We start from the raw sequence: 65,000 nt of genomic DNA, 5'->3' as shown, positions 1-65,000 counted from the left end.
ACAGAGGCTCCTCCTCTTCCTGCTGTGTTACTGCCATTGTTGTCTCTTATCAAGAGAGGCTCCTCCCCTTCCTGCTGTGTTACTGTCATTGTTGTCTATTATGGAGAGAGGCTCCTTCCATTCCTGCTGTGTTACTGTCACTGTTGTCTCTTATGGAGAGAGGCTCCTCCCCTTCCTGCTGTGTTACTGTCATTGTTGTCTTTTTTTTTTTTTTTTTTTTTTTTTAAACAAACACATAAACAAACATGACAACACACGATTAGATATACAAGCATTGTTAACAGTGCACATCAATTAAATCACCGTTTAGATAAATGTCTTATACAAGATATACCCCTAATACCTGCTATCTATTCCCCTACACACATATGCTCTTGCTCGCACCCCCCACCCTGGACCCCCCAATGGATAATCCATCCATTATCATTCGCTCCTAACCAGACACTACCATTATATGCTAGCCTTTATTCTCTCCACCACTTCTAACCACATTGTCAATTTGGATTCATTGAGACCCAAAATTCTTGCTGTAGATATTTCTAGATAAATCACATCGAGATATGTAAGAATCCAGACCTTTCGGCAAATTTTTTCCAGTTGAAACCATCGTGATGCTATCAGTTTTTTAGCCACTGTAATACCAGATAAAACCAATCTCTTTAGCTGTATAGGTACTGCATACTCAAAAAACATCATTCAGCAATAATACAGAGGGGTGTACAGGTATATTCAGAATTAAGATAATTGCTGGGTCACTTCTTTCCAGAATATCTTAACTGGTGGGCAGTCCCAATACATGTGCATAAATGTCCCCTCGTCCCCATTTGTACATAAGGAGCATTTGGAGTCTTGTTTAAGACCCATTCTGTTCAGTCTTATAGGAGTCAAGTATGTCCTATGAATATAGTTAAGATTGATTTGTTGATGGTCCGGGTTCCTTGATGCAAGTCGAACATTTGCCCAGGCTTCTTGCCATTCAAAATCTTTTTCCAGGTCTGGTATATCCTTCCTCCAGACGGAGTCTAGGTGGAGGGTTTCATACGAGGCCGTTAGTAATTGATGATAAAAATCTGATACAAAACCTCTCGATGTCTCTCTTTCATAGAAAAATGTGTGGTATCTGTGGTGTGCAATTGGTATCCTTAATGGAACACCATGAGTGTTATGGTTTGTAACCGACCCCAATCGCACAACACAAGACAGGTATGAGAGTAAGCCAAGAACTGGGCATTTATTGAAAACAACAGAAAACGGCACTGTCCCTTTAAGGGAGAACACAAATTACAGGAAAACAAGAACATGGGAAAATAGGCACAGTGCCTTTAAGAGGCGAGCTGGCTAAGGGGAAGGCTAAGGGAAAGGCTAACGGACAGGGCCAGGGCAAGGGAACAAGACAGGAACAGGGAGGACTGGAAAGGGATGACTAGGAGGACTAGGAGGACTGGACAGGGAGGACTAGGAGGACTGGACAAGGACTGGACAGGGAGGACTAGGAGGACTAGAAGGACTGGACAGGGAGGACTAGGAGGACTAGAAGGACTGGACAGGGAGGACTAGGAGGACAAGGGAGGGGAAACAGGGACAGAGGCTCGCGGAGGCGGGCTGGGGACAGGGAGGACTAGGAGGACTAGAAGGACTGGACAGAGAGGACTAGGAGGACTAGAGAGGGGAAACAGGGACAGAGAAAACAGGGTTCAGGCCTTGGAACAGGGCGAGGGTCAGAGCTGCTTACAGGGATGGAGTAGGAGCGCGCAGGCTAGACGTCTGGAGGAGAGCGCGCCGGCTCGGAGAGCGCATCTGGCGCGGGGTCTGAGTGGTGCGCGTCTGCTTGGAGTACGCGCCGGTACGGAGAGCGCATCTGGCGCGGAGGTCTGAGTGGTGCGCGTCTGCTTGGAGTACGCGCCGGTACGGAGGGCGCATCTGGCGCGGAGGTCTGAGTGGTGCGCGTCTGCTTGGAGTACGCGCCGGTACGGAGAGCGCATCTGGCGCGGAGGTCTGAGTGGTGCGCGTCTGCTTGGAGTACGCACCGGTACGGAGAGCGCATCTGGCGCGGAGGTCTGAGTGGTGCGCGTCTGCTTGGAGTACGCGCCGGTACGGAGAGCGCATCTGGCGCGGAGATCTGAGTGGTGCGCGTCTGCTTGGAGTACGCGCCGGTACGGAGAGCGCATCTGGCGCGGAGGTCTGAGTGGTGCGCGTCTGCTTGGAGTACGCGCCGGTACGGAGAGCGCATCTGGCGCTGAGGTCTGAGTGGTGCGCGTCTGCTGCGTGGAGGTCTGAGTGGTGCGCGTCTGCTTGGAGTACGCGCCGGTACGGAGAGCGCATCTGGCGCGGAGGTCTGAGTGGTGCGCGTCTGCTTGGAGTACGCGCCGGTACGGAGAGCGCATCTGGCGCGGAGGTCTGAGTGGTGCGCGTCTGCTGCGCGGAGGTCTGGAGTGGAACACTGGAATACCTCCCGTAGAGAATTAGAGAGCGCAGTACAGTGTCTCCCTCCAGGCAAACGGCGACAGGTGGCGAAGGCTTGAGCGCATCTGGCGCGGAGGTCTGGAGTGGAACACTGGAATACCTCCCATAGAGGATTAGAGAGCGCAGTACAGTGTCTCCCTCCAGGCAAACGGCGACAGGTGGCCAAGGCTTGCACCTCGTCTCACGCCGGAGATAAAACAGCATACAGACAGAAACAGAAACTCCCGTAGGAGCCTACAGACAGAGAACCTCCCGTAGGGGTTTGGTGATAGAGATATGATACGGAACGACCCGACCAGGACTGAGGGGAAGAGCGAGGTATTTAAAACCCACTGGGGCGCTAATTAGAACACACATCAGGTGCGTGATGGTAATTGATACTTGAACTAGAAGAGTGTGTTCGGCACAAACCAATCAAACAGATACTGACAGATAGTCCAAGGGTGTGGGCTGCTGAAGAGCAGACGAGGCTAAACGAGCGCGAGGGTGGGGGCTGGAGAAGTGAGGAGACAGGGAATTAAAGGTCCGGGGAGAGGCGAACCTCACAGTACTCCCCCCTCCACGGGAGCCACCGGTCGACCCAAAAACACAGACAGAGGGGCAGGGAAAAAACAAGGCAACAAAACAAAAAGTACTGGGCCATGCTAGCAGGGGAAGCTACAACAAAAGTGGGGCTAGCAAAGGAACAGGGTAGCTGAGGGGTAACTAGAGGAGCTGAGGGGTAACTAGAGGAGCTGAGGGGTAACTAGAGGAGCTGAGGGGTAACTATGAGGAGCACCGGGAAGGGGCTAGCAGAGGGAAAGGGTAGCTGCCAGGGCACAGATAGCTACAGGGCCTATGCTAGCTGTACTGCTACATTAACAAAGAGGCTGCGCTAGCTGCCGGAGCTAGGCTAGCAGACAGGGCTGGAACAGGGGCACTGGAGAGGGGAACAGGGAAGGGGCTAGCAGAGGGAAAGGGTAGCTGCCAGGGCACTGATAGCTACAGGGCCTATGCTAGCTGTACTGCTACATTAACATAGAGGCTGCGCTAGCTGCCGGAGCTAGGCTGGCAGACAGGGCTGGACCAGCATGAGAGAACAAGCTAGCTGGAAGGACAGTCCTAGCTGTGGGGAACTGACCTTGCTAGCTGAAGGGGCAGTCCTAGCAGTGGGGAAAACTGACCTTGCTAGCTGAAGGGGCAGTCCTAGCAGTGAGAGAAAACTGACCTTGCTAGCTGAAAGGGCAGTCCTAGCAGTGGGGCAAACTGACCTTGCTAGCTGAAGGGGCAGTCCTAGCAGTGGGATAAAACTGACCTTGCTAGCTGAAAGGGCAGTCCTAGCAGTGGGAAAACTGACCTTGCTAGCTGAAAGGGCAGTCCTAGCAGTGGGAAAACTGACCTTGCTAGCTGAAAGGGCAGTCCTAGCAGTGGGAGAAAACTGACCTTGCTAGCTGAAAGGGCAGTCCTAGCAGTGGGAAAAAACTGACCTTGCTAGCTGAAAGGGCAGTCCTAGCAGTGGGAAAACTGACCTTGCTAGCTGAAAGGGCAGTCCTAGCAGTGGGAAGGCTACACAAAAAGTGGAGGCCATGCAGAGGGACCGGGTTAGCTGCCTGGGCATGGCTAGCTACAGGGCCTATGCCAGCAGCAAGGGCTGCATTAACATAGAGGCTGTGCTAGCAGCCGGGGCTAAGCTAGCAGACTGGGGCCATGCTGGTAGTAGAGGCCTAACAAGCTGCAGGGGAGCTAACGAGGCTAACAGGGAAGCAAACAGGGGAGTCAACAGGGGAACTAACAGGGGAACTAGAGGGAACAAAAAAAAAAGGCAAACTCAACATACACCGTCTGTGCTGGCTGGGGTCGTCGACGGGTCGGGTCGTACTGTTATGGTTTGTAACCGACCCCAATCGCACAACACAAGACAGGTATGAGAGTAAGCCAAGAACTGGGCATTTATTGAAAACAACAGAAAACGGCACTGTCCCTTTAAGGGAGAACACAAATTACAGGAAAACAAGAACATGGGAAAATAGGCACAGTGCCTTTAAGAGGCGAGCTGGCTAAGGGGAAGGCTAAGGGAAAGGCTAACGGACAGGGCCAGGGCAAGGGAACAAGACAGGAACAGGGAGGACTAGGAGGACTGGAAAGGGATGACTAGGAGGACTAGGAGGACTGGACAGGGAGGACTAGGAGGACTGGACAAGGAGGACTAGGAGGACTAGAAGGACTGGACAGGGAGGACTAGGAGGACAAGGGAGGGGAAACAGGGACAGAGGCTCGCGGAGGCGGGCTGGGGACAGGGAGGACTAGGAGGACTAGAAGGACTGGACAGAGAGGACTAGGAGGACTAGAGAGGGGAAACAGGGACAGAGAAAACAGGGTTCGGGCCTTGGAACAGGGCGAGGGTCAGAGCTGCTTACAGGGATGGAGTAGGAGCGCGCAGGCTAGACGTCTGGAGGAGAGCGCGCCGGCTCGGAGAGCGCATCTGGCGCGGGGTCTGAGTGGTGCGCGTCTGCTTGGAGTACGCGCCGGTACGGAGAGCGCATCTGGCGCGGAGGTCTGAGTGGTGCGCGTCTGCTTGGAGTACGCGCCGGTACGGAGGGCGCATCTGGCGCGGAGGTCTGAGTGGTGCGCGTCTGCTTGGAGTACGCGCCGGTACGGAGAGCGCATCTGGCGCGGAGGTCTGAGTGGTGCGCGTCTGCTTGGAGTACGCGCCGGTACGGAGAGCGCATCTGGTGCGGAGGTCTGAGTGGTGCGCGTCTGCTTGGAGTATGCGCCGGTACGGAGAGCGCATCTGGCGCGGAGGTCTGAGTGGTGCGCGTCTGCTTGGAGTACGCGCCGGTACGGAGAGCGCATCTGGCGCGGAGGTCTGAGTGGTGCGCGTCTGCTTGGAGTACGCGCCGGTACGGAGAGCGCATCTGGCGCGGAGGTCTGAGTGGTGCGCATCTGCTGCGCGGAGGTCTGAGTGGTGCGCGTCTGCTTGGAGTACGCGCCGGTACGGAGAGCGCATCTGGCGCGGAGGTCTGAGTGGTGCGCGTCTGCTTGGAGTACGCGCCGGTACGGAGAGCGCATCTGGCGCGGAGGTCTGAGTGGTGCGCGTCTGCTGCGTGGAGGTCTGGAGTGGAACACTGGAATACCTACCGTAGAGGATTAGAGAGCGCAGTACAGTGTCTCCCTCCAGGCAAACGGCGACAGGTGGCGAAGGCTTGAGCGCATCTGGCGCGGAGGTCTGGAGTGGAACACTGGAATACCTCCCGTAGAGGATTAGAGAGCGCAGTACAGTGTCTCCCTCCAGGCAAACGGCGACAGGTGGCCAAGGCTTGCACCTCGTCTCACGCCGGAGATAAAACAGCATACAGACAGAAACAGAAACTCCCGTAGGAGCCTACAGACAGAGAACCTCCCGTAGGGGTTTGGTGATAGAGATATGATACGGAACGACCCGACCAGGACTGAGGGGAAGAGCGAGGTATTTAAAACCCACTGGGGCGCTAATTAGAACACACATCAGGTGCGTGATGGTAATTGATACTTGAACTAGAAGAGTGTGTTCGGCACGAACCAATCAAACAGATACTGACAGATAGTCCAAGGGTGTGGGCTGCTGAAGAGCAGACGAGGCTAAACGAGCGCGAGGGTGGGGGCTGGAGAAGTGAGGAGACAGGGAATTAAAGGTCCGGGGAGAGGCGAACCTCACAGTACTCCCCCCTCCACGGGAGCCACCGGTCGACCCAAAAACACAGACAGAGGGGCAGGGAAAAAACAAGGCAACAAAACAAAAAGTACTGGGCCATGCTAGCAGGGGAAGCTACAACAAAAGTGGGGCTAGCAAAGGAACAGGGTAGCTGAGGGGTAACTAGAGGAGCTGAGGGGTAACTAGAGGAGCTGAGGGGTAACTAGAGGAGCTGAGGGGTAACTATGAGGAGCACCGGGAAGGGGCTAGCAGAGGGAAAGGGTAGCTGCCAGGGCACAGATAGCTACAGGGCCTATGCTAGCTGTACTGCTACATTAACAAAGAGGCTGCGCTAGCTGCCGGAGCTAGGCTAGCAGACAGGGCTGGAACAGGGGCACTGGAGAGGGGAACAGGGAAGGGGCTAGCAGAGGGAAAGGGTAGCTGCCAGGGCACTGATAGCTACAGGGCCTATGCTAGCTGTACTGCTACATTAACATAGAGGCTGCGCTAGCTGCCGGAGCTAGGCTGGCAGACAGGGCTGGACCAGCATGAGAGAACAAGCTAGCTGGAAGGACAGTCCTAGCTGTGGGGAACTGACCTTGCTAGCTGAAGGGGCAGTCCTAGCAGTGGGGAAAACTGACCTTGCTAGCTGAAGGGGCAGTCCTAGCAGTGAGAGAAAACTGACCTTGCTAGCTGAAGGGGCAGTCCTAGCAGTGGGAGCAAACTGACCTTGCTAGCTGAAGGGGCAGTCCTAGCAGTGGGAGAAAACTGACCTTGCTAGCTGAAGGGGCAGTCCTAGCAGTGGGAGAAAACTGACCTTGCTAGCTGAAAGGGCAGTCCTAGCAGTGGGAAAAAACTGACCTTGCTAGCTGAAAGGGCAGTCCTAGCAGTGGGAAAAAACTGACCTTGCTAGCTGAAAGGGCAGTCCTAGCAGTGGGAAAACTGACCTTGCTAGCTGAAAGGGCAGTCCTAGCAGTGGGAAAAAACTGACCTTGCTAGCTGAAAGGGCAGTCCTAGCAGTGGGGCAAACTGACCTTGCTAGCTGAAGGGGCAGTCCTAGCAGTGGGATAAAACTGACCTTGCTAGCTGAAAGGGCAGTCCTAGCAGTGGGAAAACTGACCTTGCTAGCTGAAAGGGCAGTCCTAGCAGTGGGAAAACTGACCTTGCTAGCTGAAAGGGCAGTCCTAGCAGTGGGAGAAAACTGACCTTGCTAGCTGAAAGGGCAGTCCTAGCAGTGGGAAAAAACTGACCTTGCTAGCTGAAAGGGCAGTCCTAGCAGTGGGAAAACTGACCTTGCTAGCTGAAAGGGCAGTCCTAGCAGTGGGAAGGCTACACAAAAAGTGGAGGCCATGCAGAGGGACCGGGTTAGCTGCCTGGGCATGGCTAGCTACAGGGCCTATGCCAGCAGCAAGGGCTGCATTAACATAGAGGCTGTGCTAGCAGCCGGGGCTAAGCTAGCAGACTGGGGCCATGCTGGTAGTAGAGGCCTAACAAGCTGCAGGGGAGCTAACGAGGCTAACAGGGAAGCAAACAGGGGAGTCAACAGGGGAACTAACAGGGGAACTAGAGGGAAAAAAAAAAGGCAAACTCAACATACACCGTCTGTGCTGGCTGGGGTCGTCGACGGGTCGGGTCGTACTGTTATGGTTTGTAACCGACCCCAATCGCACAACACAGGTATGAGAGTAAGCCAAGAACTGGGCATTTATTGAAAACAACAGAAAACGGCACTGTCCCTTTAAGGGAGAACACAAATTACAGGAAAACAAGAACATGGGAAAATAGGCACAGTGCCTTTAAGAGGCGAGCTGGCTAAGGGGAAGGCTAAGGGAAAGGCTAACGGACAGGGCCAGGGCAAGGGAACAAGACAGGAACAGGGAGGACTAGGAGGACTGGAAAGGGATGACTAGGAGGACTAGGAGGACTGGACAGGGAGGACTAGGAGGACTGGACAAGGACTGGACAGGGAGGACTAGGAGGACTAGAAGGACTGGACAGGGAGGACTAGGAGGACTAGAAGGACTGGACAGGGAGGACTAGGAGGACAAGGGAGGGGAAACAGGGACAGAGGCTCGCGGAGGCGGGCTGGGGACAGGGAGGACTAGGAGGACTAGAAGGACTGGACAGAGAGGACTAGGAGGACTAGAGAGGGGAAACAGGGACAGAGAAAACAGGGTTCGGGCCTTGGAACAGGGCGAGGGTCAGAGCTGCTTACAGGGATGGAGTAGGAGCGCGCAGGCTAGACGTCTGGAGGAGAGCGCGCCGGCTCGGAGAGCGCATCTGGCGCGGGGTCTGAGTGGTGCGCGTCTGCTTGGAGTATGCGCCGGTACGGAGAGCGCATCTGGCGCGGAGGTCTGAGTGGTGCGCGTCTGCTTGGAGTACGCGCCGGTACGGAGGGCGCATCTGGCGCGGAGGTCTGAGTGGTGCGCGTCTGCTTGGAGTACGCGCCGGTACGGAGAGCGCATCTGGCGCGGAGGTCTGAGTGGTGCGCGTCTGCTTGGAGTACGCGCCGGTACGGAGAGCGCATCTGGTGCGGAGGTCTGAGTGGTGCGCGTCTGCTTGGAGTATGCGCCGGTACGGAGAGCGCATCTGGCGCGGAGGTCTGAGTGGTGCGCGTCTGCTTGGAGTACGCGCCGGTACGGAGAGCGCATCTGGCGCGGAGGTCTGAGTGGTGCGCGTCTGCTTGGAGTATGCGCCGGTACGGAGAGCGCATCTGGCGCGGAGGTCTGAGTGGTGCGCATCTGCTGCGCGGAGGTCTGAGTGGTGCGCATCTGCTGCGCGGAGGTCTGAGTGGTGCGCGTCTGCTTGGAGTATGCGCCGGTACGGAGAGCGCATCTGGCGCGGAGGTCTGAGTGGTGCGCGTCTGCTTGGAGTACGCGCCGGTACGGAGAGCGCATCTGGCGCGGAGGTCTGAGTGGTGCGCGTCTGCTGCGCGGAGGTCTGGAGTGGAACACTGGAATACCTCCCGTAGAGGATTAGAGAGCGCAGTACAGTGTCTCCCTCCAGGCAAACGGCGACAGGTGGCCAAGGCTTGCACCTCGTCTCACGCCGGAGATAAAACAGCATACAGACAGAAACAGAAACTCCCGTAGGAGCCTACAGACAGAGAACCTCCCGTAGGGGTTTGGTGATAGAGATATGATACGGAACGACCCGACCAGGACTGAGGGGAAGAGCGAGGTATTTAAAACCCACTGGGGCGCTAATTAGAACACACATCAGGTGCGTGATGGTAATTGATACTTGAACTAGAAGAGTGTGTTCGGCACGAACCAATCAAACAGATACTGACAGATAGTCCAAGGGTGTGGGCTGCTGAAGAGCAGACGAGGCTAAACGAGCGCGAGGGTGGGGGCTGGAGAAGTGAGGAGACAGGGAATTAAAGGTCCGGGGAGAGGCGAACCTCACAATGAGACTTCAAACATAACAATAATTGTGCGTAAAAATAATATGTGGAACCGGTGAGATTACATTTTTTTTCTATTTCATCATAACTACAAATACCCTGTTTGTTGAAAACATCTCCTAATGTATGTATGCCTTGCTTTTCCCATCTAGGGAATCTTATAGGTCGTTTATCAATCAGGAGTGCATTGTTATTGAATAAGGGAGTATGATTATGCCATTTATGTGGGTTAGAATATTTCTTTTGTGTTTTTCTTTTTTTTTCTTCTTCTTTTTTTGGTCTCTTATATGTTGTTGTTGTCAAAACATGATCATCATCATCATCATCATCATCAGGGAGACATGCCACGTGCCAGCCTGCTTTAAAACATCCACCATAATGTCCATCTGTCCCCAAAAAGCCAAGGCCCAGTGGACTAAATGACTACAGACCCGTCGCCCTCACCTGAATGAAATTTTTATTTAACAGATTGCAGAATGGGTACAATACAGTACGGCTCAATACACACAATTGTTAAGGGGATGCAGACCAGAGAAAGACGTTTGTCTTGTTTACATCAGGGTCCCCCATTTTCAATTCATATTGACATTTATGACATACTCAACATACATGACATTTATGGCATAGGGACATACAGGTATTTAGTACTGATACATTTGTGACATATACGGTATTCAAATATACAGTACTGTTACCCCTAGATCCTGACAGAGTATATACATATGATGGGGAGGAGACTGTACATTAGGAGGGGGTGGGTGGGTGGTAGAGAAATATACATACGGTGGTGAGGAGACTGTACATTAGGAGGGGGTGGGTGGGTGGGAGAGAAATATACATATACGGTGGGGAGAGAATATATACATACGTGGGGAGGAGACTGTCTATTAGGAGGGGGTGGGGGTGGGGGGGGTTTGGACATTTACGGTGGCCAGTTTTGAATTGCAGCCTCCCGTAGGTGCTCTTTAAGAGTGGTTTTGAATGTGGGTAGGGATTCACATTCCTTTACAGCTTTGGGTAGGGCGTTCCACATTGATGTGGCATAATTGCGAAACGTGTTTAGTCCCTTGTTTGAGATGAATCTGGGTTTAACATGATTTGTTGAGCTTCCTCTGGTGTTGTGGTCGTGGTATTCACTGACCTTTGGGAAGTATTTTGACATGTACATGGGTACCTTAGTCGTATAGTGTATCTTGTAGGTAGGGACACACACACACATACAGGTCAGGGACACACACACACACACACACAGGTCAGGGACACACACATACAGGTCAGGGACACACACACACACACACATCCTTTAATGTTTTCTTTTTGTCTTTTTGATAAAAAAAATCCTTTTTCTATTTTCATTTCCACACTTACATTTTATTACAGTGTGATCATTCATATCACTAAAATAATAAAACAAATCTTTGTGAACAGAAATAACCTCCATACATGTGTGTACATAGGCTACAGGCTTTGGTATTCACCCAGACGTGCTGCAGTAATAGCTTCACCGACACCCAAACAGAAGTAGCGCCTGTTCTGAATAAACTAACGCTAAATTGTTGTAAGAACAGCCAGAATGAGGTCTCGGCTAATGAAAGGAGTCTGGGTGAATCATAACAGGTTCCTCCAGCCTCCAAGGACTTTTAAACATCCTTGTTTGGCGGAATGATGTTGGAACAACATTGCATTGTACTGACAGTCAGACCAAGGTTAGGATTCCTAAAATGCCAGACTCTCAAGTCACTGTGTTAGAAGAACATTTGTTCTACATTACAAACCGGAGTTTAGATATGAGCTCATGGCCTTTTTTCTTTTTCTTTTTCTTTTTTTGCTAAGAATTAGCGAAGTAGGGCAGACAGTAGGAGGACATGTAGCACATACTTTTAATTATAATACAATGGCGTCCCTTGTTGGTCGTTTTGTAGATCGTTTTGTAGTTCTGTACACCCCCGCCGCCATCGTCAAAGTATAAAACTACAATTCTTCCCAACAACCAATAGAAACGATTTAATTGTTTTAGTATGCGTTTTTTTTACGCGTGTATTACTTTCATAGTTTCTAACACAACGTTTGAATGGGGAAATAAATAACACGTTATTAAATAAATACATAAATAAATAAATAAATAAATAAATATGACGCGGCGGAAGTGTCTCTGACTTCCTTTCCGCCATTAGGTGAGTGCGTGGTAGCGGCGTCTCGTCCGCAGCTCTCTCTGAAATATCACAAAATAAAGCATATTTCCATTACCGTGATCCCAGTTTAATCTCCTGACGCGTTTTATTTGTGTTTTATTAACAGGTCGCAATCATGGGGCGCCGACCAGCCCGCTGGTGAGTAGTTTACTGTGTGTTTAGTTTGCTGTGTGGTGTTAGCGCTGCACGGCCTGAGGTGGAGGAGGAAGATGGCGGCCGAGCGGCACCATGTGCATGTTTACAGTATTGAGTATTATAAAGCCATATGCAGTGTAGTCATCTCATCAGTGGCTTGTCACAGAAACATGTTTATTACAGTAATTAAGTAATGTGTGCAGTGTAGTCATCTGATCAGTCAGTGCCATGTCACAGAAACATGTTTATTACAGTAATTAAGTAATGTGTGCAGTGTACGTAGTCATCTGATCAGTGGCTTGTCACAGAAACATGTTTATTACAGTAATTAAGTAATGTTTGCAGTGTAGTCATCTGATCAGTCAGTGCCATGTCACAGAAACATGTTTAATGTGTGCAGTGTAGTCATCTGATCAGTCAGTGCCATGTCACAGAAACATGTTTACTGCAGAAAGTATCGGTATTTCGGGAAATGAGTATCGAAGCCCCTTTAAATATTCTGTATCGATACTTCGATATTTTTGACAACACTAGTCTACTGTCATATTTTGCGCAGGCCGATATTCTTTATTCTGGCGTCACGTTAGCCACCAGTGAATAGTTTGTTTAGCCAAACTGTCATTACGACATGAAATACTGCTGGCGCACAGATCAGCTGTATCTGCGATGGCTTAGCAGATGGGACACTTGACTGCCACACGACAGAAGGTTAACCCTTTACTATCGTCGGTTGTGTGATAGACAGTAAAGGGTTAACCTTCTGTTGTTAGTATAAAACTGAGTTCTTGGATTGATATGATGAGCCAGGAGACTAAGGTGAAGTCAATCGATGGTATTTATTGACACAGGAACACACAGAGGAACAGTCCTGGAGACCACAGCCCTCCATGGGGGCTGTGTGTCTCCAGAATGATGACAATCATGCTTTTATACTATGTGGGTTCCAAATTTAGCAAGCCACTGGGGGTTATATGTGAGCTGCTGCTGAATCTGATATGTCCATCTTTGCTTCCCCCTCAGTGGCCGGAGGGTCGATATAGCCAATCATTAGGTCACACAGGTCATCAGGTCGGAGTATTTCTGGGTTGGTCACTCGACCCATTGGCACAGTGGGGGAGATTATGCTCTCACCAGAGGAGCTAGATCTTAGATCTAAGGATCTGTAATCCTTCAGTGAAATATTAATGAATATACATCACACTGTCGTGTGGCAGTGAAAGGGTTAACCGGCTGTCGTGTGGCAGTGAAAGGGTTAACCGTTTTGGTAGTGCGGCAGTGAAGGGGTTAACGTAACTTGATGATGATTGAGCACACCGTGTATGTTTTGTGAAATAATGTAATGGCAGAGTAGCCTATATATTTCCATCTTGCGGATGGCTTCCATCTTTATAGCAAACATGTTTTGTCAGGAGGATGACAACACATGTGTCAAGAGACTCATTTATCTGTTGCTAGTTTCAAAGTTCAAATTGTTTTATGTCACATAAGGTACATGTACATTATAGTGAAATGCTTGGTTTTGTATGAGCCTCCTGAGAATGTGCTTCATACAGTTAAAGAATAAAGACGACAATATACAACTTAAGTACTAAATGCTAAGTGGCGACTGTAATCGTGTCCAGTCAGACTGGACTATATAGCATTGAGGTTTAACCAACTGATATATATTTTGGAGTTCCGTTTTTTCTAACTTGTGATTTCCTTGTCCCACAGCTACAGATACTGCAAGAACAAGCCCTACCCCAAGTCCCGTTTCTGTAGGGGTGTCCCCGGTAAGCTGCCTGGCCTTGCTCTTATCTCTTCTTTGTAATTATGTTCATGATTGTTAATCAACAGCTGTTGCATAACAAGTGAAACAAAAGCAAACATCACAATCAGGACTTAAAGAGCATAGTTCATAGAATAAACGGTCCATTTGGGGCGGCTACGTGGCGTAGTGGGCAAGGCGCTCGCCACAAAATGCTGGAGACGTTGGGCTCGTCAGTTCGAGCCCAGCGCTCCACATTTGCTTTCAGTTTAGCTGGTCGTCCGTACTAATACACATTGGCCGTATTAGGGGGTGGGAAACTGATGGGTGGGGATCGGGCGTTGTGGACAGCGACTCCTACAGGTCGTTTGGTGCGCCTGCGCAGTAGAATCAGGAAGTGTCGGGGGCAGCGTGAGCCTCCCACGCATTACTCCTCGCCACTGAGGGATCGAGCTGCGCAGGTGAAAAGATGCGACTGCTGTTACCTCAAGTACCGGAGGGGACTTGTGCTATGTATGACTTAGTCCACATTGCAGCCGGCTTGTGGGAGGCAAGAAACAGCGTCCGTGACAGGGGAGGGTTGAATTGGATGATACGAAATTGGGATGGGAGAAAATATAGAAAATGGGAGAAAAAGTGGATAAAAAAAAAAGAATAAACGGGCCATTTGTTCCTGTACAACTGCTATTTTCATAATGGTCATCGCATTGGGAACAAACTAGCTTTTTTCACCTTTCTGTAGACATTCTGGGAGTGTTTCTGAAACGACCCCTGTGCCAACATCGTTGCAGTCTATAACTTGTATCGTGTGGGATAGTATGCACTTCAGACATTATTGTATAGTTCGTATAGTGACTCAAGATTGCGCCCAATAGTTTCACCCGTTTTCTTCTCTACTGTCGTTGATATATTGGAACAAATACAATGCGACCCACCGACCAAACTGTATTCTGCAGCTTATTAAGCCGACCGGTCCCACTGTGGTGTGGTTCTGGTGCGCAAAGGCTGCAGACAGAAACTCTCTGGTTTGTGTATGTCCTCAGCTGGGAGGTGCTGAGGGCTCAAAGGGACCACTGAGACAAAACTCCTGTAGATAAGATATATTCCTTTAGGGCTGGGCGATATGACCAAAAACGTTATCGCGATAAAATTATTTTCATATAATTCGATATTGATAATTATCGTCGATATAATGTATGTCAAGTTTAATTAACTTATTATGCTGCTGCGAATGTCTCGAGTCGAGTTGATGTCGTCATCAGTCCGCGCACGTTAGAAGTTAGCCGACAAGCGGAATATCTCATGGCAATGTAATAAATATGACACTAAAATACTCTCTTCCGCCACAATATATTGAAACGACGTCCACTGTATACCACACACTACTATGAACGTGGCCTCAGAATTCATGCCGCACACATACTCGGCACGTAAATATATAAAACATCGCCGTGCAAGCTAGTTAGCCTAGCAAGCCTTGTTGTTGAGTGAGTCCTACCTCTACCCAGAGGTGCAGCGCTGGGTCTCCTTCCTGGTCTCCTTCGCTCTCGGCCATCTCCTTCACCGATTGGTTGTTAGTGCGTGCTCATATCCAAGCTTGGAAAATCGATATATCGAAACTTTGCGACCACGTTTCATGTTTATTTCGAGGAAATAATTTATCGCGATAGTTATCGTTATCGTTTTATCGCCCAGCCCTATATTCCTTTATTGATCCCCTTGGGGGAAATTCACGAGTCCCCAATTCCACCTGCCATTTTTGTCAAAAGATGTAATTTGGGGCGACTTGAGTTCCTGTTAGTTCAGAGACGGCGAGGCAAACTAGAGACGCTGCATTTACTGTTGAACATTCGTCACACAGCCGCTAATAAAAGACATAAAAGATCCAAGCATGAGTTTCGATATGAAATTATTTGACGTCTGTTGTTCTATTTCCCCCCCGACCGTCTCGTTGTGTGAAGCCTGCAGACATGGAACCCCATCTACACATTGTTCTCTCAACTGACCAGTTCTGATCTGTCCACCTCTTCATCTTCCTACCTCTCATCTCCCCCCCCCCCTCCTCCTCCTCTTCTTTCTTTGACCAGATCCCAAGATCAGGATCTTTGACCTGGGCAGGAAGAGGGCGAAGGTGGATGAGTTCCCGCTATGTGGTCACATGGTCTCTGACGAGTACGAGCAACTGTCCTCTGAAGGTGAGGACGGCCGTTCCGCTGTGTTCACCTGGTCCTCGCTGATCTGAGAGTTCAGACTCTTTAGGCTACTTCAGGAGAGACCCAAATGAAATCTGAGAAAAAAATTTAATGGATCAGATATTTTCACAACTGTGTGAACGGCACAAATCGCATGGAATCTGATGTCTGATTTGGGGCCACTTTCATATGTGGTCCTGAATCAGATAAATGTCTGATGTTTCATAATGTGGTCTTGAATCGGATACAAGTCTGATTTACTACTAGCTAGCTGGCTAACTAGCTAACGTTAAACTACCGTAGCTCCCGTCCAACGGGTTGGAATGGCCATTGTGTTTATATTTGACATTAGCTATTTATGGGTGGAATATTCGGACTATAGCTCACTAGATCAGTCGCATTATTAAACTTTCTTTTTGTATAGCTTGCTAAATATGTAGCTAACGTTAGCTAGGCTAACGAAGCTGTAGTTAACGTTACTTTCCATGCAAACCACTCGTCAAAGGGCTAACGTTAATTACCCCCGTGCATTGAGCATTATTTTCAGATAACCGCACACCACGTCATGTATTATCCATTATTACAGCTAACTAGCTAGCCATGGTAACTCCCACCTATTCCAGTTGACATTTCTGACAGGGATTTTCCGAAGTTCATGATTCGAAATGTAACGTATACCGTCGGGCGGTGCCTACAGTCTGAACGTAATTTGAGTGGTTTTGACACCGCAACGTTTTTTAAACCACGTGGAACCGGTAACCGGCCCATGCCTATAGTCCTGAATCAGATACAGGTCATGTGAACAAACGGCCAAACAAAAATTATCTGATGTGAGCAATAAATGAGAATTGACCTCTAAGGCGGTCAGTGTGACCGTATCCTTTGTGACTTTTTGTGTTTGTGTATTGCGTTGGATTCAAATAGTGTTTTTTGCGACCTCAACACATCTGCAGCTTATTAAGCCGACCGGTCCCACTGTGGTGTGGTTCTGGTGCGCAAAGGCTGCAGACAGAAACTCTCTGGTTGTGTATGTCCTCAGCTGGGCGGTGCTGAGGTCTCCAAGGGACCACTGAGACAAACTCCTTACGTTTTCTATTTATTCCATTAGGCATAACAAAAAATATTGTTTGTTTCCTGTTGGTTGTCAGTTAATGCCATGGGTAGGTAGGGATTTTATTTTTTTTATTATTATTATTTCCCACGGCGACTATGGATAGGGAATTTCTTTATTTAATTAAAATGTTCACAACAACATGGATGCATGTACTCTGCCAGCATGTTTAATATCCATAATACTAAAGGTTTGACTAAGATTTCTAAACTTTTTTTTTTATTTTTTTTATAACTTATAAAATATATTGGGTCGCACCTAAATCGGCAGGGTCGGTCAGCAACCGGAAACAAACCATTATTTTTTTTTAGGCCTTAACTCCGCATATTGATGCTACACTGAAAACCCTTCGGAACCCCTTTTCCTTTATTGGCCGGACATGTTAATGATGTAGGTTGTGTTTTAAATTAAATGACAAAAGGAACGTGAACTGACCGTGATCTCCCCCCTCAGCTCTGGAAGCGGCCCGTATTTGTGCCAATAAGTACATGGTGAAGACGTGCGGTAAGGATGGCTTCCACATCCGCGTGCGTCTGCACCCCTTCCACGTGATCCGCATCAACAAGATGTTGTCCTGCGCTGGAGCTGACAGGTGAGAGAGGCTGCTCCTCTGTGTAGCGATCTCAAAGCTGATGGAGACTGTAGGGATCTCAACCTGTGTGTGTAGAGAGCTTGGTAGGATCTCAGGATGGTTTGACCTTCAGACTCAAGATTGCACCCAATAGTTGCGCTTATTTTCTTTTATATTCTTGTCTCGACTGTCGTTGATATATTGGAACAAATACAATGCGACCCACCGACCCCCCCCCCCCCCCCCCCCCAACTGTATTCTGCAGCTTATTAAGCCGACCGGTCCCACTGTGGTGTGGTTCTGGTGCGCAAAGGCTGCAGACAGAAACTCTCTGGTTTGTGTATGTCCTCAGCTGGGAGGTGCTGAGGTCTCAAAGGGACCACTGAGACAAACGTGTAGTTGCTCCCGATGAGCAGGTTGGCACCTTGCATGGCCACCTCTGCTGTCGGTGTGAGTGAACGGGTAAAATGTGAGGAACCAATTGTAAAGTGTTGTGTTTCCTCGTGTTAATCTCCTGTGTTCAGGCTCCAGACCGGTTTAGGGTTAGGGTTAACCCTTGTCTCCTGTGTTCAGGCTCCAGACCGGGATGCGCGGCGCCTTCGGGAAGCCCCTGGGCACCGTGGCCCGCGTGCGCATCGGCCAGGTCATCATGTCGGTGCGCACCAAGGCCAGCAACAAGGAGCACGTGGTGGAGGCTCTCCGCAGAGCCAAGTTCAAGTTCCCCGGACGCCAGAAGGTAACCCCCCCCCCCAGACGCTCTGCATGTCCACATTAACCCAGTCTAGCAGCACTTAATCTAGTCTAACATGTAGAGGAGCAGCGTATGCAGCCCAGTCTAGCAGCACTTAATCTAGTCTTAACATGTAGAGGAGGAGCGTATGCAGCCCAGTCTAGCAGCACTTAAAGGGGAACTATCTTATAAATGGCCTTTTTCAGTGTTTAGCATTGTTTCCTAGCTATGTGGACTTATATTAATATGATCTATGTCTCTAATTCTCATATTGGCGCATTCTTCCAATTCTCCTCTCACAATATTCACCCTCACTGAACTGAGTCGTCTGAAAATGTGATGATTTGTGATGTCAGAGAGACTTGGCTGCATGATAATGTCCCAGATGCCGCGAAGGCCACACAGTGGTTTAGGAGCCCAGCCTCAAAACGACTTAAGATCTTGAGGTAGAAAAATGCTGTTTTTGAGGACTTGATTAGAAATACAAAACAATGAATAAAGAAAAAAAAAGAGGTGTTCCATAAACTCACAGGAATTGTGTAAAAGTGCCCAAATAGTGAAAGAAATAGTAAAATAGTTCCCCTTTAATCTAGTCTCATTGGTGCACAAGTGCAGCCGCCACTTCAGTTTTATGTTTTATTTTCTGGTATTATGGTGGTTAAATTTATATAGAATTTAGCTCCCAAGTGGTATTACAAAGGTCTTAAATGTAACTTGTTAACCTGCAGATACTCGGGTACTGCAGACGCTCTAAACCTTCCTCTCTCTCAGCCCCCGGACTGCCCGGAAAAAAACAATAAAATATCTACCAAAAACATTTAAAAAAAAATGTTGCAGGTACTATTATAATAATGTTGACGTGGCTGTATGCATCAAAGGGTTAAATCAAGCATTTTAAGTGCTTTAGAGGAAATGGGGGAAATCGCGATATATATCGTGTTCTAGCCAAAAAAAGATTGCGATATCATTTAGAGGCCATATCGCCCAGCCCTATATGGTATATACAGCATTATTGTACATGCTACTGTCATACAGTTATATGGGATATATATATTATATAAGTAGGCATATAGAGGAATTGTATGCAGGTATATATAGACGTATGGATATTATATATGCACTAAATATAAATGTGTTTTAACTTACTACACATCTGCAGCTTATTAAGCCGACCGGTCCCACTGTGGTGTGGTTCTGGTGCGCAAAGGCTGCAGACAGAAACTCTCTGGTTGTGTATGTCCTCAGCTGGGAGGTGCTGAGGTCTCCAAGGGACCACTGAGACAAACTCCTTACGTTTACGCTTTCTATTTATTCCTTTGTATTCATTAACTCCTTAACCTGTTCCACCCGACAGGGTCGGTACCAGTTCCCTGTGTCTAACCCTGAGTTTCCCGTAGCTTTAACCCTGAGCTTCCCGTAGCTTTAACGTGACGTCTCTCCTCAGATCCACATGTCCAAGAAGTACGGCTTCACCAAGTTCAACATCGACGAGTTCGACGGGATGATGGCCGAGAAGCGTCTGGTCTCCGACGGCTGCGGCGTGAAGTACATCCCCAGCAGGGGGCCTCTGGCTCGCTGGAAGAAGCTCCACGCTGTTGCCACCTGAGCACGTCGTCTCACAAATAAAAGTGGATTTGATTATAAAAGTGACCCTTTTTTGTCTTTTTTTTTTTTTTGGGATTTCCATGAATGAGATATTCCTTTGGTGGACACAAGATGGAGGTGTCTCGCCTCAGAATGGACACTGATTGGGTGGTGAGGAGGAGTTGACAAGGGAGTGGCTGTACCCTTTTGTTCTGAACTAAAGCTCATTTGACCTCGATTGTAATTTCGAGAACAAATAAAGGTTGATGATGATGACTCGATACTCTGCTCGTCTCATTTATCAACTTCCACAACGGGAAGAATAAATTGTGTGCATGTATATATATATACGGTTTAATCATCATCCTTCTATCGTCATGGTGAATTTAACATATCCTGCGCCAAAAACGTCGTACAACGTGTTTCAAGGTCATGCTAATTCTGCCATTCCACGGCGTACAATGTTATTGAGATCACATTTCATTTTTTCGCCATGGTATTCAGAATGCCCTCACCCAGCCTCGGCTGATACAGTGGGATCCTGCACAACTCTGCAACGCTTCAATATTGCCGCCTGGTAGCAGGTTACAACTGGAAATGGATCTCTGGTGATCTCCGTGTACCGGCGAAATGCGTCCGGCACTCATATTGTTGCGGGACTAGACACGCATCGTACATATGGATCGCTGCCATAACTCAATAATCGATATGATTTGGGCGTTTATTATTATACAAACCGGAACATGGATCTAGTCGATCCACGTCAAATAAGTGGGATCTTTTTCCTCCAGTCTCATCGGTGAACAGTAAGGACGCTGACGTCATTTTCAGCGTGATTGTTTATTATTATTAATGCAAACTGCTCTGATCAATATATCACCCATACTACATAAAGCATTTAGCAATACAATTTAAAAAGTTATAGCATCTCCATAGGCTTAGAGTGGTGGCAGAGAGTGGTATGAGAGGGGCAAACTCTGTTGCAGTTAATGTATTTTTTTTTGTTTATTGACATTGCCACTCTGGAAGAGTGACAAACTCCCATTATGATGTCTCTTATCTAATCAAGTGTTAATCCCACCAGAACCCTCCCTCTCTCTCGTACTATATGATTAATCCCATCAGAACCCTCTCTCGTACTATATGATTAATCCCATCAGAACCCTCCCTCTCTCTTGTGCTATATGATTAATCTCATCAGAACCCTCCCTCTCTCTTGTGCTATATGATTAATCCCATCAGAACCCTCTCTCTCGTACTATATGATTAATCTCATCAGAACCCTCCCTCTCTCTTGTGCTATATGATTAATCTCATCAGAACCCTCCCTCTCTCTTGTGCTATATGATTAATCTCATCAGAACCCCCCCCCCCTCTCTCGTACTATATGATTAATCCCATCAGAACCCTCCCTCTCTCTTGTGCTATATGATTAATCCCATCAGAACCCTCGCTCTCTCGTGCTATGACACCTGGATGTCCCCACAGGGATTAATAATAAAGATCCATTTATTATCTAAATAAAGATCCATTCATTATTTTAAACTGCAACAATGTCGGTGTTATCTGCTATGGTGCGGTTCTGCAGGTTGTCCTGTAGAGGGCAGCGTTGTAAAGGCTGTGAAACCCAGAGACGGCTGTTATCAGCCTTTCTTCCATGAACTATAAACGACTATGATGTCATCAGTGATGCCAGTAACTAGTTACTCTAATCTGATAACTTTTTTCAGTAAATAGTAATCTTACTTTTTACAAGCCAGTAATCTGATTACAGTTACTTTTACAAGTGGCTGTGCGTTACTATTTAGTTACTATCTCATAATGCTGATGATAAGAGAGCCAGGGGTACAGTCAGCTAGACCGGAGATGGGATGCACACAGCCACACACACATGATAATAACAAATTATAATACCATGTTTTATATTACACAATGGTTTTACAATTTTATTTTTAATTAAAATTATATTATATACATTTTCTATTTTATTTCGTTTGGGAACCACTGTCCTAGAGTGCTTGAGCAGTGGACAGCTGTGACCTTATATGGCCTGATGGCTGATGACGTCTCATGATGACCTGTCTGAGCAGCCAATCATGATTTATGACATTATAAAAAAGAAAAAACTTGTCATTCTTATGTTGTGGCAGCAGCAGGGGGGACGACGACGACTTCGTAACCTAGTAATCAGTAAAGTAACTAGATTACTTTTTAAAGGAGTAATCAGATTATTTTTACAAGTAATCTGGCATCACGTCATGATATATAGGACATACCATGGAAACACTGAACAGCTGCTTGGAGAGGTGGTGTGGTCCTTGGTTTCAGATAGCAACTTTCAATCATGGAGCGTTGTCATAAAGTCGTCTTTCTCCACCTAAACGGTCCGCTCAAATATGTATCTGACGACATTATAATAATAGACTGATTGATTGATTGAAAACTTTATTAACATATTGCAGAATGGGTACAATATACAGTACATCTCAATCAGGGGCGGAGCTTCCTACAGGCGATATAGGCGGTTGCCTAGAGCGATATTTGCTCTGCGCAGTTTTGGCGCCCCCCTCTATATCTGCAACCATTATTTTTTATAAAAAAAGAATTCTAACATAAGGGGAAATGAGCCAAAAATCTAAAACGGTCGGTCGGTCTGAGCCTCAGCTTTAGGTGTTCACAGTCAGAACATGCTAGAGCGCTGTGCATTGATGGGTATCGGTCGAGTGTTTATAGAATTGAGCGTTGAGGAAAGAAAGACTAACGTTAGAGAACTATGAAGAGGCAAAAGCCATCCAGTATAAAAAGAGAAGAAAAGAAGAAGACGAGAAACGTGCCAAGGTGAAAGGTATGCAATTTTGTACAACTTCCAAGACCTGCCACACCAAGAGCTGATGAAGCAAGCAGAGGCACTTGTACACACCTTAAACCATGGAGGGCAATCTGATTTAGATGGGAAGGAGCTGCCTCAGGAGTTGGAAAATTTGATGTGATTGATGACTTTGCAGCGAGGAAGGCCAGAAGGATTGCACTGTAAATGGAAACCAGTAGGAGCTACAGGCTAACCTTGAAGTGTGATGATAGGGAGTGGAATGTAAATAGTTCTTTAGACAAAGTGAATTTGTAATTTTTATTTATTTGTTTGTTTATTTAGCATATTATATTTTGATTATATGTGTAACATATTTTACAATACATAATTTTCTTTTAAAGCAAATTTGCACGTTATTTAATTGTTTGTTATTGTTATTATTGATTGTTAGCTAAGTTGTTTGTTTTAATTATTTAGTGTGCACTTTACATTTCTTCTTAATTTTCTTTGAAAGCAAATTTGCACATTATTTTATTGTTTGTTATTGGTATTATTATTATTGTGTGTTAGCTAAGAATCTCGCCTAGGGCGCCAAATGTGCTAGGTCCGCCCCTGAGCTCAATACACACCTTGCAGTTGCTGGATCTTAATTAATATTTGATCTGCACCTCCTAGTTTGTCAGTTTGATCAGAATTGCAGTGTGTGTGTGTAATGCTCACGATGCCTCATTGAGTTAGGACTAAATGCAAAACATAATTGTTCGTTAACACTTTGATTGCCTAAGGCTAAATTCATGATATACCATAGGTTGCCAGCTCTATTTGTCTATGGAGAAATTCCCCTTCTTTGCAGGGCTATAACTTTTTAAATTCTATTGCTAAATTGCCATTATTAGGGCCCATTCAATGTCCTATATGTATTGTTCAGGGTGTATGAACGTTAAACTTTTTCATTCACATATTCATACTAAAATATGATCTAAAGTATAAGTATGTTTTCATCTCTTTCTGCAGCTTTCTCCAGAACGTGATTTATAGCCCCAAATGCATTATATTGATGATCAAATACAGTTTGATAGCAATCGGCGCGATATAAAAAAATCCAACTGGACGGACAAAACTGGACTTCTGGAAGTTACTACACGTCATCTGATGTTGACCGGATGGGCGAGGGGGCGTTTATAATTCCGTGGGCAGCGTTATACCATTCATCTAATGTGGGTCAAATGTTCATCAGATCAGTTAGTATAGAAGACATTGAAAAATAACGCTGAATCTTACCGCATCTTCCTCGCACCGTTGGGCGATGAGCATGGAGTATACATATTCCTATTATGGGATGTTGGAATACCCGGTCCATTTCCAAGTTGTATAATGGTATATACGTCCAAATCATGTTGTTTATCGAGTTATTGGCAACGGATCGCTATGTATTGTGACGAGCTAGAGTGCCGGGACCTTTACCGAGTGCCCGGAAGTAATATGGGAGAACAGCACATCGTCCAAGTAACTTCCTGTTAGGCGATTGCGCAGATCGGCCACCAGATGGCGCTCTTGAACCGCCAGAGGGTTTAGTGGGGCTTATTGGTGGGTCTCAGGCCAGCGGATGGGAAATATGAATCCGATCACAGATTTTTGAAATATTGATATCAAAGACGAGTTACGGCGTCTTCGGCAACTTGAGCATGGCGGGGAAGGACACCTAAACACGTCTTCCGACAGTTAAAGTGTTTTAATGATACAAATATTGTCGTATTTATTATAATTATTTAATTCCACGGATGTCTGTAGTATCGGCAATCCCCAATGACTTGTCCCAGAGAAAGCTGTTGAAAATAGGGCGCACACCGGTCTGTCTGACTCACGACTGCCTTTTCGAGTTCATAAATCCTACATATATCCTACAACGAATTTACAATACGAAGCCGTTCGAGAATGCCGAATAAGTACGTAAATCGAGTTACGAAGGAATTCCTTGGTAACTTTTTATGTCCGTTTGAGAATGAGGACCAATGTTTGGAATTCCCTTTACCCCTTTGTGTTGGAAGATACAGTGGCTATCTGCTATATGGTTGCTATATTGATCTATGAGAAATATGTAAACATATTCTATAAACTGGTGTATTATTATAGTGGAGCAGATATCAGAAGCATGAAATGTGTCTTCATTGTTCTCTAGGGCCTATTGATCAAATCTGCCTGATTGGCCACTTGAAAATCCAAGATGGAGGACATTTTTCAAGATGGCCTCCAAATTTGCCTCTGTGTAGTTGGCGTGTAAGTTGGCATCTTAGTATCAATTTGTATTTTCTAAAAGACAACATTAGTAATGTAAAAGGGAAAAACATGATTGTTAAATAACTTTATTGGAAAAGTAACAAAAAAGAATGCCATAAAACTTGTCTGTTCTTCAGTCGTTCGATCATGCATACAAATTGAAAAAGTGATGGTGGTACAGCCTGTTCCAGGTCTGCATTGTTAAGAATGCTGCTGGAATGTGACTTATGCTTAAGCATGTCTCGTCTAATCATCCCAGCAGCTTTCGCCAGATGGAATTGCTTCACCCTAACCTGGAGGCTTGTGCAAAGCATTGAGCCCACGTCTTTCTCAAAAGCCGACATGATATTCAAGATTTAAGATTCAAGAGGTTAATTTGTCACATACATACCAGGGCATACAGTGAAATGCGGGTGGCCATGCCCGCATCGATTGTGAAATAATACTAATAATAAAATAGACATGGTAAAAAAACAGGTAATAAGAAGACATAAGATGTGCATGATAAAAATAGACATGTTAAATTCCTGAGAAGGCACTGGGTCCTATGTACACAATACAATATACTTTTTTTCCCTTTTTTTATGTTTTTGGTAGATTTATATTTTTTTTATCCACTTTTTCTCCCATTTTCTATATTTTCTCCCATCCCAATTTCGTATCATCCAATTCAACCCTCCCCTGTCACGAACACTGTTTCTTGCCTCCCACAAGCCGGCTGCAATGTGGACTAAGTCATACATAGCACAAGTCCCCTCCGGTACTTGAGGTAACAGCAGTCGCATCTTTTCACCTGCGCAGCTCGATCTCTCAGTGGCGAGGAGTAACGCGTGGGAGGCTCACGCTGCCCCCGACACTTCCTGATTCTACTGCGCAGGCGCACCAACCGACCTGTAGGAGTCGCTGTCCACAACGCCCGATCCCCACCCATCAGTTTCCCACCCTCTAATACTGCCAATTGTATTAGTACGGACGACCAGCCAAACTGAAAACAATGTGGAGAGCTGGATTCGAACACGCGAACCCAGCGTCTCCACATTGGTGGCGAGTGCCTTGCCCACTACACCACCTAGCCGCCCTGTTTTTGGTAGATTTTTATTGTTTTTACTACCGGGCAGTCCGGTAGAGAGAGATAGAGAGGAAGAACGGGAGACAGAGCGTGGGGAAGACATTCGGCAAGGGACGCCGGGTCCGGGAATCGAACCCGGGTCGGCCGCTTCGCGACGCAGCGCGTTACATGGTTCTCCACTTGGGCGCCCCAATATACAGTTTTAACTCTGTCATTAAACTATACTATACAAGAACCACATCGGTTCTTTCCTTAACGTGACCTTTATATTCCTCATTCCATTAAAGTGACCTTTCCATTTTGTTTAAAGTGACATTTTGTTTAAAGCGATTGTTTAAAGCGATTGCTTTGATTGATTGATTGAAAACTGTATTAACAGATTGCAGAATGGGTACAATACAGTACGGCTCAATACACACAATTGTTAAGGGGATGCAGACCAGAGAAACACTTTCGTCTTGTTTACATCAAGGTCCCCCATTTTCAATTCATCATATATGACATACACGACATACAGACAGTACTGCTACATCTATACATTTATGACATACCAGATTTACAAATACAGTACTGTTTGTGATACAAAAATAGTCTAAAAAAGAGAGTATTGTTGTGATTGTAATGGTACATAATTCACCCACGGAACTATTGTTAGGAACATTAGTTCCGCCCGAACATTCTGGAACATTTGTGAAGATGTCATAGCCGAACATTCTAGAACATCGAACATTCTGGAACATTTGTGGTGATGTCATAGCCGACATTCTAGAACATTGGTGATGTCTCCGTATGATGTCATGACCAACGACTGCAAGCAACGTAGCAGTAGCATGTTGTATTTCTGTGCTTAATAAATGCTATTCGCTCTGCCTCGAGCCACCGTCTCCGACTCATCTCTCGGCACTACACTGGTGACCCCGACGTGGGTCTCGCTGAAGTTTCAGAGACAAAACCGAACATGGCAAACAATGCTGTTATTCTTCGATTGCCGGAGTTTTGGGAGCAGTCTGCGGCAGCATGGTTCGCTCAAACAGATTGGGTAGGCGGGGTGGGGGAAACTGTACAACTGTACAAGCAAAACTTGAATATCGACAAAACCATACTTGGTTCCAAGAAGAGGGTCTAGTGTATTATTGGGTTAGGACATTTACTGTACATTGGAGGGGGTTGTGTTAGGACATTTACAGGGGCCAGTTTCGAATTGTAGTCTCCCGTAGGTGCTCTTTGAGAGTGGTTTTGAAAGTGGGTAGTGATTCACATTCCTTTACAGCTTTGGGTAGGGCGTTCCACATTGATGTGGCATAATTGTCCCTTGTTTGATGTCGAATCTGGGTTTAACATGATTTGTGGAGCTCCCTCTGGTGTTGTGGTCGTGGTATTCACTGACCTTTGGGAATGTACATGTACATGGGTACCTTGGTCGTGTAGTGTATCTTGTAGACCAGGCCCATTGCAAGTTGCTGTACTCTGTCGTCTACTCTAAGCCATCCTATACAATGCATCACTGTGCCTCACTGCATCACTGAGCACAGAGTGGCAGTTACCATCTTCCTGGACTTAGTTTGAAACAGCACTGTGCAATATTACACCTACTGTAGACCTCAGTATATTTTTACTGTATTTATTTACTATATATTTTATTCCATTTTTCTATTTTACATACTCTTATCTTAGGCAACTTGATTTGATTTGTTTTATTATTCTTATTCGTGACCTGTTCTGTCTAAATGTTTAAATGTTTAAATGTTGAGCTATTTGCAGTGTCAAATTTCCCACGGGATAATAAAAGTATTTCTATTCTATTCTATTCTATTCTATTCTATTCTATTCTATTCTATTCTATTCTATTCTATTCTATCCTAGGTAGTCAAAGTGGGCAGGGGTGAGGTGGGTTCTAGGAGTAAGGTCAAGTAGTAGTCTGACCAGTTTGTTTTGTGATGTTTGTAATCTTGTTTTTAGCGCCTTTGAGGTGCTTTGGTACCATGCGGTGCAAGCATAGTCATAGTACCCTTGAATGAGTGCTCCTGCCAGAGTCTTCAGGGTATTCTTGTTTACCAGAGAGGAGATCCGGTACAAGAATCGAGTTCGTTGGTTGACTTTTTTTATTACATTGGATGCCATTTTGTCACAGGAAAGATTTGCCTCTAGGATGGAACCTAGGTATGTAATTTCATCTTTCCTTGTGACAATATTGTCACCCACTGTAACTGAGAAGCCGTCGGTCTTGCAGAGTTTGTTATTTGATCCGAAGAGAATGGACTCTGTTTTACCCAGATGTAATGATAGTTTGTTATCAGCGAGCCAGGTGCAGAGTTTGCCGAGTTCTGAGCTGAGGGTTTTTTCAACCTGTAACTTGTTCTTGTCAGAGACCAGCAGGGCTGAGTCGTCCGCGAACAAGAACAAGTTGCAGTCACAAGCTGACGACATGTCATTTGCATAAATTAGGAACAGTAGCGGTCCTAGTATGCTTCTGAGGGGGGGGGGGGGGGGGGTAGGGTACCGTTTACCTCCACCATCTGTTCTCTCCCCTCCAGGTAGGATTGCATCCAGCTCACTGATAGACTATCAAAACCAATTGCTTTTAGCTTGTCAATCAGGATGGAGTGATTGACAGTGTCAAAGGCCTTTTGTAGGTCCAGCATAACCATGCTGCAGTATTTGCCCGCGTCCACCTCTTGTTTGATGTGGTCGTTCAAATAGAGAAGGCATGTGTCAGTGGGGTGGGATGTTCTGAAGCCAGATTGGAATTAGTAGATTCGATTTTTTTCCGCTAGGTACTTTTCGACCTGTTAGTAGAGTATTTTTTCCATGACTTTCGAGATGGAGGTAAGAATAGAAACAGGGCGGTAGTTGCCTGGGTCTAATTTGCTTCCCTTTTTGTGCAGGGGGGTCACTCGCAATTTTGAAGTCCTTGGGGACGTGTCCCTGTTTTATGGAGATGTTTATTATGTGTGTGATGACTGGGGTGATGGCGGCTGCTGAGTCTCTGAGGAATTTGGAGGCAATGTTGTCATGGCCAGTGGCCTTGTTAGGTTGGAGGGCGCTCAGTTTTTTGAGTACCTCATCTGTTACCATTTCCAGTTCGAAGTCGTCTTTGCGGACCCCTAGGTTTTTGTAGTAAGCTACTATGTGTTCTACCCCATAATGCCCTGAGTGGGAGGGTAGTTTGTTTACCAGTGTTGTGGCTATGTTTGTAAAGAATATGTTTAGGTATTTGGCCACATCCAGTTTGTCTGTGATGAGAGTGTTTTCTGTCTTTATGTTAAATGTTTGTAAATCTGGTTTTTCTTTTTTTGCTGCAGCTTAGTTGGTTGTTGAGTAATTTCCAAAGTTCGCAGGGTTTGTTTTTGTTTTACTCAGTTTTGTCATTGATGCATTTTTTTAATTTTTTCATGTCATTTCTTAGTCTGTTTCTTTGAATTTTTAGTTCCACCACGTGGGCTTGGAGTTCACTGTTTGAGCTTTTGGAAAGCTTTGTCTGACTTTTATGAAGTTCAGAGCATTTTTTGTCTCTGGTTTTCATAGCGGTCAGTATTTCAGTGTGCATCCATGGCTCAGCGCGATTTTTAACCCTGGTGGTTCTTAGGGGTGCCATGTTGTTAAGTATTGTTGTGAATTTGGTTTTGAATCCAAGCCATGTTTCTTCAACCTGTGTACCACTGAGCTCATCTGACCAGTCCATGCTCTCCAGTTCTTGGTTAAAGGCCTCTCTAGAGTAGGTTTTGAGGTCCCTTGATGTGACTGTTTTGTGACAGCCGGCCTTTTGTTTTAGCTTTTTGCGGGTACAGAAAATCATATAATGATCACTTAACCCGCATGCTATCACCCCTTTGTTGGAGATCATGGACTTGTCAGAGGTCAGAATGAGGTCGATGGTGGTTTGTGTAGAATCACATACCCTTGTGGGTTGGGTGATTAGCTGGCTGAAACTGTGCAGATCACAAAACCTACTGAAGGCCTTGAAGACGGACCGTGCTGCTTCACGTAGCATATCCGTCAGCATGTGTGTTGTGTGTGTGAATGTGTGTGCTCATGTGTACTTGTGTGTGGAGAGTTCAGTGTTCAGCTATCTGGTCCTTGGTGAAGAGCAGCAGCTCGGGGAGGAAGCAGGACATGATATGTGGTTCTTCAGCGGAGGAGCATGAACCTGCGGTGATTCAACACCCAGTTGCTCCAGACTCTGCTTGTAAAGCATGGGTCAGATCAGCAAGCCTGAAGCCTGATCTGTACCATCTCCACTGATCACTGGCAGCTTGTATTTCCCTGATGTGACTAGTGACCAGCTCAGAGAAGCCAATTGGATCTGCTTCCTCCCAGTGCTCCTGTGCGTTCTCATTGAGGTAGTCTCATTATACATAGGCTGGACAAGATATATGCCTCCTAAAATGTCTAAACGGAAGTACAGGAAGTACAGGCTACAGGCGTTCCGGTTTCGACAAAACAATTATAGAAACGTGTGAAGTGCACAATATTTCCTCGTTTAAGCCACTGCAACGGCTTTGCCTGAAGAATTGTACTACATGACCGGGACGCTCTCTAGCCTGTTTGCCGACAGGATTCGGGAAAAGTTTGGTCAGTTCGGAGGCAGCTTCCAGGGGGAAGTACATACACCGGAAATTCTACCCCATAGACACTTTCGGCCGTAGTTCTTGACCAGGCTTTATCTCACAGAGGAGATACAACTGGGAACGAGGTTACGTTACACAGAGCCACCAAGCAGGCGGGATGACACTTCAGTTCTTGTGCCGTGACGTTTCCCCCGTCAGTTTGGCGAGGAGTTTTCCACCATCGAGTGTCCTTGCCAGTGTTGTAGGGCTGTCCCCGACTAAGGATTTGGATGGTCAACTAGGATTGGCCAAAATTTGCCGTTATTCGACTATTGGTCAACCTAAAAAAAAAAAAAAAAATATATATATATATATATATATATATATATATATATATATATATATTTTTTTTTTTCTTTTTTTTTATCATTCCATTTGGGCTGTGGGGGGTGCTTGAAGGAGTCGACTGAAGGCTTCTTGTCCTCTGCAAAAGCATGCAATTGGTCCACTGATGGATACATCTTGATATTTGTCTAGTCTAGTGTGTTCATTAGATGGGTGAAATCCTCTTTCAGTGCCTCTGTGCCTGTTTTCTTAGGCAGTTAGCCTCTGGTATGTGCGCCATTAGCGTTAGCCACGCTTCTAGGCCTCTTTTCTTTTGAAAAAAATTATAAAAAAAAATATATATATATATATATATATATATATATATATATATATATATATATATTTTTTTTTTCTTTTTTTTTTTTTTTCTTTTAATTATATTCGACTAAGAGGTTGGCCAGTCGACTACGACCCCTTTCGACCGATTAGTCGACTAATCGATTAATAGGGGTCAGCCCTACTTGTAGTCGAGTCACTAAATATCGAGTCCGAGTCGAGTCTCGAGTCGCCCAGTGTTCAAGTCCGAGTCTGAGTCACCAAAGAAGAGCCCGAGTCGAGTCCCCGTTACCCAAAGCTTTGGACGTTACTGGTGCGACATTAGTGGACAGACATTAACAGACAGATAATACAATAAAGTGCTGGTGGAGTAAAGTCAAATGAAATATGAGCTAAGTTAAGCACAATAGAATAATATATTTATGAAATAAAATATAGGCCATAGGGCTGTACGACTATAAGAGGTTGAATAAAAGTATGTGGGATATAAACTAAATTAAGTGTAGCTCAATAGATAGATATAGTACAATTATATAAGTAAAAATAAAGTAGGAATAGGCCCAACTGGGCAGATGTGGTAAATTATACAATTATATACACTAGTTAGAATGAAGTAACAATACGGTGGGCAAGTATATAGTCCAGTAGGGTGTGTTAATGTAACACAGTGGGGGGGTGTCAGTGAGGGTCCCGAGCCTTGTTGATGAGGCTCACTGCAGAGGGGAAGAAACTGTTCTTGTGGCGTGAGGTTTTGGCCCTGATGGACCGCAGCCTCCTTCCAGAGGAGAGTGACTCAAACAGGTTGTGACCGGGGGGTGGTAGGGGTCGGCCACAATCTTACCTGCATGCTTCAGGGTTCTGGAGAGGCGTACAGGTCCTGGAGAGATGGCAGATTGCAGCCGATCACCTTCTCAGCAGAGTGGATGACACGCTGCAGCCTGCCTTTGTCCTTGGCCGTGACTGCAGCAGCGTACCATACTGTGATGGAGGAGGTGAGCAGGGACGTGCACAGGACTTTAGAGGGGCCGGTGCTCAAAGACTGAAAAGGGCACTACACTTGTGTGTATATATTAACCGAGCGCGCGAGCCCGATTTTTAAGGGCCCTTTTCGGGCGGAGGGCCCCCTTTTTATGCTTTTTGGGGGGTTTTGGTGATCAAATATTGAATATTGAACTATAATAATCAGTGCAGGAGCTCACTTATCCTTGAAAGACACTTTTATCACTGACTTAAAAGGCCCATACATCTCCATAAATGTTCAGGGGGGAGGGAATAAGTGCTTACCCTACAGACCCCAAGAAGTGCTGTATATTCTGTATTGTTTAATATAAATGCATTTTTTATTCCAATCCCGATTTGTATTTGAGATTCCCAAATCCCATCGGACTTGACTTCTTCGTGTCCCTCAATGAGTGTAATACCAGCATTCAACTGTATGCGCCACAGCGGTTTCATCATCACCACCCACGCTATGCATAAAATAGGTCCGCGGAGAGGCATGGTGAGGAGGCCGTGCAAACTGCAATGGAATATGGGGCATTTCTCTCTCTTTACCTAATATTTTGATTCTATCCTGACATTTTTCAGTTGGAAGGGCAGTCTATATGCGTAACGGTAAAAAAAAGAGAAAAAAATCAATTTTTTATATTTTTTTCAAAAAGGGCACTTTTTTGATGAGGCTCAAAAAGGCAGGTGCTCAGGCACCCCTTGGCCTCTATGTGTGCACATGCCTGGAGGTGAGGATGGACTGTGTAAAAGTGCACCATCATCGTCTTTGGCAGGTTGAATTTCTTCAGCTGCCGCAGGAAGTACATCCTCAGAGTGTGGTGGAATGTAGCTGGAGCTGTGATAACTTACTCAGTCAGTGGATCTCCGGTTAATACAATTTATTAACTCTGAAATGAAAGTATCAACACAAAATAGTCAAGAGAGTGGCTGGAAGGCTCTCACACTGTGTAACTAGCTACGAAACCAGGAAGTAAGAGAGCTTCCTCCTCCCCCAGGGGTGGGGTCAAGAAGGGACATCTGTGGGGGGAGTGGAGGGGGGGGGGGGGAATGGGTGAGAGATTAGCAGGGAGGGGACAAAGTCTTATCTACCGCAAGAGAAATCAGGCATTTTCCTTCCAGCATTAACACTCTGTGCATGTCCTCTCTACAGGGACAGTAACATGCAGCCATTACAGTGAGAACAGCTGATATTACAAGCTCAGTAGTAGTTGTTGCTATGGGGGGGTGAATAGTTATATGAATAGTTATACTTGTCAAACTCGCTTTGTGTGTGCACGCGCTGTGTGTGTGTGTGTGCATGTGTGTGTTGTGTGTGAGTGTGTATGTGAGTGTGTGTGTGTGTGTCTGTGTGTGTGTGTGTGTGTGTGTGTGTGTGTGTGTGTGTGTGTGTGTGTGTGTGTGTGTGTGTGTGTTGTGTGTGTGTGTGTGTGTGTGTGTGTGTTTTTGTGTGTGTGTGTGTGTGTGTGTGAGTGTGTGTGTGTGTGTGATGTGAGTGAGTGAGTGAGTGAGTGAGTGAGTGAGTGATGTGTGAGTGAGTGATGTGAGTGAGTGAGTGAGTGAAGTGAGTGAGTGAGTGAGTGAGTGAGTGAGTGAGTGAGTGAGTGAGTGAGTGAGTGTGTGAGTGAGTGAGTGAGTGAAGTGAGTGAGTGAGTGAGTGAGTGAGTGAGTGAGTGAGTGAGTGAGTGAGTGAGTGAGTGAGTGAGTGAGTGACGTGGAGTGAGTGATGTGAGTGAGTGAGTGAGTGAGTGAGTGAGTGAGTGAGTGATGTGAGTGAGTGAGTGAGTGAGTGAGTGAAGTGAGTGAGTGCGTGAGTGAGTGAGTGAGTGAGTGAGTGAGTGAGTGAGTGAGTGAGTGAGTGAGTGAGTGAGTGAGTGTGAGTGAGTGAGTGAGTGAGTGAGTGAGTGAGTGAGTGAGTGAGTGAGTGAGTGATGTGTGTGTTAGTGAGTGTGAGTGAGTGATGTGAATGACGTGAGTGAGTGAGTGAGTGTGTGTGTGTGTGAGTGTGTGTATGTGAGTGTGTGTGTGTGTGAGTGTGTGTGTGTGTCGTGTGTGTGTGTGTGTGTGTGTGTGTGTGTGTGATGTGTGTGTGTTGTGTGTGTGGAGGGGTGGGGGGGCGTGGAAACCTAGACAGCCTCTAGACAGATGGACCCTTCAAGATAAGCCCACTCCTACAGGAACCACTGTGTTTGAGTAAGAGGCGAGCGTAAGTTTCACTGAACAGGAAACAGGAAGTGAAAGACCCAAAACAAACAATCAACAGCTAGTGTAGAAGATCCAAGGAGCAGGTAAGAGTGTGTTATGAAACCCAGGTTTATTTTCTCGTTGAACAGGACTGCAACATTCCTGAATTGTGACAGGACGTGTAACTTGAGAGGTCTGTGTGAGTGTGTGTGTGAGTGTGAGTGTGAGTGTGAGAAGGTGAAACGCTGACAGAGACAGACGGAGAGACAGTTGGTGTTTTTTATATAACGCTATTTGAATAACATGTTTCTTTGTGGAATCAAACAAACCCATTGATCTCTAGGGTGAAACCCCAAGCAGCTGTCCGCACTGTTTCCATTACTGCTTCTAATGGTGCATTCCTGTCCAAATGCTTAGCAGAGGGGCTGGGAATAGTAGTAGCACTTTACTGTCCAAATGCTTAGCAGAGGGGCTGGGAATAGTAGCACGTTACTGTCCAAATGCTTAACAGGGGCTGGGAATAGTAGCGCTTTACTGTCCAAATGCTTAGCAGAGGGGCTGGGAATAGTAGCACTTTACTGTCTACTCTAAATGCTTAGCAGACTGGGGCTGGGAATACCTGGGAATACCGTCTGTTTAACCGTCTGTTTAACCGTCTGTTTAACTGTCTGTTTAACTGTCTGTTTAACTGTCTGTTTAACTGTCTGTGTAACTGTCTGTTTAACCGTCTGTTTTACTGTCTGATTAACTGTCTGTTTAACTGTCTGTTTAATGTTTAAAGTGTAAAATAAAATCTTAATAAAGAGAAATAAAGTATAAAAATAAGGTTGAAGATTGAGTGAGTGAACAGTATCTGTCCTGACCTGAGCCTGGTATTTCTGTTATCTAGATAATCTTGCAGTTGGTTCATGTCTTGACTTGGTCAGTAGGTGTAGACAAGGAATCAAGATACGATAAGAGATAAGATATTCCTTTATTGATCCCCTTGGGGGAAATTCAGGCATCATAGCAGCACTGCTATGATCAGCTGTTCTTCTGGCCTGCATAGACTCACTATAGACTCCTCACTATAGACTCACTATAGACTCACTATAGACTCACTATAGACTCACTATAGACTCACTATAGACTCCTCACTATAGACTCACTATAGACTCACTATAGACTCCTCACTATAGACTCACTATAGACTCACTATAGACTCTCACTATACTCTCACTATAGACTAACTATAGACACTCACTATAGACTCACTATAGACTCACTATAGACTCTCACTATAGACTCACTATAGACTCTCACTATAGACTCACTATAGACTCACTATAGACTCACTATAGACTCACTATAGACTCTACTATAGACTCACTATAGACTCACTATAGACTCACTATAGACTCACTATAGACTCTATTATAGACTCACTATAGACTCACTATAGACTCACTATAGACTCTACTATAGACTCACTATAGACTCACTATAGACTCACTATAGACTCACTATAGACCTCTCACTATAGACTCACTATAGACTCACTATAGACTCACTATAGACCTCTCACTATAGACTCACTATAGACTCTCACTATAGACTCACTATAGACTCTCACTATAGACTCACTATAGACTCTCACTATAGACTCTCACTATAGACTCACTATAGACTCTCACTATAGACTCTCACTATAGACTCACTATAGACTCTCACTATAGACTCTCACTATAGACTCTCACTATAGACTCACTATAGACTCTCACTATAGACTCTCACTATAGACTCACTATAGACTCACTATAGACTCACTATAGACTCACTATAGACTCTCACTATAGACTCACTATAGACTCTCACTATAGACTCACTATAGACTCTCACTATAGACTCACTATAGACTCTCACTATAGACTCTCACTATAGACTCACTATAGACTCTCACTATAGACTCACTATAGACTCACTATAGACTCACTATAGACTCACTATAGACTCTCACTATAGACTCACTATAGACTCTCACTATAGACTCACTATAGACTCTCACTATAGACTCACTATAGACTCTCACTATAGACTCTCACTATAGACTCTCACTATAGACTCACTATAGACTCTCACTATAGACTCACTATAGACTCACTATAGACTCTCACTATAGACTCTCACTATAGACTCACTATAGACTCTCACTATAGACTCACTATAGACTCTCACTATAGACTCTCACCATAGACTCACTATAGACTCACTATAGACTCTCACTATAGACTCACTATAGACTCTCACTATAGACTCACTATAGACTCACTATAGACTCACTATAGACTCACTATAGACTCACTATAGACTCTCACTATAGACTCTCACTATAGACTCACTATAGATTCACTATAGACCTCTCACTATAGACTCACTATAGACTCACTATAGACTCACTATAGACTCACTATAGACTCACTATAGACTCACTATAGACTCACTATAGACTCTCACTATAGACTACTATAGACTATCACTATAGACTCACTATAGACTCACTATAGACTCACTATAGACTCTCACTATAGACTCACTATAGACTCTCACTATAGACTCTACTATAGACCTCTCACTATAGACTCTCACTATAGACTCTCACTATAGACTCACTATAGACTCACTGTAGACTCACTATAGACTCACTATAGACTCTCACTATAGACTCTCACTATAGACTCACTATAGACTCATTATAGACTCACTATAGACTCACTATAGACTCACTATAGACTCTCACTATAGACTCTCACTATAGACTCACTATAGACTCTACTATAGACTCACTATAGACTCACTATAGACTCACTATAGACTCTCACTATAGACTCACTATAGACTCTCACTATAGACTCACTATAGACTCACTATAGACTCTCACTATCGACTCTCACTATAGACTCACTATAGACTCACTATAGACTCACCATATAGACTCACTATAGACTCACTATAGACTCACTATAGACTCACTATAGACTCTATAATAGACTCACTATAGACTCACTATAGACTCACTATAGACTCTCACTATAGACTCACTATAGACTCACTATAGACTCACTATAGACTCACTATAGACTCTCACTATAGACTCACTATAGACTCACTATAGACTCACTATATACTCTCACTATAGACTCACTATAGACTCACTATAGACTCACTATAGACTCACTATAGACTCTCACTATAGACTCACTATAGACTCTCACTATAGACTCACTATAGACTCTCACTATAGACTCACTATAGACTCACTATAGACTCTCACTATAGACTCACTATAGACCTCTCACTATAGACTCACTATAGACCTCTCTCACTATAGACTCACTATAGACTCTCACTATAGACTCTCACTATAGACTCACTATAGACTCACTATAGACTCACTATAGACTCACTATAGACTCTCACTATAGACTCACTATAGACCTCTCACTATAGACTCACTATAGACCTCTCTCACTATAACCCTAACCCTAACCCTCTCACACTGTAGACTGACTGCTTCTCCCAGCGCAGCACCATGGTGGCCTCCTCTTCCTCCCCGCTCCTCCTCCTCTTCCTCCTGGGTGTGTGTGGCGCCTGGGCGGCCTCAGCATCAGGCTTCAGAATTTGTGCCTTCAACCTGCACAGCTTCGGACAGACCAAGGCCTCCAACACCAAGATCATGCACACTCTCGTCAGGGTAAGACCTCACCCTCGTCAGGGTAAGACCTCTCTCTGGTCAGGGTGAGACCTCACTCTCAGGGTAAGACCTCACTCTCGTCAGGGTGAGACCTCACTCTTGTCAGGGTAAGACCTCTCACTCTCTCAGGGTAAGACCTCACTCTCGTCAGGGTAAGACCTCACTCTCGTCAGGGTAAGACCTCACTCTCTCAGGGTAAGACCTCTCACTCTCTCAGGGTAAGACCTCACTCTCGTCAGGGTAAGACCTCACTCTCAGGGTAAGACCTCACTCTCGTCAGGGTGAGACCTCACTCTTGTCAGGGTAAGACCTCTCACTCTCTCAGGGTAAGACCTCACTCTCGTCAGGGTAAGACCTCACTCTCGTCAGGGTGAGACCTCTCTCTTGTCAGGGTAAGACCTCACTCTCAGGGTAAGACCTCACTCTCGTCAGGGTGAGACCTCACTCTTGTCAGGGTAAGACCTCTCACTCTCTCAGGGTAAGACCTCACTCTTGTCAGGGTAAGACCTCACTCTCGTCAGGGTAAGACCTCACTCTCTCAGGGTAAGACCTCTCACTCTCTCAGGGTAAGACCTCACTCTCGTCAGGGTAAGACCTCACTCTCTCAGGGTAAGACCTCTCACTCTCGTCAGGGTAAGACCTCTCTCTCAGGGTAAGACCTCTCACTCTCGTCAGGGTGAGACCTCACTCTCTCAGGGTGACACCTCCCTCTCGTCAGGGTAAGACCTCTCTCTCAGGGTAAGACCTCTCACTCTCGTCAGGGTAAGACCTCACTCTCAGGGTAAGACCTCTATCAGGGTGAGACCTCACTCTCGTCAGGGTGAGACCTCACTCTCGTCAGGGTGAGACCTCACTCTCAGGGTGAGACCTCACTCTGTTCTTCCAGCACGTGACATAGAACACGAGAAGCTGGAGGCGTGTACACCTGACTTGTGCTTCAATTTGATTGGTCTATAAGAACAAGCTAACAGCCTGTCAATCAAAGGAGTCAGACTTATTACAATTTGCCACTTCTCTGGTGGAGTAATTATGCATCGCTGACCTTGATAAAGTAAGATTGGAGATATTTAGGGTCAGCGCTATCCATAATCTTATGGACTAAACACAGCTTCATTTGTTTCACTCTTTCCTCCACTCTGAGCCATTTGAGGCTGGCGAAGTGGACAGGGAGAATGTGAGTCCTGGGATGGAGTGAAAGTAGTAGTCTAACCAGTTTATTTAGGGATGTCTGGAGTTTGTTTTTCAGGGCCTTGGTAATACCTGTGTACCAGGAGGTACAAGCATAATCAACACGGCATTGGATAAGAGCGCCTGCCAGTATCAGTAGTGTGTTTTTATTTAAAAAAGAGGAAAGTCTGGCCAGAAATGTTACTTTTTGATTTACTTTAGAAATAGTTTTTAAAGCCATACTCTCCCCAAAATAATGTGTTATCCAAGATACATCCCAGGTATGTTACTTCCTCTTTGTTTACAACAGAGGTGTTGCAGACTACGATATTAAAACCAGGGGATATTTTTAGGTTAGGAAGGTGGAGTGACAATTTGTATAAATATAGGCAATAAAGAATTTGAATCTTAATATATGCTATGAGTAAGAGTAAAAGTAAACAATATACACAAGGTGCAGTAAACACAAGGTGCAGTATACACAAGGTGCAGTATAAACAAGGTGCAGTACACACAAGGTGCAGTATACACAAGGTGCAGTAAACACAAGGTGCAGTAAACACAAGGTGCAGTAAACACAAGGTGCAGTATACACAAGGTGCAGTAAACACAAGGTGCAGTATACAAGGTGCAGTAAACACAAGGTGCAGTAAACACAAGGTGCAGTAAACACAAGGTGCAGTATACACAAGGTGCAGTACACACAAGGTGCAGTATAAACAAGGTGCAGTATACACTAGGTGCAGTATACACAAGGTGCAGTAAACACAAGGTGCAGTAAACACAAGGTGCAGTATACACAAGGTGCAGTAAACACAAGGCGCAGTATACACAAGGTGCAGTAAACACAAGGTGCAGTAAACACAAGGTGCAGTACACACAAGGTGCAGTACACACAAGGTGCAGTAAACACAAGGTGCAGTATACACAAGGTGCAGTATACACAAGGTGCAGTATACACTAGGTGCAGTACACACAAGGTGCAGTAAACACAAGGTGCAGTAAACACAAGGTGCAGTATACACAAGGTGCAGTATACACGAGGTGCAGTACACACAAGGTGCAGTACACACAAGGTGCAGTATACACAAGGTGCAGTATACACAAGGTGCAGTATACACAAGGTGCAGTATAAACAAGGTGCAGTACACACAAGGTGCAGTAAACACAAGGTGTAGTATAGAGTCAAGACAAGGTGCAGTACACACAAGGTGCAGTATACACAAGGTGCAGTAAACACAAGGTGCAGTAAACACAGGGTGCAGTATACACAAGGTGCAGTACACACAAGGTGCAGTAAACACAAGGTGCAGTATACACAAGGTGCAGTAAACACAAGGTGCAGTATACACAAGGTGCAGTATACACAAGGTGCAGTAAACACAAGGTGCAGTAAACACAAGGTGCAGTATACACAAGGTGCAGTATACACAAGGTGCAGTATACACAAGGTGCAGTATACACAAGGTGCAGTATACACAAGGTGCAGTAAACACAAGGTGCAGTAAACACAAGGTGCAGTACACACAAGGTGCAGTATACACAAGGTGCAGTACACACAAGGTGCAGTAAACACAAGGTGCAGTACACACAAGGTGCAGTACACACAAGGTGCAGTATACACAAGGTGCAGTAAACACAAGGTGTAGTATAGACAAGGTACAGTAAACACAAGGTGTAGTATAGACAAGGTGCAGTACACACAAGGTGCAGTATACACAAGGTGCAGTAAACACAAGGTGCAGTATAGACAAGGTGCAGTAAACACAAGGTGCACTAACTGGCACGATATACATCATATGTTCCAGGTTTTGGTGGTTAAACACAGAACAAGAAACTGATGGAATTGGACGTGATGGTTGACACACAAGGTCTAGGATCTAACTGTCTTGTGTGTGTGTGTGTGTGTGTGTGTGTGTGTGTGTGTGTGTGTGTGTGTGTGTGTGTGTGTGTGTGCATGTGTGTGTGTATGTGTGTGTGTATGTGTGTGTGTGTGTATGTGTGTGTGTGTGTGTGTGTGCGTGCGTGCGTGCGTGCATGTGTGTGTGTATGTGTGTGTGTATGTGTGTGTGTGTGTGTATGTGTGTGTGTGTGGTGTGTGTGTGTGTGTGTTCCAGATCATCACCCGCTGTGATATAACTTTGCTTCAGGAAGTGAGGGACAACAAAATAAAAGCTGTTCCCATGTTGATGGCTGCTCTCAACAGGTACACAGACACACACACACACACACACACACACACACACACACACACACACACACACACACACACACACATACACACACACACACACACACACACGCACACGCACACACACACACACACATACTGTCACAGTCAGGACAGACAGCTGAAACCACCACAGTCAGGACAGACAGCTGAAACCATCACAGTCAGGACAGACAGCTGAAACCACCACAGTCAGGACAGACAGCTGAAACCATCACAGTCAGGACAGCTGAAACCACCACAGTCAGGACAGACGGCTGAAACCATCACAGTCAGGACAGACAGCTGAAACCATCACAGTCAGGACAGACAGCTGAAACCACCACAGTCAGGACAGACAGCTGACACCATCACAGTCAGGACAGACAGCTGAAACCATCACAGTCAGGACAGACAGCTGAAACCATCACAGTCAGGACAGACAGCTGAAACCATCACAGTCAGGACGGCTGAAACCATCACAGTCAGGACAGACAGCTGAAACCATCACAGTCAGGACAGACAGCTGAAACCATCACAGTCAGGACAGACAGATGAAACCATCACAGTCAGGACAGACAGCTGAAACCATCACAGTCAGGACAGACAGCTGAAACCACCACAGTCAGGACAGCTGACACCATCACAGTCAGGACAGACAGCTGAAACCATCACAGTCAGGACGGCTGAAACCACCACAGTCAGGACAGACAGCTGACACCATCACAGTCAGGACAGACAGATGAAACCATCACAGTCAGGACAGACAGCTGAAACCATCACAGTCAGGACGACTGAAACCACCACAGTCAGGAGCTGAAACACGACCAATCTTTCGCCGTCGACTAAAACACACTTCTTCAATCAATACTTGAAATGAATTTTATTTTTTATTTTTTTTAATAACCTTCTTACTGTCTTATACTATCATGCACTCTTCGTACTACTAATATGTCTCTACTACTATGCACTCAACACTGCAGCACCCAAGTTTCAGCACTGTTTGATCACTGTTACTCAGCTAATAGAGTTGTACCCTTCCTGCTGACTTGTTGGGACAGAACTTGAAAGTCACTTTGGATAAAAGCGTTCAGCTAAATTACTAAATGTAAATGTAAATATGTAAGTAGATGTATTGTATAAAGTATAATGTAAGTATGTATTGTATATGTAAGTGTATGTATTGTTTATTGTAAGTGTAACGCAGGTACCGCGAGTCTATCCACACAGTCACGATGGACTTCAAAGTGTTGTGAAGTGACTGTGGACGTTAGCGGTACTGCAAGTAAACTCACTCCCCAGAGGCATCCAGACACATTACCAAGAAGTGGATTCACCTCGTGGTATAGTGGTCTGTGATGTCCCCCGCGGCGTGGGAGACCGGGGTTCAACTCCCACTCAGGGCGATCCCTTAACACAGGGGTTGAATCTACACACGACGCAGAACGAAATCACACCGGTTACGTAAGGACAGGAAAAGGAATCTTTACCTTGTGTTTGTCTCTCAGGTACGACTCTGATCATGTATATGAAGAGCTGTCCAGTGAGAGACTGGGGAGAACCAGCGCTTACCAGGAGCAGTATGTGTTCGTGTACAGGTGAGGTGTGTGTGTGTGTGTTAGGGCTGAGCCCAAACGTTCGAACCTTCGTTCGTTACGTTGGCATTCGAATTCTAAATCAACATTTGAATTTTTTATTTTTTATTAAAGAAATATAAAAATATTTTTTATTATTATTTCTTCTATTTTTTTCTATTAATTCTGTTTAAACCAATGGGTTTTTTCTTCACAGTTGCAGATAAAGATTAGGCTACACTAATATTATAATATTAAAAGAAACTGATGAGTTATATGCATTAAAGAAAGTTGATTTAATTGATTTAGTTGGGCTGGGGCTTCACCCTGGGCTGGGCTGGGTCTGGAAAGTTGATTAAATAAAAATAAAAAATACTCATTTAATCAGATTAATCACTTTATTCAAATTGAGGATTTAGTTTGAGGATAGTAAAAAAAAGAAAGTATTAAAAAAAGATTTTCCTTTTATTTTTATATATATTTTTTTAATTAAAAACGAAGGTTCGGGGGCGCCCTCGTGGCGCATACCATAGTGCCTTGCGCTCCTACGCGGCCGACACGGGTTCGATCCCAGCTCCCGTCGTTATTTGTCGCATGTCCTCCCCACCTCTCCTCCCGTTCGCCCTCTCGTCTGTCGGTCTTGCATGGCCAATAAAAGCTGTAAAAACGGTTCGAACGTTCGTTCGAAAAACCCTGACGAAGTTCGAATCCCGAAAACAGGGTTCGGGGACAGCCTTAGTGTGTGTGTGTGTGTGTGTGTGTGTGTGTGTGTGTGTGTGTGTGTGTGTGTGTGTGTGTGTGTGTGTGTGTGTGTGTGTGTGTGTGTGTGTGTGTGTGTGTGTGTGTGTGTGTGTGTGTGTGTGTGTGTGTGTGTGTGTGTGTGTGTGTGTGTGTGTGTGTGTGTGTGTGTGTGTGTGTGTGTGTGTGTGTGTGTGTGTGTGTGTGTGTGTGTGTGTGTGTGTGTGTGTGTGTGTGTGTGTGTGTGTGTGTGTGTGTGTGTGTGTGTGTGTGTGTGTGTGTGTGTGTGTGTGTGTGTGTGTGTGTGTGTGTGTGTGTGTGTGTGTGTGTGTGTGTGTGTGTGTGTGTGTGTGTGTGTGTGTGTGTGTGTGTGTGTGTGTGTGTGTGTGTGTGTGTGTGTGTGTGTGTGTGTGTGTGTGTGTGTGTGTGTGTGTGTGTGTGTGTGTGTGTGTGTGTGTGTGTGTGTGTGTGTGTGTGTGTGTGTGTGTGTGTGTGTGTGTGTGTGTGTGTGTGTGTGTGTGTGTGTGTGTGTGTGTGTGTGTGTGTGTGTGTGTGTGTGTGTGTGTGTGTGTGTGTGTGTGTGTGTGTGTGTGTGTGTGTGTGTGTGTGTGTGTGTGTGTGTGTGTGTGTGTGTGTGTGTGTGTGTGTGTGTGTGTGTGTGTGTGTGTGTGTGTGTGTGTGTGTGTGTGTGTGTGTGTGTGTGTGTGTGTGTGTGTGTCTCCATGCTGTCTCTCTGTCTCTCTGTCTCCAATGCTGTCTCTGTCTCTCTGTCTCCATGCTGTCTCTGTCTCTCTGTCTCCATGCTGTCTCTCTGTCTCTCTGTCTCCATGCTGTCTCTCTGTCTCCATGCTGTCTCTCTGTCTCCATGCTGTCTCTCTGTCTCCATGCTGTCTCTGTCTCTCTGTCTCTCTGTCTCCATGCTGTCTCTCTGTCTCCATGCTGTCTCTCTGTCTCTCTGTCTCTCTGTCTCCATGCTGTCTCTCTGTCTCTCTGTCTCTCTGTCTCTCTGTCTCCATGCTGTCTCTCTGTCTCTCTGTCTCTCTGTCTCCATGCTGTCTCTGTCTCTCTGTCTCTCTGTCTCCATGCTGTCTCTCTGTCTCTCTGTCTCTCTGTCTCTCTGTCTCTCTGTCTCCATGCTGTCTCTCTGTCTCCATGCTGTCTCTCTGTCTCTCTGTCTCTCTGTCTCTCTGTCTCTCTGTCTCCATGCTGTCTCTCTGTCTCTCTGTCTCTCTGTCTCCATGCTGTCTCTGTCTCCATGCTGTCTCTCTGTCTCCATGCTGTCTCTCTGTCTCCATGCTGTCTCTCTGTCTCCATGCTGTCTCTGTCTCTCTGTCTCCATGCTGTCTCTGTCTCTCTGTCTCCATGCTGTCTCTCTGTCTCCATGCTGTCTCTCTGTCTCCATGCTGTCTCTCTGTCTCCATGCTGTCTCTCTGTCTCCATGCTGTCTCTCTGTCTCCATGTTGTCTCTGTCTCTCTGTCTCCATGCTGTCTCTCTGTCTCTCTGTCTCTCTGTCTCCATGCTGTCTCTCTGTCTCCATGCTGTCTCTCTGTCTCCATGCTGTCTCTCTGTCTCCATGCTGTCTCTCTGTCTCCATGCTGTCTCTCTGTCTCCATGCTGTCTCTCTGTCTCCATGCTGTCTCTCTGTCTCCATGCTGTCTCTCTGTCTCTCTGTCTCCATGCTGTCTCTCTGTCTCCATGCTGTCTCTCTGTCTCCATGCTGTCTCTCTGTCTCCATGCTGTCTCTCTGTCTCCATGCTGTCTCTCTGTCTCTCTGTCTCCATGCTGTCTCTCTGTCTCCATGCTGTCTCTCTGTCTCCATGCTGTGTCTCTGTCTCCATGCTGTCTCTCTGTCTCTCTGTCTCCATGCTGTCTCTCTGTCTCCATGCTGTCTCTCTGTCTCTCTGTCTCCATGCTGTCTCTCTGTCTCTCTGTCTCCATGCTGTCTCTCTGTCTCCATGCTGTCTCTCTGTCTCTCTGTCTCCATGCTGTCTCTCTGTCTCTCTGTCTCCATGCTGTCTCTCTGTCTCTCTGTCTCCATGCTGTCTCTCTGTCTCTCTGTCTCCATGCTGTCTCTGTCTCTCTGTCTCCATGCTGTCTCTCTGTCTCCATGCTGCCTCTCTGTCTCCATGCTGCCTCTCTGTCTCCATGCTGTCTCTCTGTCTCCATGCTGTCTCTCTGTCTCTCTGTCTCTCTGTCTCTCTGTCTCCATGCTGCCTCTCTGTCTCCATGCTGTCTCTCTGTCTCCATGCTGTCTCTCTGTCGCCCCCTACAGGACTGACTCTGTGACAGTGAGAGACCAGTACCAGTACCCAGACGACCTTCCAGGGAAAGTTGACGCATTCGCCAGAGAGCCCTTCGTAGTTCACTTCAACGCCCCCAAGACAGGTGAGGCTAGACCCCCAAGACAGGTGAGGCTAGACCCCCAAGACAGGTGAGGCTAGACCCCCAAGACAGGTGAGGCGGGACCCCCAAGACAGGTGAGGCTAGACCCCCAAGACAGGTGAGGCTAGACCCCCAAGACAGGTGAGGCTAGACCCCCAAGACAGGTGAGGCTAGACCCCCAAAGACCCCCAAGACAGGTGAGGCTAGACCCCCAAGATAGGTTAGGCTAGACCCCCAAGACAGGTGAGGCTAGACCCCCAAGACAGGTGAGGCTAGACCCCCAAGACAGGTGAGGCGGGACCCCCAAGAGGCTAGACCCCCAAGACAGGTGAGGCGGGACCCCCAAGAGGCTAGACCCCCAAGACAGGTGAGGCGGGACCCCCAAGAGGCTAGACCCCCACATTCTAGATCTTCTGTTGTTTTAGTGAAATAAAAGTGACTTGTTTCTGGTCATTCCAAGTCTAATTGATAGTTGACTTAACTTGGTGTTCTATGGAGACCTTTGAGACTCGGGACTTGACTTGAGACTTGACATTAAAAGGGGGAATTCCACCGCTAAGCAACATTAAACTAATTTACCAGATTCAGGCATAACTGATTAATTCTCTCTATGGCCAAAGCGATCTCTGCTCTCTGAATGTACGTGAGATCCGTGGGCCTCGTAGAGACGGACAAAGTGAGGCCTAGGTTCCACACCACAGAGGAGGACGTTTCACATCGTGTGTAAAGAGTGAGCCTGGTCTAAATCTAACGTCTCTCTGTACCTCTCTAGCCTCCAACACTGCATTCCCTGCATTCCGGTGTCACTATTCTGCACCAATCTGTGCCTTTTCTGCATCAATTAATGGTGGAAATGTCTTTATTTATGTAAAGGAGAAGACAACATTCAGGAACCCACTGACACAGATATAATGTAATGCAATGCAGTGAGGCTCTCATTCTGTGTTGCTTTCAAATATCTATGCTCCTGTATTATTATATATAGTTACAGGGAAGGATATATAAATGTTTTGACCCCTTATTTTTTACCTCTTGGTGGGGGGGTTGTCTTTCATATTAGCTCTATTTTTGAGGGGGATCTGTCCCCTGCACGTCTATACTTTAAGCAAGTGGCTTGTCCTTCCGCATTCCCGTTTTGCTCTCTGATTGGCCACGCACGTTTCTGGTCATGTGACATGTGCGCCAATCGTGGGACGGCAAGTTCTGCGCCTATTTCCGGGTCTAACAGCCTGCAAACTACCTGACGCCTAGTTTATCACTGGTTAAGCTTAGGCGACTCTTTCGCAGTTGGTTAAGGTTAGAGTTTGGAATCAGGGCTGGTGTTCTATCGCCCTGCTCTAAGACAAACTCTAACCTTAACCAACTTCGAAAGAGCGCCTAAGCTTAACCGTCCAAAAACTTGCCGTCCCACGATTGGCGCACATGTCACATGACCAGAGCGGCCAACCAGAGCGCAAAACGGGAACGCGGAAGGACAAGCCACTTGCTTAAAGTATAGAAGCGTCCCCTGCAGCCCCCCCTAAACCTACCCCCACCCCCCCCCCCCCCTGTCACCCCCTCCCTCTGTCCAGCGATGAAGGACTTCGTGCTGGTCCCTCAACACACGAGTCCAGACAACGCCACCACGGAGATGGACGCTCTGTACGACGTCTTCCTGGACATTAAGAGCCGGTGGAGGACTGAGGTAAAGATGGTGGATCTACTGAGGTAAAGATGGTGGATCTACTGAGGTAAAGATGATAGATCTACTGAGGTGAAGATGGTGGATCTACTGAGGTAAAGATGATAGACCTACTGAGGTAAAGATGATAGACCTACTGAGGTAAAGATGATAGACCTACTGAGGTAAAGATGATAGATCTACTGAGGTAAAGATGATAGACCTACTGAGGTAAAGATGATAGACCTACTGAGGTAAAGATGATAGACCTACTGAGGTAAAGATGATAGACCTACTGAGGTAAAGATGATAGACCTACTGAGGTAAAGATGATAGACCTACTGAGGTAAAGATGATAGACCTACTGAGGTAACGATGATAGACCTACTGAGGTAACGATGATAGACCTACTGAGGTAAAGATGGTGGACCTACTGAGGTAAAGATGGTGGATCTACTGAGGTAAAGATGGTGGATCTACTGAGGTAAAGATGATAGACCTACTGAGGTGAAGATGATAAACCTACTGAGGTAAAGATGGTGGATCTACTGAGGTAAAGATGATAGACCTACTGAGGTAAAGATGGTGGATCTACTGAGGTGAAGATGATAAACCTACTGAGGTAAAGATGATAGACCTACTGAGGTAAAGATGATAGACCTACTGAGGTAAAGATGATAGACCTACTGAGGTAAAGATGATAGACCTACTGAGGTAAAGATGATAGACCTACTGAGGTAAAGATGATAGACCTACTGAGGTAACGATGATAGACCTACTGAGGTAAAGATGATAGACCTACTGAGGTGAAGATGATGGATCTACTGAGGTAAAGATGATAGACCTACTGAGGTAAAGATGATAGACCTACTGAGGTAAAGATGATAGACCTACTGAGGTAAAGATGATAGACCTACTGAGGTAAAGATGATAGACCTACTGAGGTAAAGATGATAGACCTACTGAGGTAAAGATGATAGATCTACTGAGGTAAAGATGATAGACCTACTGAGGTAAAGATGATAGACCTACTGAGGTAAAGATGATAGACCTACTGAGGTAAAGATGATAGACCTACTGAGGTAAAGATGATAGACCTACTGAGGTAAAGATGATAGACCTACTGAGGTAAAGATGATAGACCTACTGAGGTAAAGATGATAGACCTACTGAGGTAAAGATGATAGATCTACTGAGGTAAAGATGATAGACCTACTGAGGTAAAGATGATAGACCTACTGAGGTAACAATGATAGACCTACTGAGGTAAAGATGATAGACCTACTGAGGTAAAGATGATAGACCTACTGAGGTAAAGATGATAGACCTACTGAGGTAAAGATGATAGATCTACTGAGGTAAAGATGATAGACCTACTGAGGTAAAGATGATAGACCTACTGAGGTAAAGATGATAGACCTACTGAGGTAAAGATGATAGACCTACTGAGGTAAAGATGATAGACCTACTGAGGTAAAGATGATAGACCTACTGAGGTAAAGATGATAGACCTACTGAGGTAAAGATGATAGACCTACTGAGGTAAAGATGATAGATCTACTGAGGTAAAGATGATAGACCTACTGAGGTAAAGATGATAGACCTACTGAGGTAACAATGATAGACCTACTGAGGTAAAGATGATAGACCTACTGAGGTAAAGATGATAGATCTACTGAGGTAAAGATGATAGACCTACTGAGGTAAAGATGATAGACCTACTGAGGTAAAGATGATAGACCTACTGAGGTAAAGATGATAGACCTACTGAGGTAAAGATGATAGACCTACTGAGGTAAAGATGATAGACCTACTGAGGTAAAGATGATAGACCTACTGAGGTAACGATGATAGACCTACTGAGGTAACGATGATAGACCTACTGAGGTAAAGATGGTGGACCTACTGAGGTAAAGATGGTGGATCTACTGAGGTAAAGATGGTGGATCTACTGAGGTAAAGATGATAGACCTACTGAGGTGAAGATGATAAACCTACTGAGGTAAAGATGGTGGATCTACTGAGGTAAAGATGATAGACCTACTGAGGTAAAGATGGTGGATCTACTGAGGTGAAGATGATAAACCTACTGAGGTAAAGATGATAGACCTACTGAGGTAAAGATGATAGACCTACTGAGGTAAAGATGATAGACCTACTGAGGTAAAGATGATAGACCTACTGAGGTAAAGATGATAGACCTACTGAGGTAAAGATGATAGACCTACTGAGGTAACGATGATAGACCTACTGAGGTAAAGATGATAGACCTACTGAGGTGAAGATGATGGATCTACTGAGGTAAAGATGATAGACCTACTGAGGTAAAGATGATAGACCTACTGAGGTAAAGATGATAGACCTACTGAGGTAAAGATGATAGACCTACTGAGGTAAAGATGATAGACCTACTGAGGTAAAGATGATAGACCTACTGAGGTAAAGATGATAGATCTACTGAGGTAAAGATGATAGACCTACTGAGGTAAAGATGATAGACCTACTGAGGTAAAGATGATAGACCTACTGAGGTAAAGATGATAGACCTACTGAGGTAAAGATGATAGACCTACTGAGGTAAAGATGATAGACCTACTGAGGTAAAGATGATAGACCTACTGAGGTAAAGATGATAGACCTACTGAGGTAAAGATGATAGATCTACTGAGGTAAAGATGATAGACCTACTGAGGTAAAGATGATAGACCTACTGAGGTAACAATGATAGACCTACTGAGGTAAAGATGATAGACCTACTGAGGTAAAGATGATAAACCTACTGAGGTAAAGATGGTGGATCTACTGAGGTGAAGATGATAAACCTACTGAGGTAAAGATGGTGGATCTACTGAGGTAAATATGGTGGACCTACTGAGGTGAAGATGATAGACCTACTGAGGTAAATATGATAGACCTACTGAGGTGAAGATGATGGACCTACTGAGGTAAAGATGATAGACCTACTGAGGTAAAGATGATAGACCTACTGAGGTAAAGATGATAGACCTACTGAGGTAAAGATGGTGGATCTACTGAGGTAAAGATGATAGACCTACTGAGGTAAAGATGATAGATCTACTGAGGTAAAGATGATAGACCTACTGAGGTAAAGATGATGGATCTACTGAGGTAAAGATGATAGACCTACTGAGGTAAAGATGATAGACCTACTGAGGTAAAGATGATAGACCTACTGAGGTAAAGATGATAGATCTACTGAGGTAAAGATGATAGACCTACTGAGGTAAAGATGATAGACCTACTGAGGTAAAGATGATAGACCTACTGAGGTAAAGATGATAGACCTACTGAGATAAAGATGATAGACCTACTGAGGTAAAGATGATAGACCTACTGAGGTAAAGATGATAGACCTACTGAGGTAAAGATGATAGACCTACTGAGGTAAAGATGATAGACCTACTGAGGTAAAGATGATAGACCTACTGAGGTAAAGATGATAGATCTACTGAGGTAAAGATGATAGACCTACTGAGGTAAAGATGATAGACCTACTGAGGTAAAGATGATAGACCTACTGAGGTAAAGATGATAGACCTACTGAGATAAAGATGATAGACCTACTGAGGTAAAGATGATAGACCTACTGAGGTAAAGATGATAGACCTACTGAGGTAAAGATGATAGACCTACTGAGATAAAGATGATAGACCTACTGAGGTAAAGATGATAGACCTACTGAGGTAAAGATGATAGACCTACTGAGATAAAGATGATAGACCTACTGAGGTAAAGATGATAGACCTACTGAGGTAAAGATGATAGACCTACTGAGGTAAAGATGATGGACCTACTGAGGTGAAGATGATGGACCTACTGAGGTAAAGATGATAGATCTACTGAGGTAAAGATGATAGACCTACTGAGGTGAAGATGATAGACCTACTGAGGTAAAGATGATAGACCTACTGAGGTAAAGATGATAGACCTACTGAGGTAAAGATGATAGACCTACTGAGGTAAAGATGGTGGATCTACTGAGGTGAAGATGATAGACCTACTGAGGTAAAGGTGATAGACCTACTGAGGTAAAGATGATAGACCTACTGAGGTAAAGATGATAGACCTACTGAGGTAAAGATGATAGACCTACTGAGGTAAAGATGATAGACCTACTGAGGTAAAGATGATAGACCTACTGAGGTAAAGATGATAGATCTACTGAGGTAAAGATGATAGACCTACTGAGGTAAAGATGATAGACCTACTGAGGTAAAGATGATAGACCTACTGAGGTAAAGATGATAGACCTACTGAGGTAAAGATGATAGACCTACTGAGGTAAAGATGATAGACCTACTGAGGTAAAGATGATAGACCTACTGAGGTAAAGATGATAGATCTACTGAGGTAAAGATGATAGACCTACTGAGGTAAAGATGATAGACCTACTGAGGTAAAGATGATAGACCTACTGAGGTAAAGATGGTGGACCTACTGAGGTAAAGATGATAGATCTACTGAGGTAAAGATGATAGACCTACTGAGGTAAAGATGGTAGACCTACTGAGGTAAAGATGATGGACCTACTGAGGTAAAGATGGTGGATCTACTGAGGTAAAGATGGTGGATCTACTGAGGTAAAGATGATAGACCTACTGAGGTAAAGATGATAGACCTACTGAGGTAAAGATGGTGGATCTACTGAGGTAAAGATGGTGGATCTACTAACTGAGGTAAAGATGATAGACCTACTGAGGTAAAGACGATAGACCTACTGAGGTAAAGATGATAGATCTACTGAGGTAAAGATGATAGACCTACTGAGGTAAAGATGGTAGACCTACTGAGGTAAAGATGATGGACCTACTGAGGTAAAGATGGTGGATCTACTGAGGTAAAGATGGTGGATCTACTGAGGTAAAGATGATAGACCTACTGAGGTGAAGATGATAAACCTACTGCGGTAAAGATGATAGACCTACTGAGGTAAAGATGATAGACCTACTGAGGTAAAGATGGTGGATCTACTGAGGTAAAGATGATAGACCTACTGAGGTAAAGATGGTGGATCTACTGAGGTAAAGATGGTGGATCTACTGAGGTAAAGATGATAGACCTACTGAGGTAAAGATGGTGGATCTACTGAGGTAAAGATGATAGACCTACTGAGGTAAAGATGATAGACCTACTGAGGTGAAGATGATAGACCTACTGAGGTAAAGATGATAGACCTACTGAGGTGAAGATGATGGACCTACTGAGGTAAAGATGATAGACCTACTGAGGTAAAGATGATAGACCTACTGAGGTAACGATGATAGACCTACTGAGGTAAAGATGATAGACCTACTGAGGTGAAGATGATAGACCTACTGAGGTAAAGATGATAGACCTACTGAGGTGAAGATGATAGACCTACTGAGGTAAAGATGGTGGACCTACTGAGGTAAAGATGATAGACCTACTGAGGTAAAGATGATAGACCTACTGAGGTAAAGATGATAGACCTACTGAGGTAAAGATGATAGACCTACTGAGGTAAAGATGGTGGACCTACTGAGGTAAAGATGATAGATCTACTGAGGTAAAGATGATAGACCTACTGAGGTAAAGATGATAGACCTACTGAGGTAAAGATGATAGACCTACTGAGGTAAAGATGATAGACCTACTGAGGTAAAGATGGTGGACCTACTGAGGTAAATATGATAGATCTACTGAGGTAAAGATGATAGACCTACTGAGGTAAAGATGGTGGATCTACTGAGGTAAAGATTATAGACCTACTGAGGTGAAGATGGTGGATCTACTGAGGTAAAGATGATAGACCTACTGAGGTGAAGATGATAGACCTACTGAGGTAAAGATGGTAGACCTACTGAGGTAAAGATGATAGACCTACTGAGGTAAATATGATAGACCTACTGAGGTAAAGATGGTGGATCTATTGAGGTAAATATGGTGGATCTACTGAGGTAAAGATGATAGACCTACTGAGGTAAAGATGGTGGATCTACTGAGGTAAAGATGATAGACCTACTGAGGTAAAGATGGTGGATCTACTGAGGTAAAGATGGTGGATCTACTGAGGTAAAGATGATAGACCTACTGAGGTGAAGATGATAGACCTACTGAGGTAAAGATGATAGACCTACTGAGGTGAAGATGATGGACCTACTGAGGTAAAGATGATAGACCTACTGAGGTAAAGATGATAGACCTACTGAGGTAACGATGATAGACCTACTGAGGTAAAGATGATAGACCTACTGAGGTGAAGATGATAGACCTACTGAGGTAAAGATGATAGACCTACTGAGGTGAAGATGATGGACCTACTGAGGTAAAGATGATAGACCTACTGAGGTAAAGATGGTGGACCTACTGAGGTAAAGATGATAGACCTACTGAGGTAAAGATGATAGACCTACTGAGGTAAAGATGATAGACCTACTGAGGTAAAGATGATAGACCTACTGAGGTAAAGATGGTGGACCTACTGAGGTAAAGATGATAGATCTACTGAGGTAAAGATGATAGACCTACTGAGGTAAAGATGATAGACCTACTGAGGTAAAGATGATAGACCTACTGAGGTAAAGATGATAGACCTACTGAGGTAAAGATGGTGGACCTACTGAGGTAAATATGATAGATCTACTGAGGTAAAGATGATAGACCTACTGAGGTAAAGATGGTGGATCTACTGAGGTAAAGATTATAGACCTACTGAGGTGAAGATGGTGGATCTACTGAGGTAAAGATGATAGACCTACTGAGGTGAAGATGATAGACCTACTGAGGTAAAGATGGTAGTCCTACTGAGGTAAAGATGATAGACCTACTGAGGTAAATATGATAGACCTACTGAGGTAAAGATGGTGGATCTATTGAGGTAAAGATGGTGGATCTACTGAGGTAAAGATGATAGACCTACTGAGGTAAAGATGGTGGATCTACTGAGGTAAAGATGATAGACCTACTGAGGTAAAGATGGTGGATCTACTGAGGTAAAGATGGTGGATCTACTGAGGTAAAGATGATAGACCTACTGAGGTGAAGATGATAGACCTACTGAGGTAAAGATGATAGACCTACTGAGGTGAAGATGATGGACCTACTGAGGTAAAGATGATAGACCTACTGAGGTAAAGATGATAGACCTACTGAGGTAACGATGATAGACCTACTGAGGTAAAGATGATAGACCTACTGAGGTGAAGATGATAGACCTACTGAGGTAAAGATGATAGACCTACTGAGGTGAAGATGATGGACCTACTGAGGTAAAGATGATAGACCTACTGAGGTAAAGATGATAGACCTACTGAGGTAAAGATGGTAGACCTACTGAGGTAACGATGATAGACCTACTGAGGTAAAGATGGTGGACCTACTGAGGTAAAGATGATAGACCTACTGAGGTAAAGATGATAGACCTACTGAGGTGAAGATGATAGACCTACTGAGGTAAATATGATAGACCTACTGATGTGAAGATGATGGACCTACTGAGGTAAAGATGATAGATCTACTGAGGTAACGATGATAGACCTACTGAGGTAAAGATGATAGACCTACTGAGGTAAAGATGATAGACCTACTGAGGTAAAGATGATAGACCTACTGAGGTAAAGATGATAGACCTACTGAGGTAAAGATGATAGACCTACTGAGGTAAAGATGATAGATCTACTGAGGTAAAGATGATAGACCTACTGAGGTAAAGATGATAGACCTACTGAGGTAAAGATGATAGACCTACTGAGGTGAAGATGATAGACCTACTGAGGTAAAGATGATAGACCTACTGAGGTAAAGATGATAGACCTACTGAGGTAAAGATGATAGATCTACTGAGGTAAAGATGATAGACCTACTGAGGTGAAGATGATAGACCTACTGAGGTGAAGATGATAGACCTACTGAGGTAAAGATGATAGACCTACTGAGGTGAAGATGATAGACCTACTGAGGTAAAGATGATAGACCTACTGAGGTAAAGATGATAGACCTACTGAGGTAAAGATGATAGACCTACTGAGGTAAAGATGATGGATCTACTGAGGTAAAGATGATGGATCTACTGAGGTAAATATGATGGATCTACTGAGGTAAAGATGATAGACCTACTGAGGTAAAGATGATGGATCTACTGAGGTAAAGATGATAGACCTACTGAGGTAAAGATGATAGACCTACTGAGGTAAAGATGATAGACCTACTGAGGTAAAGATGATAGACCTACTGAGGTAAAGATGATGGATCTACTGAGGTAAAGATGATGGATCTACTGAGGTAAAGATGATGGATCTACTGAGGTAAAGATGATAGACCTACTGAGGTAAAGATGATGGACCTACTGAGGTAAAGATGATAGACCTACTGAGGTAAAGATGATGGACCTACTGAGGTAAAGATGATAGACCTACTGAGGTAAAGATGATGGATCTACTGAGGTAAAGATGATAGACCTACTGAGGTAAAGATGATGGACCTACTGAGGTAAAGATGATAGACCTACTGAGGTAAAGACGATAGACCTACTGAGGTAAAGATGATAGACCTACTGAGGTAAAGATGATGGACCTACTGAGGTAAAGATGATAGACCTACTGAGGTAAAGATGATGGATCTACTGAGGTAAAGATGATAGACCTACTGAGGTAAAGATGGTAGACCTACTGAGGTAAAGATGATAGACCTACTGAGGTAAAGATGATAGACCTACTGAGGTGAAGATGATGGATCTACTGAGGTAAAGATGATAGACCTACTGAGGTAAAGATGATAGACCTACTGAGGTAAAGATGATAGACCTACTGAAGTAAAGATGATAGACCTACTGAGGTGAAGATGATAGATTTACTGAGGTGAAGATGATAGACCTACTGAGGTAAAGATGATAGACCTACTGAGGTAAAGATGATAGACCTACTGAGGTGAAGATGATAGACCTACTGAGGTAAAGATGATAGACCTACTGAGGTGAAGATGATAGACCTACTGAGATAAAGATGATAGACCTACTGAGGTAAAGATGATAGACCTACTGAGGTAAAGATGATAGACCTACTGAGGTAAAGATGATAGACCTACTGAGGTAAAGATGATAGACCTACTGAGGTAAAGATGATGGACCTACTGAGGTAAAGATGATAGACCTACTGAGGTAAAGATGATAGACCTACTGAGGTGAAGATGATATACCTACTGAGGTAAAGATGATAGACCTACTGAGGTAAAGATGATAGACCTACTGAGGTAAAGATGATAGACCTACTGAGGTAAAGATGATGGATCTACTGAGGTAAAGATGATAGACCTACTGAGATAAAGATGATAGACCTACTGAGGTAAAGATGATAGACCTACTGAGGTAAAGATGATAGACCTACTGAGGTAAAGATGATAGACCTACTGAGGTAAAGATGATAGACCTACTGAGGTAAAGATGATGGATCTACTGAGGTAAAGATGGTGGATCTACTGAGGTAAAGATGATGGACCTACTGAGGTAAAGATGATAGACCTACTGAGGTAAAGATGATAGACCTACTGAGGTAAAGATGATAGACCTACTGAGGTAAAGATGATAGACCTACTGAGGTGAAGATGATAGACCTACTGAGGTGAAGATGATGGACCTACTGAGGTAAAGATGATAGACCTACTGAGGTAAAGATGATGGACCTACTGAGGTAAAGATGATAGACCTACTGAGGTGAAGATGATGGATCTACTGATGTAAAGATGATGGATCTACTGAGGTAAAGATGATAGACCTACTGAGGTAAAGATGATGGACCTACTGAGGTAAAGATGATGGATCTACTGACGTAAAGATGATAGACCTACTGAGGTGAAGATGATGGACCTACTGAGGTAAAGATGATAGACCTACTGAGGTAAAGATGATAGACCTACTGAGGTAAAGATGATGGATCTACTGAGGTAAAGATGATAGACCTACTGAGGTAAAGATGGTGGATCTACTGAGGTAAAGATGGTGGATCTACTGAGGTAAAGATGGTGGATCTACTGAGGTAAAGATGATAGACCTACTGAGGTAAAGATGATAGACCTACTGAGGTAAAGATGATAGACCTACTGAGGTAAAGATGATAGACCTACTGAGGTAAAGATGATAGACCTACTGAGGTAAAGATGATAGACCTACTGAGGTAAAGATGATAGATCTACTGAGGTAAAGATGATAGACCTACTGAGGTAAAGATGATAGATCTACTGAGGTAAAGATGATAGACCTACTGAGGTAAAGATGGTAGACCTACTGAGGTAAAGATGATGGATCTACTGAGGTAAAGATGATAGACCTACTGAGGTAAAGATGATAGACCTACTGAGGTAAAGATGATAGACCTACTGAGGTAAAGATGATGGACCTACTGAGGTAAAGATGGTAGACCTACTGAGGTAAAGATGATGGATCTACTGAGGTAAAGATGATAGACCTACTGAGGTAAAGATGATAGACCTACTGAGGTAAAGATGATAGACCTACTGAGGTAAAGATGATAGACCTACTGAGGTAAAGATGATGGATCTACTGAGGTAAAGATGATAGACCTACTGAGGTAAAGATGATAGACCTACTGAGGTAAAGATGATAGACCTACTGAGGTAAAGATGATAGAGCTACTGAGGTAAAGATGATAGATCTACTGAGGTAAAGATGATAGACCTACTGAGGTAAAGATGATAGACCTACTGAGGTATAGACTGATAGATCTACTGAGGTAAATATGATAGACCTACTGAGGTAAAGACTGATAGACCTACTGAGGTAAAGACTCATAGACCTACTGAGGTAAAGATGATAGACCTACTGAGGTAAAGATGATAGACCTACTGAGGTAAAGACTGATAGACCTACTGAGGTAAATATGATAGACCTACTGAGGTAAAGACTGATAGACCTACTGAGGTAAATATGATAGACCTACTGAGGTAAAGACTGATAGACCTACTGAGGTAAAGACTCATAGACCTACTGAGGTAAAGATGATAGACCTACTGAGGTAAAGACTGATAGACCTACTGAGGTAAATATGATAGACCTACTGAGGTAAAGACTCATAGACCTACTGAGGTAAAGATGATAGACCTACTGAGGTAAAGATGATAGACCGACTGAGGTAAAGACTGATAGACCTACTGAGGTAAATATGATAGACTTACTGAGGTAAAGATGATAGACCTACTGAGGTAAAGGTGATAGACCTACTGAGGTGAAGATGATAGACCTACTGAGGTAAAGATGGTGGATCTACTGAGGTAAAGATGATAGACCTACTGAGGTAAAGATGATAGATCTACTGAGGTAAAGATGATAGACCTACTGAGGTAAAGATGATAGACCTACTGAGGTAAAGATGATAGACCTACTGAGGTAAAGATGATGAACCTACTGAGGTAAAGATGATAGACCTACTGAGGTAAAGATGATGAACCTACTGAGGTAAAGACTCATAGACCTACTGAGGTAAAGATGATAGATCTACTGAGGTAAAGATGATAGACCTACTGAGGTAAAGATGATAGACCTACTGAGGTAAAGATGGTGGATCTACTGAGGTAAAGATGATAGACCTACTGAGGTAAAGATGATAGATCTACTGAGGTAAAGATGATAGACCTACTGAGGTAAAGATGATAGACCTACTGAGGTAAAGATGATAGACCTACTGAGGTAAAGATGATGAACCTACTGAGGTAAAGATGATAGACCTACTGAGGTAAAGATGATAGACCTACTGAGGTAAAGATGATGAACCTACTGAGGTAAAGACTCATATACCTACTGAGGTAAAGATGATAGACCTACTGAGGTAAAGATGATAGACCTACTGAGGTAAAGATGATAGACCTACTGAGGTAAAGATGATGAACCTACTGAGGTAAAGACTCATAGACCTACTGAGGTAAAGATGATAGACCTACTGAGGTAAAGATGATAGATCTACTGAGGTAAAGATGATAGACCTACTGAGGTAAAGATGATGAACCTACTGAGGTAAAGACTCATAGACCTACTGAGGTAAAGATGATGAACCTACTGAGGTAAAGACTCATAGACCTATGGAGAAACCTACTGAAATAAAGGCTGAAGCCTACTTTTTGGATGTACTGTGGAGCAGGTTTCAGCCTTTATTTATTATTATTATTATTTTCTTTTTTAGATTAGATTAAAATGTATTGTCATTTTAGGTACTGAGGTACTGAGTAATCGTGAGTGTGTGCATATATGCCTCTTTGTGTGTGTGTGTGTGTGTGTGTACAGGTGAGGTGTGTGTGTGTGTGTGTGCGTGTTTGTGTACAGGTGAGGTGTGTGTGTCTGTGATTAATTGATTGATTGATTGATTGATTGATTGATTGATTGATTGATTGATTGATTGATTGATTGATTGATTGATTGATTGAAAATGTTATTAACAGATTGCAGAATGGGTACAATACAGTACGGCGCAATACACACAATTGTTAGTGTCTGTGTGTGTGTGTGTGTGTGTGTGCACACACATGTATGTTTTTCTGTGTGAGAGATATGTCTGTACAGAAAACTAGACAGAACCATCTGAAATGTTGACTGTTTCTCTGCAGAAAGTGATGTTCCTGGGAGACTTTAATGCAGACTGTGGCTACCTGGCCAAGAAGAACAGACAGTTTGTCCGTTTGATCACGAACACAAAGTTCTTCTGGCTGATCAAAGACAAGACCGACACCACGGTCCGAGAGTCCACGTCCTGCGCCTACGACCGGTAACACCCCCTACCCTAACCCTAACCTTCTGTAGTGTGGTAGTGAAAGGTTAACCTTCTGTAGTGTGGTAGTAAAAGGGTTAACCGTCTATAATGTGGTAGTGAAAGTTTTTTTCTTTTTTTTTATTATTATCTTTTTCCCCCTCCTTTTTTCCGATTTTTCTCCCATCCCACTGTTAGTCGTTATGCCAATTCCCAACCCTCTTCCTGGTTGTTGCGCACTCCCCCTACTGTTGGTCCGGGAGGCCAGAGACTGTCACATGCTTTCCTCCGACGCATGTGCAGCCAGCCGGCAACCAGCCTGGCAGCGCAGATTCTCACCGGGAGAGTGTAACGTGTGGAAGGTCACACTACCTCCCTCCAGATCCTACCCTCGCTGTGCAGGCGCCCCGACCAAACTGTAGGGGTCGCTGTCCACAACGCCCAGGAACCACCCATCAGCTTTCCCACCCCTAACACTGCCAATTGTGTTAGTATGAACGACCAGCCAAGCTGATAGCAACGCAGAGAGCTGGATTCGAACCCAGCGTCTCCAGCGTTGATGGCGAGCGCCTTGCCCACTACACGTGGTAGTGAAAGGTTAACCTTCTGTAGTGTGGTAGTGAAAGGGTTAATAATGAAAATTACTGAAATCAGAGACACAAGGTATAACTTATAGAAGCTTCTCCTGTCTCTTCTAAGAGTTAGAACTAGCACTAATACTGTCACCCACTGCCCATGGGGGATAGAACCCATACTAACTGTGTCCATGTTGTGTGTCGTAGGATCGTTGTGCACGGAGAGTCGTTTGCCAGAGCCATCGTTCCTCTGTCTGCAAAACCCTTCAACTTCCAACAAGTATACCACCTGACAGAGGAACAGGTGAGAGAGAGAGAGAGAGAGAGAGAGAGAGAGAGAGAGAGAGAGAGAGAGAGAGAGAGGCGATGCGATCAGCTGTCGCTCAACGGCAATCGCTTAGCACCCCACACAACCTCGCTTAGCACCCCACCCCACACACGACCTCGCTTAGCACCCCACCCCACACGACCTCGCTTAGCACCCCACACACAACCTCGCTTAGCACCCCACCCCAACACACGACCTCGCTTAGCACCCCACCCCACACACAACCTCGCTTAGCACCCCACCCCACACACAACCTCGCTTAGCACCCCACACCACACACGACCTCGCTTAGCACCCCACACCACACACGACCTCGCTTAGCACCCCACCCCACACACAACCTCGCTTAGCACCCCACACCACACACGACCTCGCTTAGCACCCCACCCCACACACTACCTCGCTTAGCACCCCACACCACACACAACCTCGCTTAGCACCCCACACCACACACAACCTCGCTTAGCACCCCACACCACACACAACCTCGCTTAGCACCCCACACTACCTCGCTTAGCACCCCACACCCCACACCCCACACAACCTCGCTTAGCACCCCACACCACACACGACCGTTCAGGTAATATAGTATGCTATACGTTCACTACCACCGATTGGCCTGAAGATGGCCTCAGAGATCTACGATAGCCTACTATGACAGCAGCATTAATAACGAGTATATTCGTGCAAACTGTTTGTGAGAGAGGTGGCAATATTGATCGGTGTGTAGCGAACGGTTGGAGTTCATCATGAAGTAATGGAGTCCACATTTCTGGTAAATCAGAAATGTTGTAAAGCCAAACCGGCAAGGATGTAATGTTACCGGGACATCAGGGGAGACATCCCTTCTCCAACTAACGTTATTTATTTAAATTGTTCCTGTTAATTAATAATTAACACAAGTAGCATGGTAATAGGTTATTGATCAATGAATGTATTGAATAATAATAAAAAAATAAATAAATAAATAAAAAAAATAGGATTGAGGCGATATTCAGCCAGGCGACAGAAGTTGCTGAGCGATCGTCGCTCGAAAAATCTCCTGCTGTGTGTGGTCTCTCATTCATAATCATAACAATGGAAGCGATACAATTCTGTCGGTCGCCTGGCTTAAAAAAAAAAACAGTTCTCTGGCAAAAATCGCACGCCAGTTCTTCTTCTGTGGTGCATGTTGGCAGGCCCTGGCTGTGAGTGACCACTACCCTGTTCTTCTTCTGTGGTGTATGTTGGCAGGCCCTGGCTGTGAGTGACCACTACCCTGTGGAGGTTCTTCTGAAGTCGACTGGGATGAAGACGGGCTCATCCAGACAACAGGAAGTCTTCCTCAGCTTCCTCCTCCTCCTCCTCCTCGCATTCACCATTACTTGTGACTGAGCAAACATGCAACCTGTGTGTGTGTGTGTGTGTGTGTGTGTGTGTGTGTGTGTGTGTGTGTGTGTGTGTGTGTGTGTGTGTGTGTGTGTGTGTGTGTGTGTGTGTGTGTGTGTGTGTGTGTGTGTGTGTGTGTGTGTGTGTGTGTGTGTGTGTGTGTGTGTGTGTACACATGTACACGTGTGACACTTAGGGCTGTCAATCACTGCCTTTTTTTTGGCTTGCGTAAAGAAAGAAATTGTTTTAAAAATTACATTACAAATATTACACAAGTACTTATTTATCACAGGAGTCTTCAATAACGTTGATGAGATATTCCTTTATTGATCCCCTTGGGGAAAATTCGGGCATCATAGCAGCATGGGGGAGGGGGGGTACAGGTATGGGCAGGGTAATAGTACTAGAAAGACATAAATAAATATATAGATAATAAAGTTAACTCTGAATATAAAAATATGAGAAAAATATCCGTTACAATGAATATGGGCAATAAAGAATTGAAGTAAAAGTAAACACAAGGTACCCTAACTGGCATGATATATGATCCATTTTGTAACAATACAACGGCTCCTTGGACGATCTCTGTTAACACTCCTGCTGCAAGCATAGCTAGTTAGCAAGCATAGCTAGTTAGCCAGCATAGCTAGTTAGCCAGGGGGTCATCCCTATGTTCCCCGGGTTCTATGTTCCCCGGGTTCTATGTTCCCCGCTTTTTTTTTTTTATAAAGGGTTCTATGTTCCCCGGGTTCTATGTTCCCCGGGTCCTATGTTCCCCGGGTCCTATGTTCCCCGGTAGCCGCAAAGGGTTCTATGTTCCCCGGGTCCTATGTTCCCCCTATGTTTCCCCGGTAGCGAGTGGATTCCAAAGATAGTCACTTTTATAGATAATTCATTTGTATCTCAACGGAGTCACGGATCTAGTCGGGCCACGTAGCATTATGTCGACAAAAATCGAATACAATAAATCAGTGTAAATCAAAGAATTTAAAACGAAGTTTAGCCTATTAAATCGTTTTTATAAGCGTTCGTTCTTATTTGCGGTCTGTGTGTGTGTGTGTGTGTGTGTGTGTGTGTGTGTGTGAGTGTGTGTGGGACACAGTGCAGCCCTCGTTGACGTCTACAAGACAAAAGCTGTCATATCTGTGGCAGCACAGACAATCTGACGCAATTGTGCTCAGATATACAGCCGGCCTCGGAGCCGACCTATCTCCCCGCTGTTACGCGTTTTACGCGTTCATTATCCTGGTCTGCAGGTCAAAGTTCACTGGAATTTACTGGAATTTACTGAGCGTTCTCACTGCGGCTGACGTCAAAGCATTCATGGTCAAAACTACTAATGACATAAAAAAAAGAAAAAAAAGAAATGACACGTTAATATATTAATATTGACATCCCTAGTGTCACTATGACCACTGAGGTCATTAATTCACTCGGTGATAGAAAATGGAAAAGCTTTGTGTGGCCGTCTGGCTCGTGTAGAGGCGCACTCGCCTACCACCGCCATGACCCGGGTTCAATTCCCGGCAGCGGTACCTCCGGCTTGGTCAGACGTTCCAAAGAACTTAATTGTCAGTGTTCGCGGGTGGGAAGCCAGTGGGGTATGAGTCCTGGCCATTGCAATAGTGACACCTACTGGTCAGCCTGTTCAGCAGGGAGGGGATCTGGGGGAAATATACACCCTCCCCAGACAGACAGAGGAGACATGTGGTAGTCTACACACCCTCCCCAGACAAACAGAGGAGACATGTGGTAGTCTACACACCCTCCCCAGACCCACAGAGGAGACATGTAGTCTACACACCCTCCCCAGACAAACAGAGGAGACATGTGGTAGTCTACACACCCTCCCCAGACCCACAGAGGAGACATGTAGTCTACACACCCTCCCCAGACCCACAGAGGAGACATGTAGTCTACACACCCTCCCCAGACCAACAGAGGACAGCACAGCCACCAGGAGGGAATTGGCATAATTATAAAAGTTGTGGGATGGGAGAAAAGATTAAAAGGTGACCAGGACCTTGACACACAGGGGATCCTGGCATAACCACTAAATTGGGGAGTAAATTGTAGAAAAAGGCAGAAAAAGTGTGTGTGTGCGTGTAACTTGTGCAAAAAGTGTGCGCTTCTATAAACTCTTGCTGAGGAAATCACAAACCACCGAACAGAACAGAAACCACCAAACAGAACAGAAACCACCTCA

At 45.1% G+C, this 65,000-nt stretch overlaps 2 protein-coding genes across 2 annotated transcripts; both read left to right on the top strand.

The window, feature by feature from the left end:
- Positions 1–11,731: 11,731 nt before the first annotated feature.
- rpl10 (ribosomal protein L10) lies at positions 11,732–20,056 on the top strand. The gene is made up of 6 exons (XM_084333794.1): positions 11,732–11,848; positions 13,559–13,617; positions 15,680–15,787; positions 17,349–17,487; positions 18,040–18,202; positions 19,641–20,056. Exons 1-6 carry the CDS (start codon positions 11,826–11,828, stop codon positions 19,800–19,802), a joined length of 654 nt encoding a protein of 217 aa, XP_084189920.1. The 5' UTR covers positions 11,732–11,825; the 3' UTR covers positions 19,803–20,056.
- Positions 20,057–34,326: 14,270 nt separating this feature from the next.
- dnase1l1 (deoxyribonuclease I-like 1) lies at positions 34,327–63,787 on the top strand. The gene is made up of 9 exons (XM_084333010.1): positions 34,327–34,438; positions 37,876–38,064; positions 41,349–41,437; positions 42,949–43,038; positions 46,026–46,138; positions 47,707–47,819; positions 60,384–60,541; positions 61,306–61,402; positions 62,660–63,787. The coding sequence occupies exons 2-9, from the start codon at positions 37,903–37,905 to the stop codon at positions 62,798–62,800; spliced, it is 963 nt and encodes a 320-aa protein (XP_084189136.1). The 5' UTR covers positions 34,327–34,438; positions 37,876–37,902; the 3' UTR covers positions 62,801–63,787.
- Positions 63,788–65,000: the final 1,213 nt, after the last annotated feature.

This window comes from Notolepis coatsorum, assembly GCF_963971535.1.
Source record: "Notolepis coatsorum genome assembly, chromosome: 17".
NCBI lineage: Eukaryota > Metazoa > Chordata > Actinopteri > Aulopiformes > Paralepididae > Notolepis > Notolepis coatsorum.
Note: the sequence above shows the minus strand (reverse complement) of the source record. Positions and strands in the feature narration are given on the sequence as shown.

What these genes read in the sequence shown, in the direction of transcription:
- rpl10 (XM_084333794.1), top strand. Translation starts at nt 11,826, where the DNA reads ATGGGGCGCCGACCAGCCCGCTG. An exon ending in TCCTGCGCTGGAGCTGACAG is followed by an intron (nt 17,488 to 18,039) that starts GTGAGAGAGGCT and finishes TCCTGTGTTCAG; the next exon opens with GCTCCAGACCGGGATGCGCG. An exon ending in AGTTCCCCGGACGCCAGAAG is followed by an intron (nt 18,203 to 19,640) that starts GTAACCCCCCCC and finishes GTCTCTCCTCAG; the next exon opens with ATCCACATGTCCAAGAAGTA.
- dnase1l1 (XM_084333010.1), top strand. Translation starts at nt 37,903, where the DNA reads ATGGTGGCCTCCTCTTCCTCCCCGCTCCTCCTCCTCTTCCTCCTGGGT. An exon ending in TCATGCACACTCTCGTCAGG is followed by an intron (nt 38,065 to 41,348) that starts GTAAGACCTCAC and finishes TGTGTGTTCCAG; the next exon opens with ATCATCACCCGCTGTGATAT. An exon ending in TTGATGGCTGCTCTCAACAG is followed by an intron (nt 41,438 to 42,948) that starts GTACACAGACAC and finishes TTTGTCTCTCAG; the next exon opens with GTACGACTCTGATCATGTAT.